This window comes from Clupea harengus, chromosome 21 (assembly GCF_900700415.2).
Source record: "Clupea harengus chromosome 21, Ch_v2.0.2, whole genome shotgun sequence".
Classification (NCBI taxonomy): Eukaryota; Metazoa; Chordata; class Actinopteri; order Clupeiformes; family Clupeidae; genus Clupea; species Clupea harengus.
The window spans coordinates 14,856,627-14,928,715 of NC_045172.1; the positions used below are offsets into that span (position 1 = coordinate 14,856,627).

General features: G+C 41.0%; 1 protein-coding gene across 4 annotated transcripts; it reads left to right on the forward strand.

Annotated features, from left to right (window-relative positions):
• Positions 1–19,637: 19,637 nt before the first annotated feature.
• On the forward strand, positions 19,638–25,982 carry LOC105911703 (SLIT and NTRK-like protein 5). 4 transcript variants are annotated; one of them, XM_031558865.2, is made up of 2 exons: positions 19,638–20,471; positions 22,280–25,982. In XM_031558865.2, the coding sequence occupies exon 2, from the start codon at positions 22,354–22,356 to the stop codon at positions 24,964–24,966; it is 2,613 nt and encodes an 870-aa protein (XP_031414725.1). In that variant the 5' UTR covers positions 19,638–20,471; positions 22,280–22,353; the 3' UTR covers positions 24,967–25,982. The 4 variants fall into 4 exon arrangements, with proteins under 4 accessions (XP_031414725.1, XP_012695987.2, XP_031414724.1 ...); XM_012840533.3 differs by having other exon boundaries at positions 22,303–25,982; XM_031558864.2 differs by lacking the exon at positions 19,638–20,471 and adding an exon at positions 20,571–21,182 and having other exon boundaries at positions 22,303–25,982.
• The last annotated feature ends 46,107 nt before the right edge of the window (positions 25,983–72,089 follow it).

Consider the following 72,089-nt stretch of genomic DNA (forward strand, 5'->3'; position numbering starts at 1 on the left):
CATCCGTGGAAAGTAACTACATGGTATCACATGCATGCACACGCTCCAATCAGATTTACTTTTTTTCTGTGCTCAGTCAGGTTTTTTTAATGCCAACCAGCAATCAAAAACATAGAAGACATATCCTTGAAATCTGTCTTTTTAAGGATTGCTTGGTTATAACACTTCCAATACTTCTTTGCAGTGGTCTGTGTGTTTCGGTGGTCTGTGTGTTAAACTGTTTTGGGGTGGGTGGGTGGGAGAGTGAGTGGAGTGTGTGTGTGGTGTGGGTGGTGTTGGTAATAATACAGAAACTTCTTGTTAATAAGTTAAAGAGGGTTGTCTGCCCTGAGGCTTATTTCGAAGGCAATCCTGCCAGGTTCTCTATTGTATGTGATGGCAGAAGGCCCACGGTGTTCGCCCTTAATCCCCCTCCTGTCAGGAGCCGGGAAGTGCCGGTTGTTTGGGTACATTATTAGGCGAGGTGAGGTGAGCGCCGGCACTCCCCGGCAGCAAGTGTGGACACTGGGAGCTGCAGCAGCGTAATAGGATTATACGACTCAGTGGTTTCCCGGGCCCTCCATCACTGAAGGCTAACAGTCCACATGATGGGAGCCAATTAAACATAGCCTTGACCACAGCAGATTGCAGGACATTGACCCTTACATGAAAGGTGGAGAAGTACACATATATCTGATTGGATTGATTTTTTTTTCATATCTCTCTTTCTCCCTCTCTCGTTCTCTCTCTTTGGATAAGGGTATATATTGTGTGAAGATTTAGAATACAACCAAGTCACCTAAGGTCTACAGCTTAACCTCTTTATGGTACTTTGCAGTGGCATTATGTTATTGGGGTAAAACAATGTCACGGCAAAGTGTGACACAGGTTTATTCTCCCTGAAATTCAAACTGCCAAGACAGTGACAGGAGGCAGATGGATCCACATCTTAAAATGTACCGATCCGAATTATCTGCATGGGGAGTGATAATCAGGTTTAATGATCACGGTGTAATGCACAATTAGCTAAAATAATTAACGTACGTTTTGTCAGAGACTACTTCATCAGATATTAAATTTGCTCAGGTCGGAAGCTGAGAAAATTCATACGCTTGGCACAAGTCTGTGCAAGTCCGTTTTACAGCGTAGCCCTGTTTTCTACACCCAAATACATTTCAAAGATTAACCGATATAACAAGCAATGTCCTAAGAAAGACTCTCTTGGAGTAAGTGAAATTAAATCTCAGAGTCCTGTAAAAATATGCCTACCCATTAGTGAGGGAATCTAATCTTTGTACATTGGGAGTTATTAGATCTTTGAATATCGTTCCTCCCAAATATGATTTCCTCTGATCAGGTTTCCCACAGGAGCTGAGAGGCGCAGAGGTACTGAAGAGCGAAACAGAATATGTTATTTGAGAAAACTCCAGTCAGGTCAAGACAGTCAAGGCTTGTTCTCCACGAGAGCGAAGAGGGAGGATGAGGGAAATAGGAACCACAGGAAAATTCCAAAATGAGAACGGTTGGGCTCAGATACAGCATCTGAGAGTCCCGCCCCGGAAAGCAGGTCCACTTTTAGAAATGGTCTGAAGTTTTTGATGAGGTCAAGAACATCAAAAGTCCTAGTCTATCCTTGAAGGCGAGAGAAGGAAGGAGCTTCAGCTGATTTTATTTCATGACGACATGTCCAGTACAACGTTTCCTAGGACTATACGAATCTATGTGAAAGGAAATAGCCTCACACATCTATTACGTGTCCATGATAACAGCTCTGCATGTTAATGTCATTTCTCATTAACTCTTTGGATGGATTGTCAGAAGCACAAATATAATGTCAATCAAAGTATAACTTAAAATAAGTACTCATGAATAAATGTCTGTCATAAAAAAATTAAGATTTAACCCGCAAGTGAATATGAATGTGTGTAATTGTTTTTGTACACAGAATTTGTACAAAGAAGGTTGGATTGAGATATGAGTACGTCTGTCAAGGCCTTTTCCATCACAACAATGCCAGGAGGCCATGGTGATGACTCAGCACCCTATCAAGTCTGCAAGAACTGTCATTTAAAAAACAACATACCTGTGCCTGAATGAAAGCTGACCTTACACATTCAGTTTCTCAAATTATTCAAAAACCTGTCTCAAATCAGTCCACAGAGTATCAAAAGGGAGTTATTTTTTATGCCTGTCGGTCTCGTTCTATCTCTTTTTCAGTAACCTGCCTTTGCTGCACTCTGAATTATCTGTCAATGTATGAATGCAGGAGGACCTGATTGGTTTTGATTGGTTGTCTGAGATGCTGAAGGATTTTTACAGGCATAGATTGGTGAAAGAGAGGCAGAGGACAGAGTTGTTCATTTTAAAAGTCCTTTAAATGAACACAAAGCTGGATGGTGACTATTATTCAAGGACGTTCACGAGTTACTGCGTCACGGAGGGCATAGCTACAGCCTAGAATGTAAGGACTTTCAGAAATTGTTCAGAACTGTCAGAGATGGTTTTGACTTTAGTTCCCTTCAGGCATAGACATTTGCCGTTGAAAATAGAATGGTTTTGCAGGGTATTACACTCCATGACCCCTTTTCAATGATATATCTCATTTCAATCATTCAGACTATTATCTCCCAGAACTCTCTCAAAACTATCCATGAAAACAGTTCTGGCAAATACGACTTAAGTTAATGCCAAATATCTCCTAAAAGCCCTATTGTATGACAACAATCTCAACTATTGAGATTCTTCAAAATAAATGTTCGAAATGTCTCTCAATCTTTTTCGCTGTGGTCATAGCAAAAAGATGCTTTCAGGCAGGCAGCGTTCTCCAGATTGTTCCAGAGGTCATTTTATGATCAAAGACAAACCTTGAGCATTATCATGCTGTACCATTCCATGCATTCGCATCAGCCCCTGTCTGAATCACACTTCCAAAATTCACATCTGGTGTAGGCCTGATTGCGTTTTGTCCCAAGCACACCCTGTTGCATAATTTTGTTTATAGTTTGTCCAAACAGAAAATATCCCACATTCAGCAGTAGAGGAGATTCTGGCATCTACCCACCACCTTGGGATTTAAAAAAGCATCCCTCTCTGTGTACCCATTAAGTGCTACCAGGCACCATACCTCCAAAATAATGGCATTAATATTTGATTGAAGTATGCACAAGACCACTTCAAGTAGAAGGAGGTTCAAGATCTCTAGTAAATTATATATTATATTCTTTAACCATCCAACATTTAAATGCAGATTAGCTTCTGTGCAAAGTAAATATTTATGCCAAAGAATATGAGTTTGACATGAGTTTTATAAAGGTTGTCTATGAAGGCTGTCTATGAAGTCAAGCTGATTGATACAGGCACAGGATACACGTGCTGATACACATCAGTCTGACAACATAACTCAAAACTGGTTAAAATCACATGCCACTCAGTAACGCAGATTCATTTCTGAGGCATGTGCAGGTCTAGTGAACTTTTCCATCTGCCTTTTCAGCTTTACACCCATTCAAAAGCAGTAGATGTAATTAGGGTCTTGTAGTCGAACTAGAAACACTCTATTGTAACGCCGCACAACTATATTTAAGAGTTGGTCTACAGATCTGGCAGGTTTCTTCATTCAGAAATCTATTGTCTTACCCAACCTTTTTTTTTCCTCATTTGTACCTGGCACATCTCTCTGCACTGTCCTATTACTGTCAGTTTGGTAGCGTAGCCACCCTAATTCCCTGTGCTAAGCTCCTTTGCCATGACGTTGTGCACTGGCGTGATCAAATGCCACTTTGGACACTTAGACACCTAGAGCTGAGATTAGACATAATATGTATTGCATTACAACAGCAAGTAAACATGTCAAATGAATTTCTTTCAACGAGTCTTTCTGTTGGGACCGTTTACGGACTCACCGACCTCTATGGGTTCCCTGTCGTAAAGGAGACGTGTCGTGCGCACACTCTCGCAAATGAACATGAACACACAATATATACAAACCCAGTGCACACAGTGTTTCCTTGCGTTACATAATACACCGTCTTGCCGGTGTTTTGAATAAATAAATAAAAAACAATCCCTCATTCATCAGTATTATTCCCCCTCTCTCTTAGCTAATGGATCTCTGTGATTTATTCTGGATAGAAACCCCAATGACATTTAAAAAGGCCTGGCATAAATAGCAGCTGTGTCAGACCTACCCCAGACCGAGGCTGAACTTGACACTGACTTATGAAGTCTGAGACTCGTCTGTTTTCCACACACACACACACACACACACACACACACACACCAGAGAGAATGGGTGAAGTGCTTATGAGAAAGTGTTAGAGGCTGTAGGAATATAACACTACACTAATGGATGCTCTTGGGAATGAATGACCAGTGACAGCCCAAATTTAGGACAGAAAACACTGTGTGTGACTCACCACTAAAAGTCCTTTAGCTCGTCTACAACCCCCCCCCCCCCCCCCCCACATGCATCCTAGCATCTTTTTTTTTTTGTTCCTTTTTGTTTTTAGATATGTCCCTGTGAACCTACAGTAAGGCACGACGAGTTTTGACTAAATGTCCACTTGTGGTTCAGGTAAGTGGCTCTCAGTCTGCCACTCCTACTGCTAGCCACCTGAGTTAGCTCTGCCTCACCAAGGACAGTTATGCAAGACAATGCTATTTTCCACTGGTGAAGTCTGTGTGTGCAAATGTAGATCCTCGCCCCAAGTATCCAGCACAATAATTGCTGTTGCTTGAAGTGACTCCCCTGCTGGGTTATTCATTGGCTGCCTGACTGTTTACTTTTTAGAGAGATAGAGAGAGAGAGAGAGAGAGAGAGAGAGAGAGAGAGAGAGAGAGAAAGAGAGAGAGAGACAGAGAGAGACAGAGAGAGAGAGAGAGAGAGAGAGAGAGAGAGAGAGAGAGAGAGAGAGAGAGAGAGAGAGGAATCCTTTCAAAGAATTGACTTTGAAGACATCTTTTTTTGTTTTGTTCTTTGGTTGACATGCATTGTAAATGCAGAGGTGGTGGACATGTTTTCTTACTTTGTGTAATTCTTTCCAAGGTATTCATTTAACCTCCAAACCACTTTTTATACCGCAGTAACACCACAGTTGAAGTCTGATCCCAGTTTAAGCATTTGAAAAATGACAATGATCATACTGGTTTGAATTAACTTTTCATTTTTAACTTTGAATGAACAAGCATAATTTCCTTCTTATATGCATAAAAAAATTAAACCTTCAACCTGGTTAAGCATTCACTGTAGTGTACATTACAGTATTGAAGCATGGATGTGTAGAGCTTTCATAATCCACCACCAAAAGTTTTGAGTCTACTCCTAGATGGACTACATAGGTCAAAAGACTATTTGGTGTCATTTTGCATCTTTGAAAGATTGTTCTTTTAAGGATAAAAGTTTGCTGTTTCATAACACACTGGAGGCAGCAATGCCAAATGTCTCTCACATTGCCCACCAGCCAGAGAACAGAAGCCATTCAGACCTTTATGCTCATAAATCTGCATATAGCATTAATGGATGGATGTGTGTGTGTGTGTGTGTGTGTGTGTGTGTGTGTGTGTGTGTGTGTGTGTGTGTGTGTGTGTGTGTGTGTGTGTGTGTGTGTGTGTGTGTGTGTGTGTGTGTGTGTGTGTGTGTTTGTGTGTGTGTGTGTGTTTGTGTGTGTGTGTGTGTGTGTCAAATGTGTGAATGCATCTGTGAAAATCTCTTTTTATGATAGATGTATGAAATGAGAATGTAAATCAGCCAGGCCTTTCTAGTTTGTACCCTCAGGAACCCCGAAGCCCAGTTTGTTCTCAAGAGCATTCCCCTTATCTACCACTGAGGACACCAAGGTCATGTCCTCTGCAGGTTTAGGATATTTCATGAAATGAGACTAATGAGAATAGAGCTGATGACGACTTAGATCCGTGTATGAACACAGCTGTTACATGAGGTGGATTTTAAACATTACAGTATGGGGTGCGTTCCTTGACACAATCTGACGCTCTGTCACTAAACAAGTAACCGAACGAACCAATGAATAACCGATCGAACCAATGAATAACCGAACAGCTAAACACATTTACAAACGCACCGCCATGTTGTGTTCTGCCTGATGGATTGGTTGTCTTTATTCATTTTCACAATGAGAAAAATGAGAGACTGATTGAAACAAACTAAACTCACTTTTGGAAAGGTAACAGGAGTGGAGCCACCATCAAAGAGAGAGAGGGAAAGTGAGTGAGAGAAGGGTATAAGTACAAGTGGGCCTATCGCCAAGAAGGAGATACCTACCTTTTAGGAAATTAGGGGATGGTTCTTTGACAATTTGACTACCTTTTTCATAAAAAACATAGCCTATTATTAAATAATTCTAATTTATGGAGTACGGAGAAGAAGAGAAGAGGGGTAGGGCCTTCCCAAGTGAGTGATAGTGAAGAGGTGACCCAGACAGCATGTCCTGATAAATGCTCTGTGGCCGACCCTGCACATTTATTTATCATGTATGCCTATTTCCTTTATGTTATGTTATATTATACGTCCTTGCTAGTCTCCCTCTCTAGCCTCTTTTATCTCTCTCACACACACACACACACACACACACACACACACACGCACACATGCCTGTTTATTATAAAGCAATTCATCGCCGAGGCCATGCACTATGCAGTTCATTGGTCTGGTTCGAAACACCCCGCTAAATTGGAAAAAAATGCTTTCACAGCACAACATTGGCAACTTTTGCCAAAAAACATTAAGTTAGCATGGTAGCAAACCTTTCACCAGTGCCAATCGTGCTGTTGTTGGTATTTATAAGGTTTTAGCGTGCCTTTTCAGGAGTTAGATTGCTAGTTTTCAACCAAAACTCCTTAATTGTTAGCTTTTGGTCTCTTTTGACAGTTTTCAGAACTCCGTTCAGTAGTAATTGGAGTCCAAATGAGACACTTAGACCAAAGAGGCCTTGAGGCATGGAGGAGTTTCTAAAAACAAGTGAACACTTTAATTAAGACAATAAATACTGCAGTCTTTGAGTTAAGGACATTACTCGTTTTTGCTTGTCACTGATGACCAATTAGAGTTGAATTGAAAAGAAAGGGGAAATATAGCATTTCACTGAATTCTAAACAGTAAAAACATAGTGTATGAAATATAATAACTGAACAGCAAATACATCACAACGGTGACACATGTGTGTATATGACAATTAAGAAGCCTATTGGCTTAATTAGTAAACATTTCACACACTCCTTAATGAGTGTGTGTCCTCTTCAATCACATAATTGTCAATTTGGGATTGCATTTATGAAAATGATTTCCCTCAGGGTCCTCTCCACATTCAACAATCAACATTGAGTGTGGGGGAACAAATCGCTGTTTGTATAAGTTTTGGAGGAAAACATATCTAGAGAAAGACAACAACTTTTGCCAATATATATGCATCAGAGGTCTTTTGTGTTAGAAAAGATGAGTCAAAATTATTGAAGTATTATGGTTTTAATATGTAGTATCACACAGGACAACAAAGGTGGGGGTAAACTAACACCTAAACTTACACTATAGGCAATGGCATTTCCTTTTAAACCCATTTGTTCAGGTTTTTACAGTCATGTTAGTCACCACCCATCACATCAGATGAAAAGGTTTGGTGTGGCTGCATCTTTGAGCCCAACCTCTTTACTGAATAATGGAGATTCCAGGAGGATTTCTACTGTATATGTTTATGATGGCAAAGATTCTTCAGGAAGACAGTGTGTCATGGTATTACCATAATGTCTGACTATTCAAAAGGCCTGTGTTTCCAAGAATCCTATGGGGTATCTCTGGAAGCTCCTTCAATACATTTTCAATTCACTTAAACCTCTAGCACTTGCTTAAAAGACTCTAAAATTCTAGGTAACCAAACTCCTCTCAATGTAATTGTGACGATGTGCTGTCACTACACATGAGTATGTGCTCTGACTGCCATGCTATCAAGCCTCGGCAGTTACGGTCAGACTGCAGGTTTAGCACCTTTTAGAGCTGGGTTCAAGTCTGGGTAGGCTGACTACTCTTCCCCCTTCGCTACAGTAATCCTACTGAAAAACTGCATCGATATTGCCAAGGTAGTTCTGGGATGAATATCTGATATAGGCTTTAAAAAATTCTCAGATTGTACTACTGATTCCCTATTTTGGAGCTATTGATTCTGATAATGTCATGAGAAAATGCTGGTTTAAAATCAAGTGCTGGTTGTGATGTGAAGTTGTCTAACACATATGTTTTTTTTATGCATCTTGATTTACTTACAATTAAACTCAGGATTGTCTTATTATCCTTTGTTGTGCGTGCTGTGCGATCATTGAGATATGAATAATGAAAAGGTTTTCCACTGCTCCCATGCATCCTCTGCCTCATGTCTCAAGTTTTTTCAGAGCGAGAAAAACCAAAGAAAAAAGGATGTCTCTGTCACAAACATCCAAGCATCTAATGCATATGGGTATTGTGCAACACAACTTTATTATCTTATCTTCAGAATAACACTACTGTTGTATGTCACACCGGGTCCAAAGGCATTTTTTGTTTTACTTTGGATAACATAGAAACTATATGATGCACCTTTAAGCAATGTAAGTAAACCAAACAAAAAACTTCTCCTGTCACAAAAGTCATGCAAGGCCCTAGCACTCACACCTAGCTTCTTGTGACAGACTTTGGGCACCCACGAAAACAGAGCCCTAGGAGACATAGATGGAAAAGAATGTGAAATATTCACAGCAACACAAAGTCAGAACAAATCTGTATCCTAGTTGTCTAGCATCACTTGAACTTGTTTTAAATGAGGTTCAGTCTTCATTTTAAAAAAAAGAAAATAATAATACAATGTAAAAACTGATAGCTGCTGCGTTCCTTGTTTTGTGGATGTAAAAGTTAAAATGGATGGATAACATGGAAACTATATGATGTGTGTATGTAAAAGTTAAAATTGCCTGGCTCTGGATCTGTCAGTTTCAGGAGGGAGCTGGCTTGTCTTGCTTGTCTTGCTTTGCGCCAAGGCATCACCACCACCCCAGCGTCGGCCCCTGTCACCTTTCCAGTAATTTCTAGTCACAGCCAGAGAGAAGTAAAAAAAAAAACCTGGCGTACCTGTCTGACATCCCTGTGACCTGTCTGACAGGTTCTATCAGGGATTAACGCCCAGGTCTGCAGACTTGGGAAGTGGAGGAGTCTGCCCCTCCCTTTTGACAAAAAAAATGGCTGAACTCTACATCAAACCTCTGTGTAAAGTGTCCCCTTACAGCTTGAGGTGAATGAACTCTAACTCTAGCCCTAATACCAGCACAAGTTTCACCCCTCGCTCTCTCTCTGTGTATGTAATATACCCATCAGCAGTGAATTGCTTACTCTGAGAATTACCCCTCCATGACTGACAGTAAGCTTCAATCATAAATGCAAGTGCTAAGACTCCCTGCACCAAAAGTACTGAGAGTAATCCTGCACAGCCCTGGAGAGAAACCGTTTTTAACCTTTAATTGTGATAGAACCCCAGGATCCATCCTTAAAATTTCGACATTTCACTCTCATGTCCATTCAAAGGAATAGAGTGAATATGTACATTTATGAAGAGACACTAATAGATGCTATTAGATTTGGCATGGATATGACTGCTGCAGGTGTTGCAGTTGCTGGGCCAAGGGAACTTAATCAGACCATTAAGTGGTTAAATCTGTCGGTCGTTTGCCAGTACATTTTTTTTTTTTTTGATTGAATTTGTTGGATAGACTCTGTTGGCCCTGCTCAATTCAGCCATCCGAATCGGAAAGGCAGATATCGAAGGGCTTTGGTGGGAATCGATGATCTACACGCCAAGCGGGCAATCAGTGAACAGGAAATCTAATGCTGCCGGTTGCAGGAGTCATGGCATGTTGCTAATATGGTTCAATGTCTTTGAAAACCTGTGAAGAAGCGTTGCTTAACCTTTAAATCATTGTGGCATATGAGTGTGTATTTGTGTGTGTGTGTGTGTGTGTGTGTGTGTGTGTGTGTGTGTGTGTGTCTATGTGTCTATATGTTCACACGTGAGTGTGAGTCTCTCTCTGTGTTAGTGTGTGTGTGTGTGAGTGTGTGTGTGTGTGTGTGTGTGTGTGTGTGTTTGTGTGTGTGTGTGTGTCTCTGTGTGTGTGTGTGTGTGTGTGTGTGTGTGTGTCTCTGTGTGTGTGTGTGTGTGTGTGTGTGTGTGTGTGTGTGTGTGTGTGTGTGTGTGTGTGTGTGTGTGTGTGTGAATGTATATGTAAGCATGATCAGATCATATGTTGAGTGATGTATATTGATGGAGAGTTGCAGCAACCTCACTATCGGCTCTCTGGATGACGTCTCCCCGTTCTCCCACACAGAGAGGAGAGTTGTGGTTGCACTCCCTCCATATCTCCTACTGTGGTGATGGAAGTAAGAGGCTACTGGGGGGGAATAAATAAATAAATAAATTCTAGCAGTAATCTGATCAACCTAATCTATAATTACTCAGCTCAACCAGAGTGATGTGCACACTCACCAGCATGGGCGAGTCTGAGCTACCTAGACAGACACTGTATGTGTGCTAGGGCGAGATTGTGGCATTATCTGCAGGGGAAAATGTATTTGTAGATGGCAATGTCCTCATCTGCGTCTCCAACTGACTGTAATTATTCAGACTAAATTAGAGGTTGATTAGTTCCTCTTGTGATTTGGGAAATTCATTACTAGCATTGCCTAATTGGCTTCGTAGTTTTTTTCCCCCCTCTCTGACACTTAATACAGGAATGTTGGTTTGGTGTTGCCAAGCAGGCAAGTGCACAAGTGCAAGCTGAAATAATAAATAAATAAATAAATAAATAAGGAGCCTTTTCTGTCCAATTATGTTATGATAATTATAATTATTAATGCACTACATGTTGGTATAAATTTACATGCCAATTGAATACCTTGACAGTACTACAAGGGCAGTAAACAGATTATTATGAAGGATGGATTTTTATTCTCTCTTTTTTGTGTGACATACACCTGAACTGTACTTTGTGTTCAAAGAGAACTTGCATTACAGCAATTTGTTTTGCTTTGGAGGAGGGTAACGACAGCTGCCACCTTGCTTGTTTATACAAAGTGGAAGGCCAACAGTTTTTTTTATTTATTTTTTTCCAAATAGGCCCCATTGTCAGCTTCTCCGCCTCCAGAGGCTCTTGTGCAGTGCAACATTCAGCTCTCGAGCACTAGCTGCATGGGATTCACTTATGTTGAGCGAGGAGAAAAAACTAAAGCCCTTCGCACTTTTTTGTTTCCAAGTAGAGGCATCCAAGATAAACCTTCTGCATATATGTGACGTGACTTATGCTTTGAAGTATGGATCTGTGCATTTCTAAAGTATTGTTCCTTTTAGTTTTTCTCATTTCCTTTTTTAGAATACATTTATAAAACATAATAATATTTTAGTTAAGAACACACAAACATTGCAGAAATGTATCCATGGTCTTGGGGAAAAACAAAAGCAAACATTTCAGTTGCATGCGTTATATAAATTAATAACATATGAGGTATGCTATGTAACGGTGTATTCATTAATGATGATCACCTCCTCTAGTGCAGCTACTATTGAAACTGAGCACCAGCATTCAGTCTGGATCCTGAGGTGACGCAGGAGTCATGGGATTTCAGGATGAATCCCACATCATGGAAATTATACCAATAAGCTGTGTGATGGCTGGTACCCTCCTCATGGTCATTATACCCATAAGCTGTGTGATGGCTGGTACTCTCCTCATGGTTGTTCGGTTCTTCAATGCACATCCCATGCATTTGTCTCAAGAGATAACATGTAATGTTATTTTGCATTGACAAAATAAACTATTGCCCAGTCATTTTTTTGTTTAAAAAACAAAAAAACTCTAAACCCATGCAACAAGTGCGGGACATCATCTCTGTTGACACTGAATATAAACACTGCATTGTTAAAAGTATTCATTGGCTGTAAAATGTTCTTGTGAAAATGACCAAGTCAAATATATTATTTCGTCCTCTAAACGGTATCTGGCTAGCTTGACACCCAGACATTCTAGAAAGCAATGGAATGCCTGTGCATTGAGCTTCCATGGGAGGCTCTCTTACCTGGTAATTGCATAGCCTTCCCTCTTCACTTTAGTCATGCGCTCATACCATGGTTCGTGTTTCACTCAAACCTTGTAGTACGTTCTTGAGTTTACCTCCAATTCAGTGTTTTAAACAGCCTGCCCGATCAACCATGAAGCTGGGAAGGGAGGGGGGGGCTCCCTGTATAAATCGCTCATGCCATGACAGTCAATCTCCTCTGTCAAAAAGGCAGTCATGTCTGCCTTCAGCCGGGTTCCCTTGTAGTAGCGTGACTTCACGATGGAGCAAGATAAATGTTTTGGATTGACGCTTTCGATTACATGGCACATTTACGGATCAGGTGTTGTTAAGTGTAGATAGGGGCAATATGGTTGAGGTAGGGAATAAACAGACAAACACTGCATCTGACTGGAGATGAAAACATAACATTGGAGGGCAGCAGCCATCTTTATCCCCTACCAAGGCTAAGGAGAGGCTATCTGACGTGCAGGGCCATGCTGAGGTATCAGTGTATGACCCCTCATAGAGGGGATGCCATGTTTAGGCAGACACACCAACATCCCTGCCCCAACTCTCTTGGCTCTTTCTCACCATCCCCACCTCATCATCTAAAGTTCCCTGGAGGTTCCATGGAGAGACTGCTGTCAATGGTAGGCTGTCTTTTTCCAGCCCGAGACTCAATCCCAAGGGCCCAGCAGCCGAACCATCTGCTCCACCCCCACCCTCACTCCAGACATTCTCCCATGTCAAACCTGCCTCTCCCAAGGGCCCAGCACCCATACCACCTGCTTCACCCCCACCTTCACTCCCTACTTTCTCTCCCTCCCACGTCAAACCTGCCTCTCTACCTTTAGCAGCCTGCACGACTATCACAGAGACTAAGAAACTCCTCAAAGAGACTCCGAGACAACTCTGAGAGTTGCCATGTAGAAGTGCTAAGTCTCATAGAGGCGTCTATTTATGAAAACTGTTCAAGTCAGGGCACCGGGGGGTCACTCACTAACCAATGAGCCTTTTCCAGAGAAAGTGGTTAACTTTTCTAAATGAAAGCATGTTGCCTTTCAGCATGAATCTGTCACCCCCTCAACGCTTACTTTAAAGCGAGCTCTTCTGACCATTTGATCTTTTCTAGAAAAGTTATTTTTTGTTTATTGATCTTATTTGCACACATAAACTTGATTTGTCACTTTTAACTGAAACATGGCTAGATCAGGTGTTGGATTGGTGTTACTCCCCTCGCTGAAATAGCTCCCCCAAACTTCACGTTTATGACTACTACCAGAACAGACAAAAGAGGAGGGGGGATAGCCACACTATTCAAAAAATCTTTTCAGTGCAAACAGTCATCCTTTAGTGACTTTATATCGTTTGAATACCTCTGTGCTCTCATTGAGTTCTCTCCTCATATTGTGTTAGGAGCTATTTACAGGCCTTCAAAGCAATCAGCTAAGGTTTTCTTGATGAGTTAGACAGATTTTGATTGATTTATTATATCAGGGGATTTCAGCATGCATGTAGATAATCCAGCTGGTCATACCCTAGACCCTGTCATCACAAAGGGTCTCAATATCTCCACAACCGTCAAGGACTTGGCCTTATCTGATCATTTCTGGGAGTTCTTTGATGTGTCTATGTCCCCACACATTCAGAACAGATATATGAGTGTAAGAAAGAGAGTCATAAATGATCACACGAGTGCTGCCTTTGAGCAGGCACTTTCAAGGACCTTAAGTCAACTGTCAGACTCTGTAGATGATTTGCTAAATAATTTTAATTCAAAAATGGTCAATATTATGGATGACATTGCCCCAATAAAAGTTAAGACAGTCAGCGACAAACAAAAAGCACTGTGGAAACAAAATCAAACCGTTAAACACTTGTGTGCTATTCACAACAGTTGAGAACTGAACTAACCCCCCTTTACAGTTGGTACCTGAACTTCTCTCTGTTAATAAGTGCAGCGAGTTGGCATCTTTTTTCAAAGGTAAAATGTATCAAATCAGGCAGAACATATCATCTCAATTACTAACAACTCAACATTGGAAATTACCACGTACAAGGAGAAGGGAACTTCACTTGATGACAATGAACCTCTGGGGAAATAAAAATAATTTCAATGATTCCACATGCTGCTTAAATACTTTGCCTACCAACTTTTTTTTAATCTGTTTTTCACCTCTTAGCAGCACACATGTTTGAAATTGCAAATTGCTGTCTGGCTAATTCACTACATCCCTTAAAACCGCTGTTATAAAGCCCCTTCTAAAAATGCATTGTAACACTTTATTTGAAGGGTGAGTGCATAGCACATTCATAAAACATTACATAAATGTTTCATAATCCATTTAGGAATGCATGAATCAACATTAATTCACTATGTTACATTACTATGGAATACTATGTTGGGTTGTTTTTTTTCCCAAAATAAAATTCCCCCTTTGCAATCATATTTTCCAGTCAACAGAAAATACTGGCTCTGTCCAAATGACCTGGCCTGGCCCTATCTCTGCAATGCAAACTTATGTTATCTGTGTAATCAGCTGATTCTATACCAAAGTCGAAAGGTTGTGCAACACAGTCAAGATCAAGATGGACTCAAGGGGCAATACCATTCATTGCAATATTTCAAACAAAATGCCTTTTGAGTCAGAAAGCATTTTCATTATCTACTCTTTACTTTAAAAAAATGCTGTAAAACTTAATAATGTCTTGGAATTCAATCAAATAGGTTACAAAGAAAAAATAAAGACTTATGTTGAGGAAATGACCATCGCAGTGGATTGAGAACAAATTGGGTTTTTTTGTGTTGGTTAACCATTTTCTCTGTCAAACTATGGCTAAACTATGGCACTGCTTAAGAAGAAAAGAAGCATAAGTGATATTGCCTTTTGGTTTTTCTTACTTTGAAATGTTGTGTTGCATAATACGTTAGTATGTTATTGTATGTGCCCAAGTCTTAAATGCTGTCTTAAATCTGGCTGGGTTCACTGAGAAACATCCTCTACCTTCCATTATCCTTCAGAGACTACCACTTTGGAGTCTAAAGCCACTTTACTATATGATATTGTCCAACCTCTTTGTAAATAATTTATGAATAGCTTATGCATGCTGCTTTGCATATCACTTTAGCATATGAAGAATTTATCACTTTAGCCGTGAAGGATTTATAAATATTATGAGCATTGTTTGAAATATTGGATTCCTTCTTGATTTTGACCATGTTGCTTATCTGTTTTACTTTGATACAGAATTGGCTCAAAAGAAGTCTGCATTACAAAGAAAGGGCCAAGCCATATCATATTTTCAGTTGTGTGGAAAATACCACAGTGGAAAGGGGACTTTTATTTAATCCATTACTCCATAATTATGCATATGAAGGTTGCATTCATTTTCTATACACTCACCCTTCAAATAGAGTGTTACCAAAAGGATAATTTAGATGCTTCCATACTAAACAATTACCGGCCTATATCCACCATGTGTTGGCAAAATCATTGCAAAAGTATACGTCATAGCTTTATTAATGTCAAATGGCTATTTTGATAACTTTCAGTCAGGTGTCCTCGCTAATCACAGCACTGAAACAGCTCTCATTAAGATTTTAACCTACGCCTCAATACCGTTAGAGGCAAAACATCAGTTTTAAATCTGGTTAGACTTTAGTGTTGGCTTAAACACGGTTGATCTTAATATATTACTACACAGAATAGAACATTGGGTTGGATTTTCAGGGTATTCAAGTGGCTTACGAGACAAGCTTTTTTGCCATTGGAAACTTACCTCAACACCAACATCTTTGACCTGTGGTATCATCCACGGGTCAATGTTGGGGCCTTTGTTATTCAATCTATATATGTTTCCGCTTGGATAGATCATTAAAGACAACAACATTTCCAATAATTGCTATGCTGATGACACCCACATGTACCCTCTCACCTACCCCTGAGATTTCTTTGTCAATTCACTGACTAAATTAACAGCTGGATATCTCAAAGGACAAAACTGAAAAAATCCATCAGATTAATCTGATGGTAATACCTACTGTCAGAACTAAACATGGTAAAGCAGCTCTTAGCTGCTATGCTGCTCAGCTCTGGAACCAATGTTCTGATGACATCAAGGGTGCTCCAAATGTAACCTGCCTCAAATCCACACTTAAGACCAAACTGTCATCAGATGTGTTTTGTTAACTGATTGAATGCACTCTACTTTTTATTTATTTACTTTTTCTTACTTTTCTTTAGCTTCCTGTTTAATGTTTTATTTGTCTATGTTCTTTCATAATGCACTTTTACCTTTTTTTAATCTCTTATTTTTTTCTATGTTCTTTTATCTGCATATTTGTAAAAGCACTCTGAATTATCAATGTGTATGAATTGTGCTATTTGAATAAACGTCCCTTGCCTTGCCTCCAACGCTGTCTTTCCTGCTGTGTGATTTATTGCTGAACTCAGAGGAAGCGTTTACCAGACGGAGCACCAAGTCAGTAGCCTGAATGTGAATGCTTTCAGAAAGAAACTGCAGAAACGTAAGTGTCTTGGCTTTTGACAGAGTCCACAGCTATAGCATATAGAGTGCATTGTGTTGGAGGGAAACTTGGGAGTGAAGTTTTCAGTGGTGAGGCAGACCAGAATAACTGAGAACTGGTTGCACATGTTGCCTTTTTTGTAGTAAATGCATCATCAATTTTAATTGCTTTGGGCATTTCTCATTTGTTCCTGAAAGGACAGCAGATTGAATGTAAAATAATGGGTGGAACCCAAGAGTAATTTATGATGCAATCCTCATGAGAATTTCCATGGCAAACAACACACTGCCCATCTTGACATGGTGTTCAACAAAACCGGTCATAAATAATGCTTGCCTCGGCTTCTGTTTACCTTGTTTAACCTTCCTCCAAGGTTGAGACATAGAGAGAGATAACTCATATGTTAACATAGGATACAGTTGGGGATAGCTGGGCTTAATCAATTCATGAGCCTAATAAATATAGCCAACATTATCCATGAAAATTCAACTGAGGCTGACGGCTTAAGTTAGCCACCGTGATTTGACTTTGTCATGCTCTTGTCAGTCTGGAAGTTTGCCCACGGATCCATCCATCAATCCATTTAGTCATTTTTTTGCCTATTAGCCCATCATTTCAGTTTGATGACACTCCACACAGTGCATTTCTAGGGCGCATTAACATTTCGGGAATCTCATATAGACTCTGGCAACAAAGAACATGCAATGTAATTATGCCCCCATAATTGCAGGTTTAAACGCAGTCACCTCCACAGCACAACACTGCAATCTCCATTTCGCTATCTCCTCCATCGCAAAATGCAATAATGAGGCCAGCTAATGAATTATGACTGTCATTCCAACAGGGCTGAGTTATCCCAAGGGCTGAGAGCCAAGAAGGCCTCCCTGTGGGTGTAAAGCCATGGGACTGGGACTCTCCCCTCGGTTTCCCTCCACTCCAGCTGGGCGATGGGGATACAGTAGGGGGATTTGTCCTTCGCCACAGGAAACTTCCTGTTGTTAATGCGACCCGTTAATGCGATTATCCGGACGGAGACTTTAAGATAATTTAATGCATCTCCACGGCTAATTTGGATGCCATGTTGGGGATGTCACCGGCATTTATTGACATTCTGGGTGCCGTGCGCGCTCTGAGAGTCGACTCTCGAATTAGCATACAATGTGGACAAAAGGGGAGATTCCGTTGGACATGCCGACACCCATATGCTAGATTTAATTCTATTTACACTTAGTCCTCTCAGTGGCTCTCAAGGTCTAATTGAAGCTGAGCCCCAGTGGATCTTTTGCCAACAGAGAGAGAGAGGGAGGGCGAGAGAAAGCAGAGAGAGTCACACATCCACTTTCCCATTGTAAACCAAACAGTTGCTAATGCATACCACTTGTTACTGGGGCATCCAAAGGACATTCCAGATGCATTTAAACATTTAATCCTTGCCGTTTGATACTTATAACAAACAGGGAAATTGAGAATCCTGTGACATGTACATCATCGTATAATTCTTCACTTACATACACCTACTTTATTTGTCTGTCAAGGTCGATTGTATCTCTATATAAAATAGTATTATTATACCATTATTATACACAGTGGTTACAAACTGTGTGCATCTGAGTCAGAGACCCACTGAAATGGTCATGTATCACCCTGTGTTTAGTCTCACCTTCTGGCCCTGATGTTGCCCTCTGCTGTAATGTATTATTGGTATGGGTTGTAGTGCTTCTATTCTGGACATGAGCTACATACTCGGCCAAACTCTGCCAAAGAGGTTATGTTTCCATAGCCATTTTTTTGTCTGTCTGTCAGCAGGATTACGCAAAAATGACCAGGCCAATTTTTCTTGAAACTTGGTGGAGAAGTGTAGCATGGGCCAAGGAAGAACACATTCAATTCGGGAGCGGATCTGCATCCACATTTTTTCATTCTTTAACACGTCTTCACTCTCAGAGTGCCCTTCTAGTTATTATTATAACAATTGGTAGAGATACAGTTCTGTACAGCCTATAGATACTGGACAACAACATCAACAACAACAACATATATTGAGATAGTTCTAGCACCACGGCAAATAAAAATAAACACATCATCTCTTCCTTTTAATTAGTCAGTCTCTGGTTTGTCATTCTCAAGTCATATTATCTTCAACAGTGGTCTTATAATAAACACAACCCATAGCAATCACATGTTACAAGTGTGATTCGATGTCTGTCTTGCGTAGGTTTATGACTTGAGAATGACACTTAATTAAATGAAGGTGTATAAAACACCTCTCTCCATTCCTTCAAATACAATTATGCCATGTCTTAGGTACAGTAATTAAACAGTGTGGAGGACATCTCCCCTCAGAGTGGTGTGTTGATAAATAAATCTGGAATAACCACTATGGTAGTCTTAGAAATCTCCAGAGGTAATCTCCAAAGCAGTGATTAAGAGGGAGGCTAGTGTTATTATTATGCAGAACATCGACCAGCCTAGATCTTCTGTCATCTTAATCCCCAAGACTCTGAATATGTCATGGAATAGTTATGAACAAAAGAAAGTTCTGGAATTACAATTAGAATGTCAGGAATAAATGTTCTTGTCTTCACTCACTCAGATTATGCTAACAGATAACTGTCTGTCCAGCTCTCACTCAATTGGTATGCATAGCTAAAATGATACATTATATTATAAGAATGTCATTTCTCATCTGCAAGATATAACAAGATACAACACAGGGTCTGTGTGGTATTTATGGCTGTAAAATATATTACATTAATGTACAGGCCTATCGATTTAAAAGCTGTCTGTCATTCTGATTTAGTATGCCACATGCCAAACTTAATGAAAACATTCATTTCGGTTTCATGACTGACTGAGCCATATGTGTTGGTCTAAAGAGATGGGAGCTGATGTTGAACGATGATATGGCAAATTTGGATCACTCTTTTAACTATCAAGGTGTAGCTTGTGAGTGCTGGAAAGACCCCAAACAACAAATCTTTTATCGCATTGTGCTGCCCTCTACGGGCACTTCTCTCTCTATTTCTCTCTCCCTCTCTCTCTCTCTCTCCCTCTCACTCTCTCCCTTGCTCTCTCTGTATATGTATTTGTTTCTGATCGATTTGAATACAACATACAAAATAGAACATTTTGATCAAGCAAACGCTCTTAACAATCATCACTTTATACCCGGTATCTGATGTCAGTAATTTGGTACCGCCTGGCCAAAAATCTGCATTTGATCTGACAGTTGTACAGCAACAGTGAGCCAATCGAAATCCAACTTCCACTAGTTGAAGCGGTGGTTAAATTTGCCTAACAATAATGCCGATGCAGTTCTACACGGTACCAAGCTCATAATGCCAGTGATTTAGAATAATGGAATAAACGGATTGCAACCCGGAGTCCGGACATAACACCAATGTGATGAGCGCTTGACTGAAACATAAGGACACCTTGGAAAGATAGAGCATATGAGGAGGGCGATATAAGCCATACCACTCAGAAGAGACCGGGGGATGCGAGCTTTGCCCATCCGTTTTCGCCGGTCTGCGTTCCAGAGGGAGGGTGGTCTCGGTCGAGATGAATGTCTAGATGGTAGCATATGAATTTCTCGCAATATTTCACTCTTCTTTTAGAAATGGACACATTTTTTCAGTCTGTGGTTTCGATGTGCAGGTGGACATCCACCGTGAGAAATCTATAGTCTGACGGTGTCTTCTTGACCGTCACATTGCCAGCTTAGAGATACAGTTTGTACAATTCTGTGGTATTCAAACCTCCTGGAGACTACGGACCTTCGACTCTGAGGATTTTACAGTTGGGAAAGCTGGACTAATGTGATCGTAAGGAAACATACAGATTCCTGGCGCTCGCAATGCTTTCACGTTTTCGAATTCTAACCCGGTAAGATTTATTCCTAACAAATTAGTTGGAAAAATGCATGTGCTGCCACGGTCGGTGCCGATTTATTCCTAACAAATTAGTTGGAAAAATGCATGTGCTGCCACGGTCGGTGCCGTGGAGCTGTCTATGGTTCTGAAATGTATGTGCCACTGATGCACTGCGGGTGTTAAGTTGTATACTGAATTAAAAGGAGGTAGCAACTGGACATTAGGACGGCGTAATATTTCAAAATACCTCACAGAGAAAATGTGACATTTTCTTGCGAAACGGTCATGAGTCATGATTCATTTTGTCCGTTGGTCCTTTTTCTTGTCTCTGTGGTTAACTTCCCGAAGAACGTTTTTATTTCAGGCCGGTTGTGTTGCTACATTTTAAGTGCCATTTAGACGAGTCGGACATCGATGCATTTCAGTTGAGTTGGGTTATCACTTCACAATGTAGCCTTTATTATATCACAAACTATACAGAACCTTATTCAACTGCACGTTAAGTAGGCTATCTCACGCATCACGACAGGGATTGCTGCTTTTGAACATAGCACGATAAATAGACGCGAAAGAGTTCGTGTTCATCTTAGTGTGCGGCTCAGCATGTGTGTGTGCGCAACTGAAAAAAAAGAGAGAGCCAGTGCGAGAGGGTGAGGGAGAGAGAGATTTTGCGCCTGAATCAAGTCATCTTTCTTTCGATGCGCTACAGATATGTTTCAAATCGGTATGATATACACTACTATTATTTCACTTTGGTTAAGGGGATATTTGTGTGTTAATGATGACGTAGCTTAATGCATTTTGCTTTTTAATGAACTCGGGTTTTGTTTTTGCCCGAGGGATGACGGGCTCAAATTGTCGTGGCTGTTACAATCACTGTTTCTAGCGCCTGTGAGAGTGGCGATGAACGTTATCTTGGGTTCGAGCACATACCGTACGTTAATGTACTGGGTTGCTACCCACGAATGGAAAACCTCAATACTCGTGAGTTACCCCTTAAAACTTGCAGTATGTTTTTCATGTTATTTGCCAGTATTTTTTGAAGGGTGGCATTTGTTTTGACACGGCATTGCTGTAAAAGGCTCCGGTTATTGTTGATATTGGTGTTTTAGGATATTTATTTGGATGAATTACTCCGTGCGGATACAAATATGCCTCCGTTCAAGGGGAAGCATTGCTTGACATTTGTGGCCAAGAGCACTTTGCAACAGAGAAGATGGAACATCTAGGCTGTCTATGTTTTTTTGTAAAATACATCCACTCAAGTTGTACCTAAGGTTTCTAATACTGCAACATTGCGCAGCAAAATAGGTACGCGTTTTTTTTCTGTCCGCAAACGTCTGTTATTGTTACTGCCTGATTTTCAAAGAGGCGAGAGCGTTATTCATGTAGGCTAGCTGTCTTCATAAGAAATGGGATGAATTAAAGGATGCTTCAGCTCGGTTCTAAAATATGACGAGTACTGCACACTCTCTAGCAACAACGAATATGTAGCAAATGTGTCATATTTTAACTTGACCAACTTGTAACAAGAATATGAAACGTTTGCAACTCGATGGATTGATGGCATGGGCTATTAGTACAGGAGTACAGGGATGGATGCCAATATACAGTATATGAATTTCCAATGCTAACTATTTAATCAAAATATTGCTCCATAACAGATTCAGTGCCCTTACTGGGGTTTTTATTTCTAGGTCTACCTTCAATAAGTGCTGTAATTTATGTATCTTTATGTTTGCTCTTCAATCAATGTATTTTCTTTCCTTTCTGTATCTAGTGCAAATGCAAATGTTGACACTATTCATTTGAAATTTACAGATGATACTTGCTTTCTCTTCTAGATGACAACACAGACAGCTCCTGCACTACAGTGAATTGGGCCATTGTCTCCCATGAAAATGCATATCTGGATACTGAAAATAATCCTTTTGGTCGTGGCATCTCTGAGTCTGGTCGAGATGTATGACAATTATGGGGAGATCTGCAGAAAACTGTGTACTTGTGAGGAGAAGGAGGGGATACTATCTGTCAGCTGCGAGAACAGAGGGATTGTCAGGCTGATGGAAATAAGCCCTGTGCATTTTTCGACATACCATCTCCTGTTGACAGGAAATCTCCTGAAAAAACTGTCCCTCAATGACTTCATCAATTACACTGGGGTGACCATTTTGCATTTAGGAAATAATGATATATCGGAGATTGAGACGGGAGCTTTTAATGGACTCCAGGGTCTCAAGAGATTGCACCTGAACAATAATAAAATAGATGTTCTAAGGGATGATACTTTTACAGGGCTAGAGAGTCTGGAATACCTTCAGATTGATTATAATTATATCAGTAACATAGATCCTAATGCCCTGAACAAACTCCACCATCTCACTGTACTCATTTTGAATGACAACTTGCTGTCAGCTTTGCCTGCTAACATTTTCCGGAACGTACCATTGACTCACCTGGATCTGAGGGGGAACCGTTTGAAAATGTTCCCCTACATGGGTCTGTTGGAGCACATGGGCAACGTGGTGGAATTACAACTCGAGGAGAACCCGTGGAATTGCTCGTGCGAGCTCATCGCCCTCAAGGCTTGGCTCGAGAGCATCTCCTACACGGCTCTGGTCGGAGAGGTGATCTGCGAGACACCTTTCCGCCTGCACGGCAGGGACCTGGATGAGGTCTCCAAGCAAGAGCTGTGTCCCCGGCGGGCCATCTCCGAGTACGAGATGCGCCCGCCGCCACCACCACTGAGCACCAGCGGCTATTTCCAAACCACCCCGGCTGCTGTCACCACCTCGGCCACCTCCTCGGGTGTCTTCAGGTCCTCGTCGAGGCCCACGAAGGGCACCAGGCCTCCAAACAAAACACGATCGAAGCCCACCACCCGCATGCCATCCAACCCCTACAACTATGGGCCTATCATCGCCTTTCAGACCAAAGCCCCAGTGCCTTTGGACTGCCCCGCTGCGTGTACATGCAATCTGCAAATATCTGACCTGGGGCTAAATGTCAACTGCCAGGAGAGAAAAATTGAGAGCATATCAGATCTTAAGCCCAAGCCATACAATCCTAAAAAATTGTACCTCACAGGGAATTACATCCCTGTTGTGCGCAGATCGGATTTCGTGGAGGCCACAGGATTGGATTTGCTTCACCTGGGAAACAATCGGATAGCAGTCATACAAGACAGAGCTTTTGGGGATTTAACTCAGTTGCGTAGGCTGTATTTGAATGGCAATTTAATCGACCGTCTCACGGCAGACATGTTTTTCGGCCTGCAGAGTTTGCAGTACCTGTACTTAGAGTACAACAAAATCAGAGAGATTGTTGGGGGCACCTTCAGGTTTTTGCCCAACCTCCAGCTGCTGTTTCTCAACAACAACCTTCTGAAAACATTGCCAGGGGGCGTCTTTTCCAGTTTGTCCCTTTCACGGCTCAATTTGCGCAGCAACCACTTTCAGAACTTGCCTGTGAGCGGTGTATTGGATCAGCTTAAGTTGCTGGTGCAGATTGATCTTTTTGAGAACCCGTGGGATTGCTCCTGTGATGCAGTGGGGATGAAGATCTGGCTTGAGCAGCTCAACATGGGCACAGTTGTCAATGACGTCATCTGCGAGAGCCCAAAAAGGCTGTCAGGGCAGGACATGCGCTCCGTGCTGGCGGAGCAACTGTGTCCTGATTACTCAGACATCGTTGTGTCCACTGTGGCCCCATCTGACGAGCCATTTGTGGGCAGGGTCACCACAGCCGAGCCCTCGCAGAACTTTCAACCCCCCTCCAGCACCGTTCCCCTGTCGGTTCTCATTCTCAGCCTGCTGCTCGTCTTCATCATGTCCGTGTTTGTGGCGGCGGGGCTGTTCGTGGTGGTGATGAAACGGCGCAAGAAGTCCCAGAGCGACCGCACCAGCACCAACAACTCTGACGTCAGCTCCTTCAACCTCCAGTACAGCCTGTACAGCAACCGCTCCGTCCCTAAGGGCAAGGCCCCCGCTGGGCACGTCTACGAGTACATCCCACAGCCGCTGGGTCACATGTGCAAGAACCCTATCTACAGGTCGAGGGAAGGCAACGCGGTGGAGGATTATCGCGACTTCCACGAGCTCAAGGGGACCTATCGGAGCAATGTGGATGAGGAGAGAGACAGCACCATGCGTAGCCCCAGCTACAGTGTGAGCACCATCGAGCCACGTGAGGACCCGTCCCCGGTGCAGGACGCCGAGCATTTCTTCAGAGGAATACTCGAGCCAGACAAGCCACCAGCCACCCCAGGCAACCCCTTCGAGTACAAGTACAGCGGTCCTGCCCCGTACACGTACAACGCAAACTTTGACGTTAGACGTCAGTATTTGCATCCTGACAGAATAAGAGAAACTATGCTGTATGGAACCACTCCTAATACTGTTTATGTGGAACCCAACAGAAATGAGTACTTGGAACTAAAGGCTAAACTCCAAGTTGAGCCAGACTACCTCGAAGTTCTTGAGAAACAAACAACATTCAGCCAGTTTTGAACATTTATCTATAGAAATATCAAGCATTTTCCCAATTTATTGTGCTGGCTCAAAGAGAAGGGGTGCCTTGGCCCGCCATTCACCAACTTAAAAAACAACAACAAAACAACAACAAAAGGATCAGAAATGGGGTGTGCCCAACTGTATTACTTTTTTTTTAAAAGCTACATGACATTACAGAAAAATAAATACTCTCTGAACTTGAGTAGAGGAACAAAATAGGTGAGTGGTGACAAAAACTGGTGATGCAAAATCTATTTTTTTATGTCCAGAATTGAATACACATAAATGTAGGTGTACAGGCAATTACCCAAAATACATTTTCAGGAATATAACCTTACATATATTGTGAAATACAAAAAAAAAAATGTTCACCACCATTCAACAAAACCAACTGTACAGTACATTCAACTGTGCAGGACAATTCTCTGCTCTATTCTGTAAGTAAGTACTGTATTTATTGGTATAATCTCTGCCATGTATTTCCAACCTCTTTAATTAATCATCACTATTACCTGTTCCATGTTCCATAATCTTCTGTAAAGCTTATGTTTGTAATTTCAAATCATTTATTGTAGCGCGCATTGTACAAGTGGCTTTATTTTAACTGTGGCACACCCCCAATGTCAAAGAGAGACTTTTGCATCACCTAAAAAAAGAGAAAAAAAGTGTCTTTGTATGCTTTCTGCACTTTTTTGGAAATGGAAGACCCTAGGGTCTCCCCAGCTACCATTAGGAAAATTATTATATATTAAAAATGAATATGTGCATTCATTCTTAATATGTATTTTTAATATGTTATCAGAATTCATAAATAATAATTGAAGTAATAATTATGTTGTGTAATACGGATATTTTAATGTAACACCTATTTTTATACAAGCATTCGCAATTCTCTATCCCTTGTTTTCATGGTTTTGATTGATTTGCACTTACTGCACTATACTGACCAAAATATGTTAATGTCATCAATAAATATGATGTCAGGTTCATATATCTTTGTCTGAAAATTTAAACCATTGTTTGAATGTAATGATTTTTCAGGGGGAGCTACAGTGGAATGCTGCAGTGAGGCTAATTCAGTTAGGTTTGAATTATGCAATCAATGACTAAGTTATTACCACCGTGCAAAGATTTTCTATTCCTAATTGATTTGTGAGAATGGAAAACCTTGAAAAATCTACTTTTTTAACTGAGGTATTGACACAGGGAAATAGTCTGCATTGAGCTTGGAGTGTGTCTTCCTTAGGCTATGAAAATGAGCAGACTGCAGAATTGCCATGGACAAATTCAGCAAGCGTATACTGAGCGAGGAAAAAAACCCACCCTCCATTTTGATTCATAGGACCATTTCGGAGTGACATGATAATTGCTTTTATGTTAGGTTTGGACGTCCGCAGCAACCCAGTGAGGCCATGTTCAAGCCCCTGAGACAAAGGAGTTTGACCAGGCTCTCTACCCTGGATGAAAGAAAGGCCTACTATGCACTTTCTGTGTTTCAACACTCAAGGGTCCTATTTCAAGTGTAGCATAATGTTGGTCTTTACATGGCTAGCGAAAAACAGCAAACACTCTGGGCTCTTTTTTTTCTTGAGACTATGCCTTAAGCTCTTATCTGAGCAAGGTGAACGCTGGGCCACGCAGTTAACCCCTAAGTAATCAGAGCTAACCGACTTCCATAGATTTCTGCTTGGTATTCAGCTGATAAATATTTTGCTTCGTCGTCTTCATATGCAAATGCCAGATGCCAGAGTTCAAAAAAGCCATTTAGATGCTAATTGACTTTTTTTCAGCACAGCAATGCTCTGGCTTGATCAGTGGTTTGGGTTGAATTTACCAACTGCAGTAATTCTCAAAATGTTTGCTGTCTGTATCACTCCAAATATTTGACCCAATAATTTAATTACTAGGAGAGTTTTCATTGTGAGCATTCTGGCTGGCATTGGTATAAAAATACACTGAAAGGCCCACCTTAGACATAACTTGTTAAATATACTTAGGTAAGAAACACTGGACCGTAGTTATGAAACACACATGAATGACCTTTAGCTGTATAGGCTAAATATAGCTGTATGGCTGTGTACGCAATTTTACAACCAATATTTGTGGTGTTTCCTATAAAACCTATGTAAGACATTTCACACACTTTATTTATGGTTATGTTTTTTTTTTGTGGTTGTGGCTCTCAGTGTTGGTGTCACCTGCGGTTTCCTCTGAAATGAGCCACATTCTCACCGTACCCTAAATGAATGGCACTCGATCCGAACTGAGGATGCCTGTGTTGTTCACCTGGTCTGTTTATTCACATCGCCCCTACTCTGCTTTCGGGATCATGCTTCGGTGTTTGGATGACCCTGACCGCCACTGACGAAAAAAGGCGACTCCCTGATAATGGATGAATGCATTACCCACAGTGCATTGCACGTCAGGGTGGGAGCATGCTGTGCATGTAGCTTTCACCTCACAAATAATGCTTTTAATCAGTGGATAGTCCTCAGAGAGGTGGAGGGGTGGAGTTGTAGGGAGGAGAAAGAGAGAGAGAGAGTGAGAGTGAGGGAGGGAGGGAGGGAGAGAGAACGAGGCTGTGAAGAAGGGCACAATGTTTAATTTCCCCCTCGATTATTTCACTTATCTTGTTCAGGAGGGCTGCCACGGCCTGGGAGGGAGACGAGGGACCTGAGAGGAGATGCTTTCGTGATCATGATGTGTGCAATTGAGTTCAAGGAGATTTGGCTAATTGAGAAGGCAGAGATGCTATCTGACAGGCACCAATGAGTCTGTTGATTAGTTTAATCATGATATTTAATGGAAGTCCTCCAGGCATGTGAAATGATAAAATGTTCCCTTTCGTGAGTTGGGCTGGCTTTGTCATTCACCTACACTGTGAAACTGTGTGTGCAACTGTGTGTTTTGGTGCTGTTTTGATTTGCGGCCTTAATGTCAAAACACCTGTTTATGCAGAAGAAGTAAAATTATATATATATATATATATATTTTTAAGATTGACATGCAATGAAATATCAAGGGCAAAAAACTGTTTTTTTTACTTTTAATTTTCAACTTTGGCCTTTTAATTCAGACGTGATGTGGTAAAATATATAAAATATAAGATATCATTTAAAATATTTTATACTTAAAGGGCCATGATCACATTAATGTAAAGATACTAATGTACACATATGAGCTGATATTGATAGGTTGGATGGTTGTATTGGATGGTTGTAGGATTTGTGTGTGTGTGTGTGTGTGTGTGTGTGTGTGTGTGTGTGTGTGTGTGTGTGTGTGTGTGTGTGTGTGTGTGTGTGTGTCATGACAAAGGGAAGGTTTCCCAAAGCCTTCCTAACGCTACGTCATTCATTAGTTATACTTTATACCCAGGCCAATTCAGTTGAACATGGCTTGTGACCTTATAAAGTTATAATCATTGACCTATTATGGTATTGGGAAGTGTTCAGTGAAAGCCCCTGAGAATGTTGTCATTTGATAGAAATAATGTACTTTTAAGGTCAGTGCACAGGAGCAGGAAGTATTCAGTTACCTATTTTTGCTAAATTGATCATATAGCCACGAGAAACATGATGCAGCTTCCTCTGGAAGCTTCCTGTGCCCTTAGCCTCTTTGAAATAAACATTGTGCTATAAATATTGGAAACATAGTTTTATATATTTATTGAGATTGATAGAAACACTCGAGATGTGTTTATCCAAAGCATGCTTATGATTGAAATCCTAGAAGAGATTTTCATCTAAGGTGGCTTATACAGCTCAGAAGGTATATATTTTATTTTTATATGAGCTCTCTTGGAATCAAACCATTGATCTTGCCGTTGCCAATACACTGTTGTACCATTTTAGATACAAGGACATTGCATTACCGCATTTTATTGAGTATCCCTCCACCAAATGTATGTGATGCGTAATACTGCTAATGCATTGCTTAAAGCAGAGTGCCACCATGTTTTATTAATTGACATACCGGTTGTTTAAATGTAATAGAATGTATTGCAAATGGTTTTGAGGGGATTTTCACATTCTAGAATGACTGAACCCTATATATTGTTAAGGAGTCCTTATAACCCTCTTAAAGATGCAGTAATAGCTAAGCACCATCATGCTTAATGGTTAAGAATATCAAGTGAAGGCTTACACATGGTTTGATGGCAGGATCATGCCCCTGGACAGCAGTCTTGTGGAAAACTAGGTGCACTCTTGTAGATTCTGTGTCCCTAACCCTCGGTTGAATCCAACTGCTGTTGACTTGGAGCTCCTGACCGCTACTTTTATTTAAAAAAAATTACTTTTGGCTGAGAGACATGAAGGTTAGTGTCCAGTGAACACAGTGCTGTGAACCGTGTTCACTCTCAGCCTCACTGAAATTATGTATTTTTTTTCTTTTTTGTTAAAGAAAAGATTGGAGAACAAAGCCAATCAAACTAAAGTATATATATTTTTTACAAGGCTGCTCTTGCTGGTCGCTACTTTACGTGTGGTGATTTTCATGCAAATGAGACTGTGGATTTAGTTATTTATGAATATGAGTCTACCTGTGTATGGGAATATATCTGTGTTTTTGAGTGTGTGTGTGTGTGTCTGTGAGAGAGAGAGAGAAAGAGAGAGAGAGAGCGAGAGAGAGAGAGAGAGAGAGAGAGAGAGAGAGAGAGAGAGAGAGAGAGAGAGAGAGAGGACAGTGGGATCTGGTGAGGGTGCCATGAATATGAGTCTACCTGTTAATGTGAATATATCTGTGTTTGTGAGTGAGTGTGTGTGTGTGTGAGAGACTGAGTGTGTGTGTGTGTGAGTGCGTGTGAGAGTGAGAGAGATAGAGAGAGAAAGAAAGGAGGGGTGTGAGTAGTGAGGGAGACAGGCAGACATATATATTTATAGAGACAGATAGGGAGGGAGAGAGAGACAGACAGAAGGAAAGGACAGTGGGATCTGGCCAGGGACCCATGAATATGAGTCTACCTGTTTATGTGAATATATCTGTGTTTGTGAGTTAGTGAGTGTGTGTGTGTGTGTGTGTGTGTGTGTGTGTTGTGTGTGTGTGTGTGTGTGAGAGAGAGAGAGAGAGAGAGAGAGAGATAGAGAGAAAGGAAGGAGGGGTGTGAGTAGTAAGGGAGACAGGCAGACAGATAGAGAGAGAAAGGGAGAGAGACAGAGAGAGACAGACAGAAGGTGAGGACAGTGGGATCTGGCCAGGGTGCCATGAATATGAGTCTACCTGTTTATGTGAATATATCTGTGTTTGTGAGTTAGTGAGTGTGTGTGTGTATGTGTATGTGTGTGAGAGAGAGAGAGAGAGAGAGAGAAAGGAGGGGTGTGAGTAGTGAGGGAGACAGGCAGACAGATAGAGAGCGAAAGGGGGAGAGAGAGACAGAGAGAGAAAGACAGAAGGAGAGGACAGTGGGATCTGGCCAGGGTGCCATGCTCGGTTGTATTCATTAGAGGTGCGTTTTGTTTTTTTTGGTTTTGTTTTGTTTTTGTGCGACGGCAGGCTACCATCGACGTGGAACTGCAGTAATCCTGTCGTTTGATAAATGGCAGCTGTTTCGTTACTGACTCCTCGTGCCCAACCCTTGTGATGTCTGACCAAAAAAAACAATAGGTTGATATATCACTTCCGGGAGGGTGTCAAGTCATTTTACTGTGCCTTGAGCCAAACCTTTATGTTATCACAAGAAAAAGTGATAAAAAAATCACTCGCTGGTTCAAGAATATACGGTGATAAAAGCTCAAGTATGTCATGCAACATGCTTGAAGTGTACAGATGAGTAATTTTTCGCCTCTTGTGATATTTTGTAGTATATTGATCATAGTCTGAGTCACGTAAAAATGAGGCGTTGGGAAGGGTTCTCTTCGAGAACTCAGACACTCACACATGGCGTGAGAGATTCCTGTTTAATCGTGACGACATGATTTCACATGTCTATGACATTTCATGCAAAGCACGAGGCTCAAAATATGGACATTGCAACCTGACTGATTTTGAAAATTAATTTGTGCAGTTCACTGTTTGTCAGCGGTGCTGCCACAGCCCATTGTTGCAGCAAAAATATATTTTTTATTCTCTCCTGATTTGATGGTATGTCAATTTCAAAGGGCTACATTGTGGGCCTGGTTTTCTCTATGCACACATGAGTGTCTGTGTTTGTGTGTGTCTGAGTGTGTGTGTTTCTGTGTGTGTCTACGTGCATGTTTGTGTAGGTGGCTGTTGACGTTTGCAGGCACACTGAAGATGGATTTTCTGTAAAATTCCTCTTATGTACAAGATTGTCTATCTCTCTCTCTCTCTCTCTCTCTCTCTCTCCCTCTCTCTCTCTACCTCCCTCTCTCTCTCTATCTCTCTCTCTCCCTCTCTCCTCCTGGCCCTATTATTCAATGTTTTGCAGCACACAAAGCACAACAAGTGGCCTCATGCTATTCCAAATCAAACCTGAGCAGGGAAAAAAAGACTGTGTACAATGAGATCGGGATGATAATGAAGTAGTAGGTGGGAGAAAACTCATTTCCTGTTTTTGTTTTTTTTTCTTCATTATATTTATTATTATTATTATTTAGACAGATGTTGTCTTAATGTGGACACTGAAGGGCTAACAAAGGCAGTCAAATGAAAACAAATGCTAGATGCTAGGTGGACAGTCAGACGGGGAGTCCATTACTGAGTTTGCTTTTATTGATTTTATATGTTTCATTTGTGTATCTGTGTTTCACCATCCAGCTGTGTGTGTGTGTGTGTGTGTGTGTGTGTGTGTGTGTGTGTATGTGTGTGTGTGTCATCTCCCTGGTCTTGCAGATGACCATGTAGTGGTGGGATGTGTTGTAGGCCTTCAATGCTTTTCAATTGTGTCAGTTGTTCACTTTTGTTCTCTACTGGGTGGATGCCTGAACAGAATGCAAGGGTCTATTTAAGGGTGCAAAAAAAATCCGAGGTGCGACACTGGTGTACATTTTAGTGTGTGTGTAATGCCCAACATGTCTGCTATAAAAATGTCTGCAAACTTCTTTGGCATTGTGCATTTGCATCATTTGCACCCATTGTTCTATGTTTATCTTGTATTCATTGTCAACATTGATGAATATGAATATACTTATCTATATATTTATCATCTTAGTCTTAACTTGTACACTACATACCTGACTTACCATTTGACGCACCATCAAATCTTTGTTTCAAATCAGTGTGCATTATACATTTATTGTATTTCAGTTGTTTTAACATAAAAACAAAAACAAAAAATAAACATTCATCTACTGCACTGAAATAGGACTCTCATCCTCCTGTGGACTACGAGACTATCTACGCACTCCTTGGAACTCTCTCTCTCTCTCTATCTCTCTCTCCTGCTTCCAGTCAGGCTTTGAAAATGAGGCCCCCGAAAATATGCCCGGGATGTTTTCGCCGGAGTAATGTCCTTCTCACGGCTTCGAGGCTTGATCCTCTGTCAGAGTTGTGGAATGACTAAAACAGATAATTACCACATTTAGAGGGGCTCCTGATCCCAGAGGCGTCTGCTGAAAGCTGACAATCAGGTCCCGTTCGTTCACACTTCGAAAGGGCTGAATGCTAAATCTCACTGACAGCATCCGTCAGCATGGATGCTATGCAAACTTTTCTCCATAATCCCGCCAGTCACGTTCTCGTGAGTAGGGCCAACAGAAGACTCTTCAGATTAAAAAAGAAAAAGAAAAAACAAGAGAGAGAGAGAGAGAGAGGGAGAGCATAAAGTCAAGCCCAACCAAGTGTTTTATAGTATTATTATTGTTGTTGTTTTTATTATTATTATGCTTACATAACTGATAGTCAATATGTGGTGTTTTATTTATTTATTATTGTTTTTTTATAAGGGGGGGGCGGGGGGTTAAATAGCAAAAGATCTTGTATAACTATATGTGTGCTTGTTTGTCTCATGGGCACTTGCAGAGACTCAAAATGAGATTGAGTCTTACCTGCAGAACAAAAGTAGTTATATTGTTGTTGTGATGATGGGTGGTCATCTATCTTGGTACTCAACTGTCTTTTTTCTTTTCTAGCAGGTATATCATTTCCTGAACTGTGTAAATCAAGAGATTGCACAGGATTACTCTGTAATTTATTATACGAAATATTCTTCCTCGTTGTTAACATGAGTGTGATTGTTTTTTATCTTCACATTGAAAAACATTATGTGCACAAAGATAAAAGGGATAATATTTCTGGTTGTGTAACTTCTAAAGGGAAATTTGTGAATGTGAGGGTAAACAATATTTTGATTAGAATTGAAATGTCTATTGATTCATATTGTTTCAAATGTCTTACTTTCAATTGACACAAAAAAAGATTATTATTATGTGTCCCGAGGTCTTGCAAAAATGTCAAGGTATATTTTTTTTGTATTAATTATCTTGCATTATCTTGAATGTCAGTCTTTGTCTTATATAATCATTTTGTTTTCCGAGGCAGAATGTTTTTTTTCTCTGGCTTGGCACTGCCAGCCTTAATCTTACAAGCTCAGTTTTTGCTACAAGGTATCTTCGCAGTGACCCTCCTGCTTCTGTTTGGTCCAATTAGCATGCACAAAGAGCGGTTTAGTTGAAGACAAAAAGAAGTCCTGATCTGAACACCAGCTTCAGTAGCAGATGACATTTGAATCTTTGATATAATTCAATCAGTACTCAGATGTCACGGAAATGTATGCGCAGAGATGCATTGAAGGGCTTGAAGTAATGTTTAGTTCATCATTAGAATATCACAAACTAGCACTGATTGTCAAAAAAGGCAATTAGCAACACAACATCTAACTTCAGGTAGATGACTCCGTCATGAGACTAATATGACATAACCATGGCATAAACATGTCATGTCAGATGATATAAGACATCATGACATCATTGTACAGTGAACATTGTTATGTTGTCTGTAATTGCCATGGCAGCTTTCTGAATATTTAATGCTATGACATCTTATTAGCAAGCAGCATTAGCATCCTGAGAACTGTCATGACCAATAGCAATACATAGGAAGTGGCAGTGTCATAGCATTAGAAACCGATGATCATGACAGTTAATGACAGGACAAGTTATTTGTCATGAGATGTTTAAGACATGTCCGGTCACATCAATCTTAAGACAGAGGGCTCAAGTGAAGTGCTACCTGCTACCGGAATGATAGCAGATCACATCAAACAACAGGAAACTATGGGATGGCTACACTAGCAGGGCCTACTTCCTAGAATGAAATGATGGCAGCAATACAAAGAAATGTACTCTAGATAAAGTGGGGTTAAATCTTAAATTATGTGTTATTCTCCATCCTGTAGCTGTATTTTATTAATTTATTTATCACGTATTATTTAATATTATTTATTTATTTATTCATCCATCTATATGCTTGTCTGTATGAAATAAGAAGCAGAAATGGGTAGAGATACACAGGCTGGTTGTGATATCTACTGCTGAAGAGTTTCAAAGCTGTGAATGTCACAGGTTGAAAAAGAAAAAACAGACGAATCATGGTTGTGGCAGTAATATACTTTCACTTGATTTATCAAGGCTTCAGACAGACTAAGTCAGTGTTTGAGATAGACACGGGTCATTAGTCCACCCCCTCACTTCTTCTGAGGACGCTGGACCTCAGACTCCTGTTCCCTCAGGATCAGGGCAAAAAGAGGGATTGATTTTGAGTCCATTCCCCCCCCCCCATTTAATTAGCCCGTTTTCCATCACTTTCAGTTCAAAAAAAGAAAAGAAGAACAGGAGGAATGGAGAAAAAAAGGAGATGTGATGTGGCCCATTTGCTCCTGATTGACACGTTTGTGTGAAAAGTCTAGCGTCTTCATTCGGAACTCTACGGATAAATATCAATTCTAATCAGCTTACCCTTGCAATCTGGAACATATATTACAGGGCCCATTGGCTCCTAACAGCAGGCTTTGCAGTGACCTGCAAATATCTGCTATTAAATTAAAGATTATTGGAATTGATGAGACAGCCAGGGCTGGTTGCTCCCTCTCCACGAAAGCAAAATGACACATTGTCATAAGGCCACTGTGAAGTAATTGTGAACTGCCGTTCCTCTCTTTATTGATCATTTTAATGGGCCCATTGTCTCACATGCTACAATTCCCTCCAAGCCATCAGTTATGTTGTGTTTTTTTTATATTGGTGTATTTATATTAGTTTCTTATTATAACATCTGATTTTATCTTGACATTAGTGTGAAATTGATTATGTGTTGTGTTGCTTATCATAGTCCATGTTCTACCCCTATGTCAAAACAAGTTATTATGGTTCCTGCTGGTTCACTCAAATGTTCAAAATGCTCTATACTGGAATTGCATATCAAATCATTCCCATCAAATTTCCTTACATGCCAAAACCTCTCCCAACCCCTCCTTTAACTAAATGAATCAGCAGAAAAAATAACCCAAGACTCAGTACCTTTGATGACCAAATTGCCACATTTATTTTTTTGCTTTATGTCAGGCGGCCATGAAAGGTGAATAATTTGCCACTAGTGCCCAGTCTCTGCCATGGAAAAGGGAAAAAAGTCAGCCGTGTTAATGAATGCACATTCATCTATTCAGATACTTCACTAAAGCAAGCTCAGGCTAGGCCAGATTGTTAATGGATTGGAGTCCAGCATACAGATCTCCGACTAAGAGCAGGTCTGTCCTCTCTCTTTCTCTCTCACACACACGCACACTATCTCTCTCTTTGTCTCTCTCTCTCTCTCTCTCTCTCTCTCTCTCTCTCTCTCTCTCTCTCTCCCTCTCCCTTCGCCCTCTCTACTTTGGCAGTCATTCACAAAGCTGACTGATACACGTCTCTGTCAAATGCACATTCCTCATTATCAACCCCATGATTGACTCACCAGTGCAGATAAGAGCAGAAAGCTTGTGACTATGTATCACTCCACTACTGGAAGTTTTAGGAGCTTCATTGATTGTACAAAAGCGCAGAAAAGATGGCATAGCTTGACACTACACAGTGAGAATGGATAGAAATATAAATCTTTAATGAAGGATATTTCTAAATTCATGGTGCAGGAGTTAAGAGACCACGGAGTCAGTAGATTTTAGATGAATGAAATTCAGACACCAGATGATCAGTTGGTGAAATCATTCAATATCCTGGGGTTGATGATTCAATATTCCTGTGATATTTCACAAGTCATTTCATGTAGCAAGACAAAAGGTTCTCTGTTAAAAAATACATACAGTATAGTGCAAATTAAAAACATTCATTCACAAAAGAAGAATGAGCAAAGAGACTTTACTTTACTGATTTACTGAGGCCTCATACATAAATGTCTCCTATAAATATAGCTGCATGCAGTAATGAAGGGGCCAAGTAGCCCAGCAGAATATAGTTGCCATAGAAACTTGATGTCATAGTGTTAAAGGCATGGCTGTAAGTCCTCACAGGTCAATTATGTCAATTGACCAAAGATTGGCCGCGATATGAGCTCACTTCCTGTTTGCCGACTTTGCTGACGCAATTCAAAAGGCTGTACCGGGCGAATGGTTTTGAAAATAAAACATCCGTCTGATAACTTTTATCTGTGCCAAATTTGGTGAAGATTCAACAAGGTTTGTAGCCGCTGAAAACCTTTTTGTTTTGGTTTTGATTAAATCCAATATGGTAGCATCGTGACTTGGCCAACATGATAGGTTGTCATGTCCCATCCTTGGGATGGTATGATATTTCCAGACATCACTTTTTAAAGGTCATATCAAAAGGTTACTTATTGCCGCGTCCCCCAGTAGTGAAATGATGCAACTGTTTTGCGTAACCTCAGGAAAGGAATAAAAAAGCACAAGTTTGGTAAGCACAAGCACCTCCTTTGGCACTTGTTAGATAGTGTAGTATGGTTCTGTCACTCCTTTATTTCTTACGGAAGTTGCTTGTAAATTTATTTTTTGCCTATTTTGGATGCATTTGATATCTGATTGAAAAAATGAGAGAGAGAGAGAGAGAGAGAGAGAGAGAGAAAGAGAGAGACGTTAATCACACAGGTCCACGCTCGTGGAGTTTTGTGCATGTCACATGAGCTAAAGTTACGATTTGAACCTCAGCAACAAGGAAGAAACTGGTAAAATATCAAAAATCAAATTGTTGAATGTCTTAAAACCAGTAGGTCTGGCGGACCCTGAGTAGACCACAGTCATTTTGGCGGATCAACAGGGTGATCCTGTTTGGCGGCATTACCATCGATTTCCATTGGCTGTAATGGACAAACACTTTCGCCAATTCTGCAAGCCTTGGTAACTTTTGTGAGGCTTGGTGTGAAGGGTGAAGATCATCTGTGCCAATTTGGGGGAAAACTGGACAAAAAAGGCTTGGTTAAAAGATAATTTAAAAGATAATCTAGCAAATTTTGTGAAGATTGGACACAATGTGTGATCTGATCTGTGAAAACTTGTTAGCGTTTTTTCCCCAACAGAGATTGATGCATAAGGTTCAAAGGTTACGTCCCTAAATGCACCTTCAACTTTGACCCGTTGGTCGTACTAGAGTGCCCATGCCCCAGCCATGAAACTTGGTGAAAAGAATCAGGGGACTCTCCCCAATCATTAAGCCAAATTTCTAAATGTTTCACCACAGGGTTCTAGGGGCTGCCATAGACTGCAATGGCAGAAGAAGAGAGTAAATACAGATGAAGAAGATGAATAATGATAAAAGGGTAGTAGCCCAATTCTGTGACAAACAAACAAAAATGTGTTTCTCACAGAATAATGAAGGTGCTATGGCAAGCCAGCACGTCCTTGATAGTCAATCACAATGAGTCCCATTTGTCTTCCACACACACTAACCCCAAGTGAACTAACATTTGGGAAATTAACATTTATTCATTTTGCACACATTTTATTTTATTTACAGCTATTGATGTTCTCTGTTAATTAAATCCAAGACTTTAGCTATGTTAGGACCTTATTCTACCAGCTAAGCCATGTGAATAAATAGCTACTGTGATCCAGCAGAAAGTCGACAAAAAGGCCAATAGATATTTGCATGACTCCGTACTCCTTGACATAAGTGGAGAAACCCAGCACAACTCACTTCACTGAACCCTCCAAGACAAAAAAATAAATAAATAAAAATTGCCATTCTTATTATTGCCAAACATCAACCATGCTTGGCTCACTTGCGAAAGCACTTCTTATTGCTCTCACCCTCATCCACCCTCTCTAGAGAACAGACAATTGATGCTATGATAATTTCATGCCGCCCCCCTTTGAATGGTGAGCATTTTACTGCTTGACCTTCAGCTAAAATGTTGAGGACACTCAGACAATGCACACAGACTCTAGTTCCTCTCCTCCACTCTCCTCTTCTCTTCTCTTCTCTCCTCTTCTCTCCTCTCCTCATGCACAGAGACAGGGATAGGGATAAAAAATGCACCATTGACTTTAGCCTTTTAATACAGGAGGGAAAAATGAAAATAAGGTTGCCCTTCACAAAGTGACTCATGGAGACTGCGAGCTTAGCATGCATTGCCCACTGCCATCAGTAGGAGGTCATCTTTAAAATGATCATGCGCAAAAATGAAGATAGCGGATGAAAGTGGGTGATGAATCGCCTATCCAGATGAGAGACAAAAAAAAAGAGTGGCCTTTTGTGATAAACCTAACGCAGGTCATGGACCCAAAATGTTAATCACATTACAAAGATATGTTAGCGTTAAGTGTTGGTTATCACACTTTCTACTTGGCGTTGTACTTTGCACAGTTCTGACAAGCAAAATAGCAACAGGCAAAATAGAGAGAAAAGGAAACCCTGTTAGCGAGTCCCAGTGGATTGTTATTGTGTTTGGGTCATTTTTTCTGAAGCTAATTAGCAGCTGTGTCCCTGGATAGAAAAAAATCAAACATAAATCATTTACACACGTACAGTTGCCGATTACATTATGCTGTGGATCTACAGGAAACTCATTCTGATCCATATTTTCACATCTCTGATCTGAAGCTGATGTGTAAATCCCAAAATGTAGTGCTAATGCAAGATGAAGGGAATAAAAGGCAAATAGACGATGCCTTGGCTGCAGTAAGCTGTTGGAGTTTTCCAGTATAGTGGCCAGGGCCGCACTGGGCAAGATCAGCCAGCCAGCCAGCCAGCCAGCCAGTCAGGGTGCCGAGCCGCCACAGAGGGAGGAAATGGCAGCTGTGAAGGAGCAGATTAAAGCAGTGGGGGAGAGGGAAGAGAGTGGGTGCAGGGGGGTGTGGGTGGAGGGAGAGGCGGGGGGGGGGGGGGGGGGTCCAGCTCGGTCATGCCAACACATCAAGCAGAAACCTCTCTCTCAGTGTCCATCTCACTCTCTCTCTCTCCTTCCCTCTCTCTCTCTCCCTCTCTCTGCTCTCTTGCCATCCAGTCCCTGGAAGTGCCAAGATCAGAGCCTCCACTACGCACATACAAACCCACCCCCGCAACCCCATCTCATCCCCTAGGTCCCCCCCCCCTCCTCTCCTCACTTCCCCTTCCAACCCATCCACCCACTCTTGGAGTTAGTGTGAAGGCCAGATGACAGTCACGTGCCATTGAACCCCAAGGAAGCTCCAGAAGCTCCCTTTCTCAGCCTTGCGGGAAAATAAACCATAAAACATGAAAAATACAGAAATAAAAAGAGATAATCTCCACGCCATGAGAAGCGCTCCTTCTCGCCCATCCGCTTCCCCAACTCACTGCCCGGGATCTGGCTGAGTAGTTATGCAGCTGCCGGCCGTTTCTCTCCTTTTTTTTGTAATTTCTGCTGAGGGTGGACTTTTAAATAGGGGGAGGATGGCCTACACACCCACTGCCAGGTAGACTGTGATCCCCTCTGGCAACTTAAAGCAGGCGGTGGGCAGGGGCGGTCTGGCAACAAAAATCAGCCTGGGAATTTGCTGTCAAGCGGCCCCAATTTAATACACCAAATTTGAACTGACAGAAAATGTTTATCGATCAACGTAAAGTAAGCAAGTAAGTTGTATTGTTTGTGTTAATATGGATGATACTGTATGTAACACGATGAACCTCATTTTCAAAGGTTTTGTATGTACATAAAATAAATCATCTCCATTGCTGCAAAGATGCCAAACTGTCCCTGTCTGACTCTGACACCTGTTTGTTAAAAATGCATGAAACAAACATAATTTGAATTGTGTAACATGAGCGTAAAATATGATGTATTCATTAAATTCAGAATGAAGAGTCCAACATTAATAAACAAACATGTGGTGTATAATGCCACATACTTGTCATTCATTTTATTTGAATGCCACATACTTGTCATTCATTTTATTTCTTGCAATGCAACAATAAATCATTTGAATGAAGTAGTCAAATCTGATCATGTATTGTGCTCTAATTTACTTCACAGTCACACAATAACGTTCAATGGTGCACCTCTAATTGGATCTGTGCTGGTTCCTGCTCCCCCTCCAACCTTCGTTCTCAAAATATATTGATAGATATATGATTTATTATGTCATAAAAGGGATAGTTCCTCAATTTAACAAATTAACTTTTATTTTTATTTTGCAGTCGAAAACAAAGCAGGTAACCCATTTTTTCCCAGTTGGAGAAATTAAGCGTCAACGAAGCTGACTAGTTAAACCACGGAAACCTGGCTCTATCATTAAAATCCCAGTTTTGGAGGTTCACCAAAACATATCTAGTTAGTTAGTTCACCTAGCATGACACGTCACCTGCTCCCTGCTCACCTGATGCTCCTGCTGCCTCTCTGCTCTCATCAGGTGCAACACACTGTCAGGTATTTTTGCACACTTTGCAGCGTCAGCCAGTAAAGCCTTTTTCTGTTCTGTTGCTCTATTTCTGCAAAGCAAGCTGTGGAGTTCCTATTGAATATCTGTATAGGCTCTGTAAAGTCTAAGGCTTTTGGAAACAACAGCCCTCGCAAGACCGGCCTACCAAGACAATTCCCAAACTTCCCGATGGCCACTCCATGCCTGGTGGTGGGGTACCCCCCCCCCTTCCCTTCCCCGAACACTTCACTGGAGCGGTGCATGCACTCCCAAAAGCCTGTGGGGAAATCAAATATGCAGTGTCTATGCCACCTTAGAGAGGAACGGATGAAACAAGCTCATTGTGATTGCTAATTGATTTTCTCCTTTGAGGACGAATGGGATCTGGAAGGACAGTTTCAAAAATGTGGCTTTCGGTGTCAGTTGTCAGGCTCAGGGTGAATTTAGACAAAAGTGTCTATTTTTTATTATTATTTTTGTCTAACATAGGCATTGCATTTGCCTGAATCTTATCGTTCCATGCATAAGGTTTGTATGGGCAGAAGCATGATAACACTACCAAAGAATGTCAATTGCATGTACTGTACAACTAATGCATTATTCAAACAGTTATATGCAAATCTATGCTATCCCAGTCTGACACATTCTCCTAAAGCTCCACTATTTCATGCTCAGAAATTCTATCTTAATATAACTCCCAGTTATATTACTGATGTCATGAAATTAGCCATTTTCCTACAAGGTATTACTGTAGGGGATGATTTAGACAGCGAAAATGTACCTGGGCTAGGCCACCATTGTAGCGTGCCATCAATTTCCTGCGTGTCAACAATTTCAGGGTGTCATTCACCTGAAAGGGTATCATTCAAGGACAACAGCATTGTGAGGTCTTACACTGTGCCATAAAGGCAGAGGCCACTGCATGCTGTGCTGACAGAATATAAATCACTTGGCTGTTGAGACATAATCACTCAACTACACAAGTATGCAAGATGCAAAACAAACAGAGTGATTACTAATGTATAGGCTTAATGATTATGAATGAACCGAGCACACGAGTACTTTGTTTGATGGATGTTTATGTATGCTTAAAAAAAGGAGGTTTCCATTTTATGAAATTCTATCTATATAGTACTTCATGACTTTGAGGCTGACACAGAAATGTGTTTTTATTTCAAAGGGAATGTTTAAAATATTGACTGAGGAAATCTCTGTTTGACCTCATTCAGAAAAATACATGAAAACTTGTGCTATTAATAACTGCAAAAGTGGGTGGATTTGAAGAAGAAGGTAACAGGTGAATCGTTTCGATGGACCAGGAAGGGAGTTCAAGGGTAGATTGTGTCCTACGGGAGCATGTCAGCACTACAAAATGATGGCTTGTCACCTGTGTTCCTGAGCCAAGGAGGAGATGTGACAACCTGTGCGTCAGTCCATATCGTTGCTGTCGGTGGCCCTGCACACACACACTCTATCTCACTCACTCACACACACACACACGCACACATGTACACATACACACAAAGACATAAAGACACTGCGACTAGAGAAAAGAACGTCTGAGTGTGACAGAGGGAGAGGAGGTCGAAAGTGACGGAGCGCGATTCTTCCGTGGCAGATTCAGGTTGGGTGTCACTCAGCAAAATGCAATCTTACACTCCGCAGTTCTCCAGGGAGCAACGAGGAGAAAGTCCTCAGACACTTAGATGGTGTTCTCCTCCATCTCACCCTATCTCTCTCTCTCTCTCTCTCCCTCTCTCTCTCTCTCTCTCTCACTCTCTCTCTCTCTCTCTCTCTCTCACTCTCTCTCTCCCCACATCTCTCTCTGTCTCTCAATCATGTCTGTACCACCAGGTAATGGAGGCCCCCTTTAAGTAACTTCCACCCCCGTTTGAAAGTATTTCCAGTCTGTCATGAGGGACGTGATGGATTGCTTAATTACGGTGAAAGACAATGAGTGAGCACTTCCATTGTGTTTGTCCTGTGTGAATTGAGGGACAAAAATTGATTGCTCTTTTAAGACAGCGCTCCTTGGGGAAATGTCACACATTTCATTTACACACATCTATCTCATGCCGCCGGCAGATGAGACAGGGTACAGTAGAGCAGGATGTAGAACAGAGTCCATCAAACTGATCCGAGGCCTGTGGCGGGCAAAACGTTGCCTTTCTTAATGACCGGCTACTGATCAAGGATCTCTTCTCAAATGTCAACCTTGAGACCCCGTGGGTACAGAAGATCTTCACACGTCTACACTATTGGTTTACAGCATTACCTTGTACTGTGTATTAATGTGAGATAATATAACAGCTTCTTAAGACTTAGGATGGTGTTTTACATACTTGTACCCTCTAAGATAATAAAAAATATTTCCACTCATTGGTTTTTAATGTATCCAGAATCCATTACTGAAAAGAGCTGCCTGATCTTGGCAACAACTTTACATTAAACCTTTACTTATTAAAACATAACTGTCCCTCATTTTATAGAACATTTAATGGATTTAAGAACTCCACAACAACCAAAAAACTGTCAGAAATTAATTTTAATGGGAGGACACTAAGAGGGCGAATAAACTATAAAATCAAAACTCAGTACATTTGGACCATCTACAGTGAGTCTCAAGGAAAGCATTTTGTGGTACTGTCAAGATCCCTGAACAGAGGGGATGTTGTGAAAATAACATAGCGCCGCACACATGTCCTCTACTTAAGGAGCATGATCTTCACTGTTTGTTAACCGCATGAAGGATGGGTAAGACAAGGCAAAGGAAAAATGTCATGATGGTCTATAAAGCTGTCCATGAAGATGATTCATTACACGCTGGTGCATGCATGTTCTAGAAGCATGTTCATGGAGTTACAAACGGTCATGCATGCATACACACACACACACACACACACACTTCCCCTCTGCATACGTACACACAGACATACACACTGATGCATACACTGATGCGCATGCCTGGTCACACACGCCCTCCCCCCCCCCCCCCCCCCCACATACACACACACACACGCACACACACACACACACACACACACACACACACACACACACACGCACACACACACACGCACACACACACACACACACACTCACACACACTCCACAGCCTCAGTAAATCTGAAAATGAATAAAGCAGAGGATGATAAACATGCCTCCTAATCACCACATCCCCCTCTCCGACCCTGCATTATGGCGTCTCCAGATCCTCCATCATTGAGATACACCTGCTGCTCAATATGTCTTCCAATACGCTTCGCTGCCTGAAATTAATCCCCACCAAACCTTACTGTAATGCTGATGCATTACTGGAGATGGCATGAGACAGAGGGAGAGCTGCGGATAAACGGAGAAAGAACAGAGATGGACAAAGGAAGAATAAATAAGGAGGTAAAGAGAGAGGGAGAGAGAGAGAGAGAGAGAGAGAGAGCAACAGTGAAAGGTCAAAAAATAGTGAAACTACTAGGGAGAGGGAAGGAGAGTCAGAGATCAAGGTATAACAAGAGAAAGAGAAGGAGGGAGAGAGAGAGAGACTTTGACTTTTAAAAAACCTTTATTTCAAAAACCCATTGAAAACCATTGAAAATCCATTGAAAACAATCAGTCTATTTCACCAGTTAAAAACAAGTCACCCAAAGTCATTAACGGTAAATACGCCCTCCCTTCCATACCATTTCTCCTTGAGCCAAGACAGAGGGAAGAAGATAGGAGCGAGCGCAATGGGCACACACAGAGGGTACAGGGTGAGGTAAGGTCGGGTAAGGTGGGGTTGGGTTGAGTGGGGTGTTGCTCGTCTGAAAACTGGGTAATCATTAAGAGTAGTCCACTGACAGCCAGACCAGTCTCCCACTGGCCACGAGCCGCCATTCTGCCAGACCCCCTCGCCTGAGCACTATGGAGGCAATCAACAATTTACAGTGATGCTTTTCAGGCCTGCCTGATTGTCATCACAATTACGACAGACGTGCCCTTTTCCCTCCGACCACCCAGTGGAGGAGACACTGCAAAATAATTACAATCTCTCTCTCTCTCTCTCTCTCTCTCTCTCTCTCTCCCCCCTCAATCGCTTTCTCTAGGCCTATCCTGCTCTGGTCAAGTATTAAAATATCTGTCAAAAGCCCAATGCAATTTTGAGGTACAAACTGTGCAGTTAAAAAGGACTGAGTGGCTATGACAAGCCTTTGTCCAAGAAATGTCAATGAACAAAAACAGCAAAAAAGGATCATCAGCGGAGAACTAATTATTTGGAACACCCAAATGGCGGCCCACTGTTTTTCTTTAATTATTTGTCTTCTGTGGACAATCACTCGTTCCGTGTAATGTTCTCTGTCCAAATGATGGCGCTGAGAAAAAAAAAGAGTGAAAAAAAGACAGATGCAGAGTGCAGACGAATAAAATGAGCAGGAAAAAAAAGACAAAAACATGTTTTTTTGTCTTTGCTGTAGATGCCTTTGTCTGCCTTTTGATATTGCATGTTTTTTGGGCTACTGCCTGTTGCCAGTCATAGAACTGCATATTAAGAAGTAAACAAGATTTGTCAGAGATCACAGCTCACTGTCATCAAACACTGCCTCTTCGGCAGCACCGGTTAAAGGGGAGATTCTTCCCTTTTTGTTGAATCGTGTGACATTTCTAAAAATTGAGGTTTGCATATTTGCTCAAGGATGGCTTCAGAAAAGCTTATGCTTGCCTGTCAGAAATGTTTTGGAGGTTGTGATAAAAAAAACATTCCTATCAGCCTTCTGTGGATATGGACGCATATGCACACTCTCTTTCACACACACACACACACACACACACACACACACACACACACACACACACACACACACACACACACACACAGTGGCTCAGCCACTGGCATCACTTTACTGAAAGATTCCTAACTCTATGTTGTAGAGACACATTTTCAGGGTCAGTGTAAACTAGCAAGCAATGTGTTAGAAACACAAATGGCTGATCGGTTTAATATGTGCCGTACAGCACGGTATCTACAGACTCCCTTTCTGTCTCTGGGGAGCCCATTTTCAAAGACCTACCTATGGCTAGCTACATGACAGCAGCTTACGCTTCTCTTCGTTTCTCTACTTCTCTATCTCTCTCTCTCTCTCTCTCTCTCTCTCTCTCTTTCTCTCTTCACACACACACACACACACACACGGTTCGATTCGTTGGGTAGTCCAAAGGGGGGATTTTGATCAGACGTAGAACGCAGCCATGTCTGCCAGTTGCACTCCTGAATTCTGTTTTATTTTTTCTCTCTCTCTCTCTCTCTCCTTGCCACAGCTTTCAGTACCCCCTTCTTCCTAACATGTTTAATGACTTCCCTCTGTATCCTGTCATTGCTGTCCCTGTGGAAACCCGTGTGCTGCCGTGGTAACTCGATGGCGTTCCCACTACCCCACCCCACCTCTCCTCTCCTCCGCCGTTTGTTCTTCCATCTACCATCGCAACACATGCACCAGCACACATCCTACTCTCGCCATGTAGGTACACACACACACACACACACACACACACACACACACACGCGCGGGCGCGCGCACACACACACACACACACACACACTCACAGTCACATTCTCTCCATCTCTCCATCTCTTCACACATACCTCTCTCTTTCTCGCCTTCTTGCTTTTGCACACACGCACGCACACACACACACACACACACACACTGTCACAAATGTCAGCAGCTAGATAAAAAGGTGTGCATGTTTCAGTGTATGTTTGGCTCTACGTTTGTTTTCCTGTATCGGGGTCAGTGGGAGACGCTGAAGTGGTAAAGCCACTGCCTTTCTGCACTGCACATGATCCCCACAGCCGAGGAAAGAGCGCCCACACATCGGCAACCAGCTCGGGGCCAGAACCAGGCCAGATCTCCGGGAGAGTTCCCCTCCGTTCTTACGCCACCAAAACACGTCTGCGTGGGAGGCTTCTGCAGCCTTCCTCAGAGTGATTTATCACCAACCTTTTTTTTTTTCATCATTATTCAGCTCTCTGCTACTCTCTCTCTCTCTCTCTCTCTCTCTCTCTCTCTCTCTATCTCTCTCGGACTCCCACTAACCAGCTGTTCTATCTGTCTATCTGGAGTATTAGCCACTATACAGGTTTTTTTATTTTTTGTATTAACAGATCAGAACCTGAGGGCCGCCTTCTTTCCACAGACAAATTCTCAAGCTGCATTACAGTCCCAGTGTCCTCATAGTGGTTTCCGAGTGAGGTGCAAGTCTATTTCAGAAGAACTGTTGATTCCGTTTCAGACCTGACAGATATCCGTTGTCCCAAAAAGTTGTGATATGTACAATATTACTTAGTGAACAGAACCCTTCAGTTCATCCTCTGTTGCTCAGTAAATAAGAATTTGTTTTAATATAATTTTTAGAAGTGTCCCTCGATACACAGACACAGAACACATGCACACGCTCTCTCTCTCTCTCTCTCTCTCTCTCACACACACACACACACACACACACACACAGTCACATTTTCTCCATCTCTCCATCTCTTCACACATACCTCTCTCTTTCTTGCCTTCTTGCTTTTGCACGTGCACACACACACACACACACACACAAACATAACTCTGCAGAGGGATCGTTTTTGGCGTTGAGTTCTAATCTGGATAAAGGAACTGTACTTCAGCGTTTTTTTTTCTACCCATCTGAAAATAATAGGGTAAGACAGATCACCTTTTAATAATGAAATGGGTGCCAGCTGGTCTGAGCACAGTGAGCCAACACTAGGTGGGCTGGAGACTTCACACACACAGTCTCACCATTCACAGCACCTCTTCTTGCTGCGGCCTCTGGAGTGAAACACCACACGTCATGCTCACCCTCTAACCATACTGATGTATCTCTTTTCGTCTTTTTCTTCTTACAAGGCCAAATGGTACAGTATGCCTTTGGTGGTGAATGCCTTATGCCAAAGTGCAAGGTTAGATGGACTCCCAGACTGTTGCTTGGTAAACATGATGGCCCTGCAGAGCCGATGCCTTTGATTTTGTCCTTTGATCTGTTTATAAGAGCAGATACTATCTCATGAATACGCCACTGGAAGGACAACGAGTGTCTTGAATGCATAACTTGTCCCACGTGTCAGCCTCCTCTCCTAACCAGTAAATGCTCCTCTTTCACACACGGCTCCTCCCTCTCGTTTTCTCTTGCTCTCTATCTTTCTTTCTCTCTCTCTCTCTTGCTCTCCCTCGCTCTCTCTCTCCCTCTCTCTCTCTCTCTCTCTCTCTCTCCCTCTCCCTCTGTGGGCCCTGTCGCTGACACATTTACATTGCCATGTCACTGTCTTTCAGGAGGAGAAAAAAGAAAAAGAATTCGAGGGAAAGAAAGAAAATAAAAAAAAAGAAGTGCAGTCGCCCTTGCCGGCTGGCACATGCAGGGTGAAGCTGACATTGCTATTCACCTTCTCGATGTATGCGTGGTGGTGGATCAACGGAGAAAACACTAACCACAAACAACCCCTCGCGATCCGTAAAAGAAGCGATTTCTGCACCGCCTCGCCTGGCAAGTGGTTTTATAGAATAACACATTCAAAGGAGGCACAGGAAGTGAGATGCAGCTGTGATGTCATTGATGCTTGCCCTCGAGCCAACGCACCCCCGCCCTCCCTCTTTCTCTCTGTCACTCTCTCCCTCTATCTCTCTGTCTGTGCCACCCTCTCTTAATCCTACCATCCCCCTCACTCCCCTCACTCCCCACATATCTCTCTCTCACTCTCTCTCTCTCTTTAGCTTCCTCTCTTGCTTTCTCTCTCTCTCTCTCTTTCGCTCTCTTGAGGTGACACTGTCAGTCTCTACGACAGCCTCCTGGGTAGACTCAATAATGAATTACATCTCGCAGCGCGGCGGGGACCGGGAGCACGGGAAACCAAATGTATCTCATTACTCTCCCACCTGTGATCTCTTCCAGGCTGCTGAGTAGGGTTTTGTTGGGAAGAAGAAAAAAGGGTGCAACGACAGAACAAAAGGAGAAGAAGTAGAAGAAGAAGAAGAAGAAGAAGAAGAAGAAGAAGAAGAAGGACTGCAGACACAAGAATAATTTAATATAATAAGTTCTCTTGCATTCTCTCTATCTCTCTCTCTCTCTCACACATCTCTCTGTCTAGGCCCGTCTTTCTCTTTTCCTTTTAGTCGGTTTAGGGTAATCTCTTGCCATGGGTTTGCTAAAGACACATTTTGAAGGATATGAGAGATGTGTGATGGAGCAAAACCTCTAAGATGTTGACGTATGTCTGTCTCTTTTTGCATCCCCCCTACACACACACACACACACACACACACACACACTTGTTCTAGATGAGAAGGCAAGGCCTCAGAGGCTTCTTCCTGTCAGATCTGCTTTCCATTTAGTCACGCTGTCATTCTTAGATTACTTCTGTGCAATCTCATTGAAATTTTATACAGCCAAACACAAAACAAAAACCTTGCAGTTTTGTGAAAAGTTTTTTTTGTCTTTTTGTCTTTATCCCCCTCCCCCTCCTGCTTGAAGGTTTTACTGGCAAGGTTGGCATGACTTGGCATCCACCAACCCCGATAGTGTCGCTGGCAAAGAGGAGGACTTCGTGATGACTTACCTGCAGTCAGTCGGCCACAAATGGGTTTTCTGTCAGCGTGTGTCTTTGATTGAGGTCCCCATGGCCCCACGGCTGATGTGACAAGGCCTCGTTTCCAGATGTCAGCACTGCCACCGCCACTGCGCTTGGGTGGTGCGAGACTCCCGTCTATCCGCCGCGTGGCTGCAGCGGTTGTGCCTGGTGCTCCCTTTTGCGTGTGGAGAAATGTGTCTCAATCAGACAGCCAGACAAAATGGTGAAAAGCTAGAAATGCACTTAGAACATTTAGACACTAAGTGGAGTCATGGAAATCAGAGGTGTCTCATCGTACATGCCTAGGGAAGCCAGAGTTTCTCCCAAAATGTATGATTTTAGGATATTTTACCTACTCAGTTCTTAGTATTCTCCTCATGAACTAGATGCCATACGGTATCTGATACTGAATACCACTCAAAAGATCTCCTCGGTGGCAACACTAACCTCAATGTCATGGTCAATTCACTGTTATAAATGCTGAATGCCACTAAAACCAGAATAGCATATTGAGAAACAGAATGATAGCTCAGGGTCTAGCAACCTCTGACATGCAGGGTGGGTATGCTGAGGTCATTGCTGATGACACCGTGGAGAAAATTACAATCCTGAAGGCCATTACATAATTAGTTAATAATTAGTGCAGCATTTTAGTATGATTTGTGAAACATAAAATGATCGCATACTAGGTTAAGCAGTAAATTATGAAATGTTGATGAGATGTTGAGATTGAGGTTGATAAGATCTCTAATTTGCATTACAGAAATGAAAAGGGAGAAATTCCTTCTGCGAGGAATTGTTTATTTATTTCTGCTACCTCTTTGTTATAGTATGGTCGGTGGTTTTTGCAAACTTTGTTCTGAAAATGTTGTATCAAGTGTGCAATTATAAAAAATGGAATTAAGCAGTGTGTCTGTGTGTGTTTGAGTGCAAATGAGTAGGCGACAGAATGGGATTGTGGGTGTGTGTGTGTGTGTGTGTGTGTGTGTGTGTGTGTGTGTGTGTGTGTGTGTGTGTGTGTGTGTGTGTGTGATTCAGGGAAGCCTATACCCTTATTTGTCGTTATGATAAAATCAGGTTAAACTCATGAAACAAAATAGCATGAACTGGCTGAACAAAAGATCCACATTAGAATTCCCTTGTAGCACGCTGGTTGTCTTCAAAATTCTAAATTGGCACAGAATATGGGAAAGGTTACCACCTCCTGTGCTAGAGTGAGTGTCAAAACAAAGATAAAACAGTGTGTGTGCCAACCCAGTCCAAAATCAAACCATGAGAAATGCTTGTAGGCAATTTCCTCTCTGCTTGTAGGTGCATATGACAACCAAAAGCCAAAAATCTGCTACGGATATAAATGGCTGATCAGTGATCAGGTTAATTTGATCTGGTGAACATAGACCGTTAGCTGGTTAGCATAACTTCTGCTGTGCACATTACCAAATTATAATCAAATCAAAGACAAAATCGTATTCCTGCACTTTCTTAGCATAGTCACAAGAAAAAAACATGAAATATATGTCTTTAAAATACTTTAGTCACACTATATGCCATTGCCTTTTATGACTTTCACATAGTGAGCTAACAGAATAGGCTAATATAGCTGTGTATAGTAATTAGCCAAGTTCTCAGTTTCAAACTCATGTTGCAGGGGACATGTTTTAGTGATCATAACATGCACACTTTTTTCTGAGGTTCTAAAATTTTAAAAAGTCAACATTGCCAAGAAAGCGGACATGTGCCTATCATTGTTCTGTCATTAGGTTTTTGACCATGGGAGCCTCTTTTGAAATGGGTCCAAACCACACTAAGACAACAAAGGTGCATTAACTCTTTGAATTATTTCAAGTCTTTATGTAGCTACGACAGTGAACATTTTCACTTCATAAAATACATGTAATGTCAATGTCACCAGAAAGAGGACTAACAAAGGAACAAAATAAGAGAAATGTTCTCTCTAGCCCCATGATTAAAGAAACTACAACTAAGTAACCATAGTCGGTAACAGGCCCGTTTTTACAATGAATGTATGTAATGAATATATAATGAATTTATAGAGAATGGGAACAAATGTGACCCATTTTGGGCCTGTTAGCTACTGTAGATAGGCTTGTGAACTTAACGTTGTGTCACTTGGCTTCTTCTCAGTTAATGTTTTTTTTATGTAGTTTAGTTAGGTAAAACTATTGTATGTTCTTACAGTTATGGTTAGAAATATCTAAAACAAGATTTTTTTTACAAATGTTTTTTCACAAGTATGACTGAAGTTCTTGAATTGTTCATCTCAAACTTGAAAATGAGGCGATGAATACAAATAATTCCAAGATGAGGCTGTAGACATAACATCCAACTGCCAATACAGCCCAAAACACAGTTCCACATCAAAAGTGTGCAGTGGGAGAAATGCTACCGCAACTGGCCACTGTTTTTCTAGAGGTCCTAACCATACAAAATGGCTACCGCTGAGTGCCCTCATAGCTCTATTGTGCTATTTGACTTCATAAGTAGCTGTCAGGATAAGTGGTCCTCCCAGTGATAGTTACCAACAGGTGGAGCTCAGTGATGTCACAGTATGTGGCTCTATTGGCTAATTAATAGCACAGCTGCCCTGTCCCCAGTGGCTTCCGCATTCTCTGCGTGTGTTTGAGCACATCTGGCTGTTAGGCGTTTTGGTGTGGGCTAGATGCCATCACTCTTAATGGTCTGTTTCTGAGCACTGCAAACTGTCGCAACTTTGTATTCATATGGATTAATGGAATGCTGTTGTCTTTGTGTCTGCAACGGACCACCATCAAACAAAAGTAACTTCCCTTAAACTGAACTTCGGGCGAAATCATCACTTGGGCTGGCCGTGTTCTGGTTTGATCCATCTCATGAAAGGGAGGTCAAAAGCTACAACGTGTGTCTAATTTCATGACGAGGCATTTCATCATGAAACACCTAATCATCTGTGGACTGAAGTAACAAACAAACAAACAAAGAAAAATGTGGCTGGATGTTCCTGCATTGATGCTGCTCTTCCTTTGGCAGACACCTGTCCTGGAAAGATGAGGAGCGTTGGTATTCGTACACACATTCATACTGCACATAGACATTTGCATTTAATATGTGTTGTGCTTACATGCCCACACTTACAATACACAACACAACTACTCTCTCTCTCTCTCTCTCTCTCTCTCTCTCTCTCTGAGTGGCATATCTGCTCATAAACACAGACACTCTCTTTCTGTCTCTCAGACACATTTTACAAAAATGTACACAATCTCTCTTGCTCACCACTACACCCCCAGCTTACACACACACCACACACACACACACACACACACACACACACACACACACACACACACACACACACACACACACACACACACACACACACACACACACACACACATGTCCTGTAACCCTATAAGGGATTAATATGAAGAGAAATTTGCTGGTATATTCCCACACTAATTCTATAAGCTGCTTTACAGTTCACATTCTCTAGCTGTTTTTCTCCACCAGGGTTTTGTAATCCATCCCATGCTACCCTGCCACGTTACTTTGGGCCTGGTGGCTGTTTCGAGGATTGGCAAAAAAAAGCAGACTTCTTTTTCTTTCAAGTCATGGAAGAAAAAGCTTTCATTTTATGAAATGGACGGAATGTGCTGTTGTCTGAAGCACAGTGCTAACATGACCTTGAAATATTTCAAAACAAATTTTTGTTCAGTCTCCTCTGTGTTTCTGGTACTCCACTGAAATATGGGGAAATAAGACAAGCTTAAAATACAAATATGTTCATCTTTTGTTCATTTTCAACTAATGGCCTACATATATAATCTGGCATGACGTTTACAAATGGTGCATGTCAGTAGGATAACTACAGATGAAGTAATGACTTCATATGAAGTAATTTAAATCCCTGCTTATGGCCTGTGTTGAGATTCCTGCTGCTCTGCTGATAGAGATGAGAGATGCTGCTTTAGGTTGAAGCATCTTTTGATGTTTAAAAAAGAACAGTGTCTCCAGAGAAGGTGTGCATTATCAGGAGCATACCTTCCTATCGCCTCTAAAACATTTCTCATGCACCAGGAGAATATTCTAAACTCATGTTAATCATCCCACCTGAGGTAATATTCATTAAATGTGTTAAAGCATGGTAAAACTCAGGGATACAATCCCCTGGCATCAAAGAAACCTTCAGAATTGATGCGTTTCGAAAAAACTATCCTACACTTATTATTCCATCACACTCTCGGTACTTGCATAACTTTTGTACACCCTGGTTGTTTTCCAGGCCACTTTAGATGGGCATGTAAATAAAACATAACAATGGTTTACAAGTTCATGTTTTGAGTGGAGAAAGTATCTGACCTTTGGTGCATATTTGGTAAATCTGATCGGGACCGCTGTGAAAGGGCAGAGTTCCTGCAATATGCATTCCAAAGTAGCGCCTGTTGGCTGATGTGACAGCTGGGTCTTCAGGTCTTATCTCCAAAATAATGTGAAATGCAAAACTTAGGCTCTATTACTACAGCAAAATGGATAAGATGTACCCAAGTCTGACAAGTATTGCCCTGGGCCTATTTTAATATGGATGTGTAGGACATTGTTAACAATATTGCCAAGGGGCAAAACAGTGTCTCCAACAGAATTTTAAAGCACACTATTGGTGACTGTACATGACTTACATGACACATATAAAAAGGATTGGCAATTAGACCTCACACTGATGAAATTAAAGCATTGTTGTTTTACCGAACTGTTGGCGAAATAATGCATTGAACTTTGAACATGTGTTGGTTAAAAAGCCCATGCTATCTGAGCAGATTGGAATGAAATTGTGTAGCTCAGTTACGGCCCATGAAATAGCCCAATAATTAATTGAATACATCTTATCAGCTGCATTCAGGTGCACTTTAGGCATGCTATATTATTAGCTGTGCTAATAGCGTAAGGTACAGTGTGTGCATTATATTGTTATCGAGGTCTTAAGCTAGTTTCGCAAGTCGACCAAGCAAGCCATTCCAAAAGAACTGGGGTGCAATTGTACATACATAGCACAGCAGAGTCGCTTAATAATTTACCCTTGTCAATGTGTTTGTGTCAAAGTGAGTGAGAGGAAATTAAGTTGTGCCGGCTGATAAGCAGTAAGCACAAGTGTGGATATTCAATGGGGATGCCACATACATGCTTTCGCTGTCTTCTAGGTTTTGAAGTCAAAACAGTGAACAGTGCTACACTATCCAGAGTCTAACAATCTGCGACACTGTGTGAACGACCCTGACATATTTTGTATCCCTTGTTAGGCGGATATTTAGTTGTTTTGCCAGGTTTTGACCTTGCTGTCACTCTGTGTAGTACAAATCATGGCTTGCATATCATGATGAACTTTCCTTCTTTTTCCACATCTAAATGTTACATGTTAAAACATTTTTGGTCTGATAGCAAACCCAGGTTTAGCCACGTGTCTAGTTACAGCATTACCTCCATTAACAGCAATGTATGAAGGTCTTATATTGAGGAACAGAGTCTTCAGAAACTCTCTGTTGGAATAGGCTGAAATACAAGCATCTAAAAGTCAAATTTGCATTTAATTGTCTGAATGCACTGAGGTAATTATTATTATTTGAATTACACTAATTCATTTCCTCAAGTGAAAGATGTCTGACCAAGTTGATCTAGGCAGCTCTTAATTGAGAAATCATTCAATAAACAGTCACAGTACAAAAATCAAAGAGAAACACTTTGGCATGGACTTGAAAAAAGATGGTGATGAACAAAATTGACTTTCTGCTATGCTGAAAGAGCGTCTTTGATTGAACCAATACCAACTGCTAACATATTACTTATGAAATCTATTGTAGTTGCTCAGAGTTTCGACAAGGTTGCATCATAATACTCCTGATAGATGCACTGCCAGATATGGATCAAAATAGACCAAGATTTCATATCTTTCTCTTTTTTTCTAATTTCAGAGGAGTGGGGTTTCACTTTGAAATGAGCCCCAGCTTCAATGGCTCTCTCCATTGTCTTAGACTTGCGGGAGCTTGCAATTCACAGTGAGCTCCTGACAGCATTTACAAGCCTACTAGTCCCTAAGATGTGCTTGAAAAGTAGAGGCAGAGTTGTTGGGCAGAAGGAACACAATCGATTGGCCACAGCCATCTGCCTGCCTGGTAAATGCCTGGCTTACTAATTTTTGATTAGAGACACCTGGCTCTAGTTTATATGCGCTTATTTGTTTTGGGAAACTGTTATTTCAGGAATTATTAATATTATTTAATTTTTATTATGTGGTATACAATATACAAAAGTATGATGTTATTACAATGCTATTTCATCACAAACCAAGCCTTGTAAATATTGTAGGACCACATTGAAAACGGCTTTTCCAGATATCCACTACTCAAACTGGATAAAGATACCCAAAATACAACAGTCCTTTGGTCAGTAAAAACAGCGCATTTGATATGCAGACAGACCACATTGGAAACATTTCTTCATGCTGCCATCATGTTTTTTTTATATACAGTATATATAATTGGTTGTATTTTTGTTGTTATTTTTTCAGTTTTTTTTTTTTTCAACATTGTAAATAGTCTTGGTTTATGGGCATCCTTAGAGACCTACGTGGTGTTCAGGCAGACAAGACATGCAATACTGTTTCTGTTAATGGCAACCCTGTTTCTCAGCAAATCACTAAATGGCCATGGAAATATCAAAGGGCTCTAGGTGCTTTACATTTTCTTTGAGGTAGGCTTGGTAATAAAGTGTGGCTTGTAGTGATAAGCTCAAACTGCTGGGGCACATCAATCCAGTTAGAGAAACCATCAGAAGCTTTAAATATTTCATTCTCTGACATGAAATGCTGCATTTTATTTTCCAATATTTCTTTTTTTGGGGGGGGGGGGGGGGGGGGGGGATGTTGTCAAGCATCCAAAGCCATTTCCTGGGCTAAATTGATTCTTGTTGTCAACTCATGTTTTCTTTTATTCTTTTCTTACCCCTTAAAGGTACTGTCCATTCAGTGTTAGAGGCCAAAAATACACAGTCCTGCCTCTGTAAATGGGAAATACACAGTGGCTCGGACCAAGCCATAAACAATCCCAGCCAATCAACACATGCTTCAGGATTTGATTGGCAGTTGAGCTCAAAAACAACTTTTGAAAAACTGAAACTTCATCTTCAAGTTACAGTTTACACAAGAGCTATTGCAAATACATATTTCTGTTCACCTCCATATTCCCACCCTTTCAGCCACATTATGCCTTCACACAATAGTTCTGCAGGAACCCTCCCTTTATTGTCTTTACTTCCTGTTATACCTGCATGACATGAAAACTGGGTCTTCAATTTGTTTTGTCTGTGTATGTAATATTTGTCTAGACATTTGGAACAGATTGTTATCTGTCTTTCCATAAATAAACACTCAACAAGTTACATCAAACACAAACAACAAAGAAAATTAAGAAATATACTGGTAAGTTAATTTTGCGATTATATATTTCATTTTCATTGAGAGAGCAACTGGAAACACTAAACACAAAAATCCTACGAGGACCAGAATAGTTAATTAATACAGTTTGTAATGATTATGTTCAGTTCATTCTGTTAATGATGCTGTCAATATCTCTTTGAACTCAAAACTTACAAAGATGATGAAACACTAATAAGGTCATTATTTTCTAGTAACTCAATAATAATTTGTAATGGCATCTTTGCTTTGCACGAAATCATGTTAGAAATGACTGAATGTATCTATTAAAATGTCGTTTCAAGGGTGATGATGACTGACAAAAGACAAAAATGGACATAAACATGATGGCATACATATTTCAAATCATCTCTGCCCCCAGCCAGTCCATAGACCTAATTGACCAACTAGCTAAGTGGCAAACTTGCTATAGGGTCTAACTAGTTGAATGGCTGAATGGCTGCCCTTTATTGGGATTTACACCCCCAATTAACCTGTGCTCACCCCAGCTATAATCAGTGACATGCCTTTACATGTTCCTTGGGTAACTATCTTTTGTAGTGATTGTGTTTTTTAACCACACTGTAATCAGAGTAGATCACCCACACTGTAACAGGGGAAGATCATGTACACAGTAACAGGGGTAAATCATCCCCACTGTAATAAGAGTTGATCATCCACACTGTAATAAGGGTAGACCAACCCCACTATAACAGGAGTAGTTCATGAACACTGTAACGGGGGTAGACCATCCACACTGTAACAGGGGTAGGTCATCCACATTTTCTCATACAATGACATATCTCATTAAAATCATTCAATTAACAATTTCATCATCTTAGACATTCATGAACAGGTATCCAATTTCACTGACAGAATGAACACATTTATGTGAGATACATTTGCCATTATTTGCATATGTCCACCAGAATATTACTGTACTTATCTAAAGACTTTCAGTGACTCCACATTGCTGGTGAAGGGCACCCTGATGGAACATGTCAGGAAGTTTAAGAAAACAAACCCTCCGTCATATTCCCACACCCAGTAGTGTGGGCCTGCTTTGTCAGCTTCCATGAAGCTCTGTTTGTCCTTGATTCAACCCATTGTGTGCAATGGCAGCTTGTCCCCTAATCCCAACTCGAAAGTGCCTCCACACACACACACACACACACACACACACACACACACACACACACACACACACACCACACACACACACACACACACACACACAAACACACCATCCCACCCACCACCCCTCCCCTTATGGCTATACAGGACCTGACTGAAACGGAAACAACTTCCTCATCAGGCTGAGAAAATAAGCACAGGCAGGACGTGCCCATGCAGTTTAGACCACTAAACCTGAGACTGATGTATTTTTGATACTGACCAAAACACAGCACAAATATTAAGACAAAACAAACACAATAGCATATGCATTTTTCACATGCAGAATGTGATACAGAATATTACATCTAAATAGCTTTACTTAACAGAATGCAAAAGGGTGATGGAATGTATATGCTATGAGGGCCTGCATGATATAACATAAGCATAGGTTTTGGCATATATAAACGTTTACAATGTCAGGCATTCAAAACTGACATTCACTTAAAACCATTTTCCAATTTTTTGGGATCAAAATGAGAGGCAAATGACACAGCACAATTTTTACATTATGTCACTAATTACATATGGCTAATCAGCAATCAGCAATACTTTACAAACTTCGTATGAACTGGAATTCACATTCAACGCAATCAAATCTCATGCGTCAAATTGTGGTCAGTCGGGTTTATCACTCTGGTTATAAAGATTAATTTCAAGTTGCATTTTAACAAGATTCTCTGCTTGGCTGCTTTTTATGTATTTATTTATTTATTTTTATGAGTGTACCTAATCACCCCTCACTGCAAGAAAGAGCTGAAATATATCAGGGTGAATTTAACAGCTATCACTCAGCCTGTTCATTAGTCACAGGCTTTTGAATACACTGTTGTCCTTGACGTATGGCAGCGATTCAAAACAATTTGATACAATGCACTTTCAAAATGTATCAAATCTATCCGAATGCTACCGCTAAAGATGAGAGGGAAAGTGGAGGGAAAAGAAGAAAAAAAAAAAACAACAACACGGAATGCAACATGCCGAATCCGCCAGGGATTCATTAAACAAATCAGCCATGGGGGCTCTCAGGGTGCTCTCGGCCAATGAGGGTTGATTAGTGGCTGAGCAGAGGGAGTCAACAGCCCCAGAATTTTCCACCGAATGATGGATTAAAAAGTGTTTGCAGTCGGCAGTGTGCAGGGTTCTGCCAGGTCTGATCACGTCAGTCTCAGCACTTGCCTCCGCCAACCCCAAAACCCACCCCTTCCCCACCCCACTAAGCACCCCTTATCCCATACACCTGAAACTTCCTGCCAAAATCCTATGTGGTTACACAACATCTAGTGAGATAGACATTTTGGGACTGTCATTTCGCTGTCATTTGAAGGTGTCTGTGATGAGGGCCAAAGATCCGAAGAAGAATTATTCTAAGCTCGTGATTAACTGGGGATGGATTCGTTTTCAAATTTGAAGAAATGTAACGCATGCATACAAGCAGTTATAGGGCAGGCTCATTTCTTTAACCTTCATATTGTGTCCGTTACATGATTGCACTCGTTTTGGGTCTGGTCAGAACTGACAGGCCTGACATGAACGTTCAATATCCTTTTTTTTATAAAGATTTGACTTTGATCTATTCAATTCCATTGAATGATGTTGAATTTCCTTTTAATGATGTTGAACCACTCTGTGTTTTTCTAAATAAGAGAATTTCACAAAATATGTTTTAAATACATGCAACTAATGCAAATATAAATCAGGATTATTAGTATTTTGTGAATTTAACAAATGTTAACGACACACATTTAAAATGTGCTTAGAATATACAACATAAATAATATTACAACATAATAACACTTGTGGTGTCTTTGGTGAAAAATGACCAATGTGATTTATGACAAAAATGCACACCTGTTCATCTCAACACCCAACTTTATGATAAAAAAAAACATGAATCTTATTTTTATAAATATGATTTATGTTATCCATTCAGGGGGATAGAGTGAAAGATGTCATGAATCCATATGCATTTAAGATGAAAGAAAAGACTGAAGTTTCAAAAGTCATTTTTTTAACAAAACATGCAAGTTAGAGCAAACTGTACCTATAAACAGAGAGAGGGCAAGGTTTGGGCCTGTCTGTGTAAAACTGTGACAGTTGGCTGTTTACTTTTAGTCAGCATATTGATCAAAAGGCATATATATTACTTTATTTTTCTCCATGACAGCCAATTGATTACCACACTGCTGAATTTTAGAGACAATTCCGTCACCACCACTACTTCCACTATTGTGTTTGACATGATAGCCTTGCACTGCTAATGCAATAAAAGAGGTTACATATACATTCTTAAGAAAAGCTACTTTCAATTTCACTACACTACTTTCAGGTATTAGTGCACTTCAGGCAGTGGTGAAGAGTAGACTGGCTACGCTCAAGAGGGCAGAGCTCCTCAGACGAAGAAGTAAGATGAAGAAAGAACAAGCTAGGGCTGCGTTCTACAAGGATCCATTTATGTGTGCTAAGTCTTTCCTCACTCAAGAGAAAATGGGAAGTTTGAGAGTTTAAAGAAAGGACCTGGAGATGTATCTTCAATACACTTACAATCAGAGACAAGTGGAACTTGTGTTACCAGCAGATAGTCCTCCAGTTGGAGAGTGGACCGTCACCAATGGATGATGCCCTCCCCCAGGTGGAAAGACGTTCAAGAGGTTGTGCATTGGCTCCTGGCACTAACGGGGTACCTTATAGTCTCTATAAAGGGCGTTTTGAAGTATCTATGGAAGCTTATGGTGATTGTATGGAAAAATTGAACAATTCTGTGGATGTGGCGTCGAGCAGGTGGTATTGTCATTCCGAAGGAGAGAAACAGCATAATCATGGACCAGTTTCGATCTATTGGTCTCCTTCATGTGGAAGGAAAGATCTTCTTTAATGTGGTAGCAAAGAGGTTGGTCTCCTAATTAATGACAAATAGCTTGATAGATATTTCTCTGCAGAAAACAGGAATCCCAGGATTTTCTGGATGTTTGAAACATAGTAGCATGATTTGGCATCGAATTCAAGCAGCAAGGACAGAAGGACATCTCCATGTGGTATTTTTGGACCTCACTAATGCATTTGAACCGGTGCCAAAGAGTCTGTTGTGGAAGTCAATCAGTTATTTTCAGGTCCCTGAGAAAATGTCATCGTTAGTCAAAGCATATTTTGAGAATATTCCGTTCTCAAGTAACTACACCAAATCCTGGTAGCATTTGGAGATTGGTATCATGGCTGGATGTAACATTTCACCGTTGGTTTTCACCATGGCGATGAAGGTTAATATAAGGTTCATACAGCTTATATAGACGACATGACAACACTCACAACAACTGCTCCATGTACCCGTCAGTTGTAAGCCAGGTTGAATGACAATCTGAAAGTGAAACCTAGCAAACGTAGAAGTACTATATCTATCTCTAGGGTAAACTGGTAGAAGAGAGGTGTTATAGGCGATAGGTGTCAGAAGCTTTGTCATTAAATGGACATGGGCCTAATTCAATGAAACATGGATGAAGGAAGGTGCCCACTTGCCAACCCCAGTAGAATGCTCATGAAGGTTATTGTTGTGGATGTCGTGGAGTATTGGTAAGTATCAGTATGATGGCCGTAGTGCACCCTTTTACATTTAGTCATTTAGCGGACGGTCTTATCCAAAGCGACTTACAAGGCAATTGCATTTATACATCAGGAGCAGTTGGGGGTTCAGTGTCTTGCTCAAGGACACTTACACACTTGGTGCGGAATCGAACTAGCAACCTTCCGATTACTAAACGACTCCTCTACCCCCTGTACCACTGTCTACCCCTTTTGTTATAATACTTAGGCTAGGTTGTTGAATACGAGTACCTGCATGTGACAGAGAGAGGTTTGGCCACTGTGGGAAATCCCCAACCAATAGCACAAGGAATCTCTTCCTGTGTATAACTGGAATTTAAAATGGGAGTGATAACCTCAAAGTGATTACATAATTCAAGTTTTTCATTCTCTGCAACATCTAGCTGCCAGATGCACTCAACAGGATTTATTAATAAAGCAGGATTGTCTGTCCAAAACAATTGCTGAATGGTCTAAGTTACAGAAGTGGAATGAACATTGAAACAATTGGATCTTCATTCAAACACATGTCAGAGATGAAACTCGCACAGATGTAATTATGTGCATCCTGTCACAACTGTGTGGTGTTGGATTATTTCAGTCAGGCTGACAGTGAGTTATAAATATACTAATAGTCACTGAGTGTTTGAACTTTACTCAGTAGGACTTCCTTGGCAAACAAATGTTACAATACATCGACTCAATACGTGAATGATTCAGATTACACTGGTGCATTTAAAGGTACATCTGAGAACACCTGCCATTAACTCCAACCGCACATTGCCTCACAAAACTTTACATTGGCTCATGCAACCCTGGCATATTTCACCCCAATATGATACAAAAGTAATTCTTTTTTTTCACTCTGAAACTGTTTTTTTTTAACAACCACAAACAGATGGGGTGCACTGACAACAACACTCTAATCAAGCAGCTGTGGGTTTGTGTACACAAGAAGTAATGAATAATCAGGAGCTTGGCACCGAGTGCTTCTCATTAATAGTAAGGTGTTCTAATTAGGTTTGCACGACAGGCCGACTTCCTTGCAATGCAACATTTGGATGCAGTGATAAATCACCCTGACTTTTTTTTTTTTGTCAGGGTTTGTCATAAGCTATCACAAGCACCAGATTTGACTAGGTGGGCAAGCTTGTATGCATCAACTTTCATGTTAACACCATGCAATTACCTGCTGGTCCAAAGGAAAACGTTCAAATACAATTTATGGGCGCCCAAAATGGACGTCTGGCATATTTTATGTTGTAAAAATGAGGAAACTGCATTGCTACGTATGTCGAAGTGGCAATAAATGGTTTGTGTTTTGTATGGAAATGCATGCACAGCATGTAAAGCAGCAGTAAGGAGTTTTGGTTGAAAACTAGCACTCTAACTGTCGAAAAGGCATGCGGAATCACCAGCAAAACCCCAGCAACAGCAACAGTTGACACTGATAAAAGGCTTGCTAGCATGCTCACTCATGTCTTTTGGCAATGTCATGCTATGATAGCTTTTTTAACATTTTAGCGGGGTGGTCCGACCCTGACCACAGAACTAAACAGAACATAGCCTAGGTGGCTAGTTGGAATGAAAGGTGAGTTTATCTCTCATTCACACGGCTATATACCATGAAAATGATATAGAGGACATATACCAGTACTAGTTGTCTATAAAAGCATGCTTGAAAAAGGGGCAAATTGTTGCATAATGTCTCTAATCACTAAGCACTTCTGGAAAAAAAGAAATGTCGGCTTTCCTGGCAGTGTATTGTGGGAATGCAATGAGTTATTGGCAGTCAGCTGGGCACGCTCAGATAATGTAACTCAGTGGCCTTCACTTAAACCTTTTCTCTCTCTATTCTGTGTGTCCATTCTTCATTACTGGCAGGCTCCAGACTCGGTGCACTGCAGCGACCGTTTATTAGCAAAATGGAGATGGTCTCCGCCGAAAGCTTTTTTTTTCTCGAGAATTTTAATGCATAATGATGAATTGCCCATCCTGTGGGACTCTATAGAGTTCGTGGTCTTAAGCCCCCCCTTACAGCGCGTCAGATGTCTAATTATTGTTCCAAAGTGACACGCGTGTTCGTCGAAGTTGGGGACGGAATACATTAATCGGTGAGGCGAACGTCGGGAGCAGGTGTCGCCTACCTTGACAATGTCATTGCCTTTGCTCCATCTGGTTTTACACCGGGCATCCATATGCATGGGGCCTCGGTACACGGCTGTAACCAAAACAAGACACCCCTCTAAACACTGTCACTGTCCTTACCGGAGGTGGGGGCGGACGGGCACACGGGCACACACACACACACACACCGGACACAAAGACACACTAATTCGCACTCGTAGACAGAGACACACACAAACACGCACACACAAACACACACACACACACACATACATATACATATACAGGGACAGACACACACACACACACACACATTCTCACCTTGATTATGCCCTCTCAAGGAAACCAGAGGACGTATAGCCTAAAGCTCCTCTGCAAAAGGTGTGAATTATCCAGCATGTATCTTACAGCAGTCCTCAGCTCACATATTCAAAGGAAATTGCTACACTTTGAAGCTGCAATTCTTCTATTCTTTAGAGTGCATTTTTAAAGGAATACTCTTCTTTGAGGATACTGTGAAGGAATGATAGTTCAATGGCAATCAAAGACTATCTGTAAAATTATTACAAATCAGTGTAATATGTTCCCAGTATGTAAAAGAAGGTGTAGATCATTATAAGGTGCTCAATGTAATGAATGTTCATTTTTGGTAAAGCATTTGTCTCCCCCTCCAACTCCAATGGATAGAGGGTGAAATTTGAAGGAGGATATTCTCATGTTGAGGGATTAGCTACTGCAATTATTTTGTTCCTTGCTAAACTGTGAAGACAGCCATGAGCATTTTGTGTGTGTGTGTGTGTGTGTGTGTGTGTGTGTGTGTGTGTGTGTGTGTGTGTGTGTGTGTGTGAGTGTGTGTGTCTGAGGGAAAGAGAAAGAGAGAGAGAGAGAGAGAGAGAGAGAGGGAGAGAGGTGCCATGTCAAACATTTTTTTGCCAGATGTCATGGTCGGAGGTTGCATCAGCCCTTTTGTGGTGTTGATTCATGCAGGAAAAGTGGACTGCTTGCCCAGACTGGTGCAGTCATCATCTCCCAGTAACATCAGATTGACCCCCAACTGTGAGAAAACTCTCTAAAAGTGTCTTTCTCAAACTCCAACAGAGTTGTTCCTCTGCAGTCTTGAGGGTGGGCCCTGGGATGTCTTTTGCAATTTAAATACAATGACTGATAACGTCATGTAAAGTGAAACCAATGAATGATACAGTAGTTAATATGGATTATGGGAATAAGCAAGTAGTCAAATGACATCAATTTACAATTAATTGAAGAATAGGAAAAGTAGAGGCCTGAAAAAAAAGGACATCTTTGAGAACTTTGCTTTAACGGTTTTTCCAGGGGTCCTCTTGAGTGAATACTGGTTACTTCAGAGCTGCTGAGAACCGAAGCTGCCACCTCATTTGGCGGGCGTCTGATTCGGGTCTAGTTCCGTGTTGACTCACGCGTGGCACAACAAGAGCGTATCAAAGTCTGTTTACACGTCCAAGGTCAAGACACAAAGCTAGTAAAACGTGTTTGCACTGCCCAGGCAAATGTGAAAGCACATAGATAAGCTTGTCATCTGGGATTACCTGGGGTCGGCCAAGCAGAACAGACAAGTGCCTCCCAGGTTCACGCGAGCGCCTCTGACAGAAATCCGCCCAAGCATACAGGCCAATTAATACACGCGAGCCACAGTCACCCCGGCGATTTTAGACTGAGATTGCCAGTGCCTGTGTGTGCCTTTGGAGGCTATGTTTACCCCGTGTGTTTACTGATGATCGGATTTAGTCACTGTCCTGAAGGTACTTCCTCAATTTAATTTCCAGAGCGCTTCTTCCTGTTTGTCAATGTTTAAAGGTCATGTGACTTGGAGGGTATATGTTCAGGTATTTTACAACGTGTGCTGATATAGTGTATGCAGATTGTATTTAAAAATACAATTACAATTACATACTTGTGGAGATAACAAGACGTCTAATGTCTATGATTGAATTTTTTTTTTATGTAAGTCAAAAGGTCTGGGCTTAATCTATTAAAATCATTTTACATGGCAGGCAATGATTCTTTGGGTTTTCGTGCTCACATGAAGCTGAGCTGGAAATAAGTTTATTCAGGCCGAAAGTAAGCAGAAAATAATAGGCTTGCATCTGACAGCGACAATATGTATTTTTGGTCGTTATGTCCTTCTGCAGGCATGTTTTACTGGCGTGGGCTATAGACATAATAACATCGTTTTTATGCCTGTCATCCGAATGCATTGCTGTCTCGCAGGATAAACAGTGAGGTAGCCCTGTAGATCAGGCAAATAAAACAGCAGATCAAAGCATTCAGTCAGACTGGAGAACTCATTTCACGGCTTGTCATGACTTAAGCCACAAAGCCAAACAACAGGTCTTACTGACTATTGCTGCATCTCATTATGCTCCAGGGTACTCTCATTTAAGAATGGCATCACTTATTGTGTAGCTTTTTTTAGCTTTGAAGCTAAGGGTAGTACCAAACAGGTAATACAAAATAAATAAAATAAAAATGACAAATTTCAAATGTAGCTTTTACTTTCACCGCAGCCTTGGCTGTATTTCCTATACACTTACTCCACTCTCCTTTTAACTATTTGCCACTTAAGTGCAGTGTAACTTAAGTGTGGCTTTGTTGATGTGAATCTGCTAAATGAAATGAACTTAGCATTCAATGACATCCAAAGCTTTAAATGCAGCTTTCTTCACAGTTGTAAAGGCTGTGATCAACAACTGCTTTCCTGTTCTTATGTAAACTTACTGTATGTACTTAGAGAGAAGACTTCAAGTCTTTGTTTGGATGCCCTATTATCTCAGATTGCTAAACAGTTTTAAGTGATATGTCCAAATTTGTGATACAGTTATTTTTCTTTTGCTCAAGAAAACGTGCTGAAGTCTATGAGGAGAGAAAAAAAAAGCAATGTCAGTTTAAAATCCTGTGACCATCCAGAGAAGCCTACGCCTGATCTGCAATACCCTGTAACAGATGAAACCATGTGCTAATGTGCATCAAAGTAGCTTTGTTCCGTTTGCCTCCTTAACTTCCTTTCAAATTTACAAGTAGAGTTGAATCTGTTAAAAGTTTAGCAGATACCAAGACTACATGACTTTACTTGCACTGCCCTGAAAGCCTATAGAACTACAGTGGCTGCAGCACATATCACAGTGCCTCAGAAAAGCTCTATTCATGACCCTGTTCTTTGGCCTTTTGCTGGAGCTGATTTGTGGCATGCCAAGAATCTGCCTGATATGATGATTTCCCAGGGAAGTGAATGGTATTATCTGAATGGCTAGGCATTTTGGGAGGTAGTCAACAGTTGGGATCCATCCATTGCTATCTTGCGGCAGTGTATTGATTTTCTCTGGCTTAGCAGCTGGAAAGACAACACAGATTACTTCAAAATATGGCCTTACAGGTCAGCATGGCTCCTCTATGAATGTGGCTAAAGCAGGAGCTGATTGATATTTTAATTACATTTGAATTGCACAATACACTTTTTTTTTCATGGAAATTTCTAGCTATAAACTTGTAAACATTACTGGTCCATTTATTGTCTTGAAAATATAAAACTGAATGCAGAAGAATACGGTGATACAAATGGTTGGTGGTGGAACAAATGTCAAAAGGTGATGCACAAGGCTTTAGCTGCAATGTGACTTTGGTGAGTGGACAAGATTAATTAAAAAGACAAAAAAAGATGTCATCTCACAATATGCATTTTTATCCAAAAAAGAACTTTGTCACTTCTTATTTAGATGATACCCATCTTTTAAAAAAAGGAATGCAAAAGCCAGTTGAATTTATCAAAGGGAAAGCAATAACGTTTAGGGGGCTCCCGGGAATGTTGTTATCGCTAAGATGGAGCTGTGCGAGACTCGGCTGTTGTTTAGATGGAACTGTGTCTCTGTTTACTTTCCACTGACTTGATGAGCACCACCCATCCACATTGTTCAGTCGTGATGACTGTGGAGGCTTGGTTAGCAATCAATCATTGGTACTGGCAAGTGGCTTACTCCTGAGTGAATGTGTACATGCGCTAGCAGGACAGGGCAGTTAAATGATCCGCTTCCCCATAGTGGGCGCTGACAGAGGATTTCGTGTGATAGTGAGGTGCCTATTTGGATGTCCTAATGAAATATTAGACATCTCTTCAATAACAGACACTTTTAATCTTCCTTCGTCCCACAACTACTTCCTACTATTGGTGGGTAGCAGTTTTTAAATCCAGAATTCTACATACTGCTTTGCATATCGCAAAAATGACACTCACAAAAGGAGAGATTTTACATAATATCTACATTTGACTTTCATGATCAAAAATGGAACTAATGTGATGGGTGTATGTAAGCTATGGAAGACCAAAGGGAAACTCAGGAGTCTTAAGGCCTGAAAGCATTATACAACATAGAATTGGAAAAAACAAATCTCATCTTTGCAACAGTGCTTCGTGTGTCCCTCTGCAACACATTACCCATAGGACCAGCCCCACTGCAGTATGGCTACAGTCTGTGTATCTGTTACAGATAATCACTGGGTCATGAAAACAAATGTAATTTCAAGATGATGTGAATACGGAGCCCTTGCACCCACTTGGGTTATTCACATTACATTTGTTTTCATGACCCAGCTTGGTTTATTTATCTATTTATTTGTATTCTTTATTTATTTATTTATTTATTTATTTGTTTTATTTATTTATTTATTCACTTGTTATTTTCACTCCCACTTTCGGATCCTCATCATTCTCTGCTGCTCATGTCCTATTGTGCTTGTAGATCTGCATTGATTCTCCACATTCTTGATCAATAATAATTAGAAACAGCATTTAATGAGTCCATGAACTCCCAACCTCAAAGGCGATGTATCGGGTCAACATTGTATCTCACTCTGAAGACAGCGAATAGCTAGATAAACAAGTAAACAACCAAACAAATCAACACATCAATAGGTTTTCTGAAAGATTTTCTGTTTCTATGGTGTATATCATCATTTTACCACACGAGGGAACATATTTGTTAAAAAAAAAATAGTTTTTTATCTTAAACTATTTGAAATGTAAGTAACATTACACGATAATTATATGCTGCTCCTGGCGTGCATTTATTTTTAGACAGTAATAATTGAAATGATGCAAGATAAGCCTTACCTTCATATTCAAGGGCCCACTGGGAAATTAGCATTCCTGAAGACCATCTAATTGCACATTCTTCACATTGTTGTCTGGGTTTTTACATACTTCATACTCTGAGCCGGTGGGACCATATTAGAACCAGATTTTTCTTTTAAAAAAGTAAAAAAAAATTAGATCCAAACTGCTCTAGGCTGCTCATTGACGTATAGGACATGAAGCTGACAGACACGTATTTGTACAAACCTGTCATCTGTCAATTGGGATCGCTCTTGTGACACTGATGTCACTGGAAATGTGCCTGTGACAAAATGACTCAACAATACTGAATTACTGAATTGACCTTGGCACTATTGGGACAATCACAGTTAGAGAAACACATGACATTATAATATATACAATGTCTAGAACACTGAATGTGTTTGAATGTGAACAAATAAGTCTAACACTTTATAATGCAAAGTGCTTGCTACAATGTAACTGCCATTAATGGTGAAGCACAGTCATTATTTTTGTGTAACAGCATATTGAAACTCTGCACTGAACACTAGGCCTAAACTTGACAGCAAGTTATGCTGTAATCCTATGACATCATGCAAATGCAGTGTATTCATTATATATAGTGTGTATATTATACTATATATATATATATATATATATGTATATATATATATATATTAGTGCTGTCAGTTTAACGCGTTATTAACGGCGTTAACGCAAACCCATTTTAACGCCGTAAAAAAATGTATTGCGAGATTAACGCGAGTTTGAGTGAATGGTCTTCGCGATACGGCGAAATGGATGATAAAAAGCTTCTGAATGGAAAGTTTACTTTTAAAAGTTGTGTTGTGCAAAAGAAACAAGCTTCACTGTTGTCTGAAAATGTCAACAGGCAGCTGGCTGAAAGCAAAGAAGTAGTAGGCTTACCTTTTATTGGTAACCTAACTGTTATGGTTCATTGTTTCTGAAATAAGAGGCCTGACTGCTATGTTCCCAGCAAACTTGAAAAAAAGAAAATATTAAGCCATGGTTTAACTGCACTATAGGCTGAGTCCTTGTTTACCTGAAATGTGCACTTTATGATTTTATTTTGTACCGCCCTGTTTGGCAATGTTGGTTTTCAATAAAATAAAGCAAGCCAATCCATTTTTCCATGTTGATAAGGGCATTCAAATAAAAATAAACTGATGGAAAAAAATAAATCAACCAAGGGGCATTTAGAATAGATACAAATTTGCGATTAATCACGATTAATTTTGAGTTAACTATGACATAAATGCCATTAATCGCGATTAAATATTTTAATCGTTTGACAGCACTAATATATATTTATATATATATATATATATATATATATATAGTATAATTTACATACTGTACTGAGCAGTGTAGTTGCAGAGTAGAAAATGGCCTAATATATAGCCTGTGCAGTGGCGGTTCTAGACCATTTTTACTAGGGGGGCCAAGGAGGGGCCAGTGTTTAACCAGAGGGGCACATCAAAATTGTAAGATTTTTTTTAACCAATAGTAGCTAGGTAGTCATATATAATAATATATAGTAATAATATAATAATAATATTATAATAGTATTGTTTTCTGTTTATAGTTTCTTTAAATTTAGACTTTTTGAATGTAGTATTTTCTAATTCTGGTGGTTGGTTAGCACTTAGCTGGCGAACAGTCATGACAACGAACATATCGTCATACAAAATTGCCCCACCAGAAATGTCTGTGATAGCACATCTAAATGAGACAGAAGGACAGCGATATTTGGAAAAGGCATTGATTATTGGCTGCGATCCATATTTATTAACTTCAACTTTATTTTGTCCCTTAAAGTCTGCAAAGCGTCTGCCCCAACTTTCTTTTCCTGACATTTACATTTATCTTGTACATAATCCATCTATTTTAGTTATTTTAGTGGTGGTTAAGAGTGCCAATATGGGCTGACGAGATGTAGCTAAAGCCTTTAGTACTGTAAAGGGCAAAACAGCTCGCTAGCTATTAGCACTCTAGTTTGCTCAGGAGAGTTTAGCTTTAATAAGACACAGTAATTATTCACGATTGTATCAACGTGCTGCATTTCACTTAACAGGTCAGTCATTCCCTAAATCTTTTGGAATAGAACGAAATTGTATATCTGGGTTTCTTAGACGACAGTTGTCGCATCCAACAGCAAAACATATCCCGGGATTTTTTACTTTCTGTTGGTTGTGACCGACGCACAGCCAGACTACTGCGGCCGTGTTGGACACAAATATGGCGGCGCTTAGACACAGTGACGTCACATGGTATCCACGAATAGTAGTTGCTGAGCTCTCCTTCACCGACGAGCACCACACCTGGCAGACTACAGTGTTTGGGTGCGCCGCTTTAATTTACCCGTGTAGAACGTTGCGTCGCATTTGTTCCGCTTTTGGCGCTCGGGTGTAAAATCATAATAAATTCATAATTTGTTATTTAGTCAGCACGGGGTGGCCACAGGGGTGGCCAGGGACATGTCTACGGGGGCACGGGCCACCCCAGGCCTCCGTGTAGAACCGCCACTGAGCCTGTGTAGTACTGAAATACCGATGTTGTCCGAAATAATTCTACAGGTGGATCAGTTGCTTCTAAGACAACAAAAGGTGTACATAAGAACATGTATAAATAGCTTCCAGGAGAGCCATTTTGTCCATCCAATGACATATTGTGTTGCCTACACCTTGTGTGATCAATTATGCTCCTGTTATCCTTAGAATGGAATCCATGTTGGTTTATCTGCTTTCTTGCCTCTGCTATTGTGTTTTTAGCTGTGTTTCTCAGTTTCTCTCTGGGTGTTGCAATTCTCACATACAGAACTTTTAGCTCTTGTTTATTTCACACTAGGTAAAAAGTACCTCTGGACATACATTCTTTTTGCACGCCATTCTCAGTTTCTCTGAAATATGTCTCATTGAGCTCAGAACATAGATATACTCAACTGAGTTCATTAAAAAAGGAAGGAAAAATGGCTGATTTCACTTGTGGCTCGTGAAAAAATTAATTCATCTTTCCCAGTGCCTCACTGTGTGTGGGTGTATCTGCAAAATTATTTCAAATTATAATCACTGCTGCCAAGCTGCTTCCAACAGTTCCTTCATCATCGCTCAAATCTTCATATCTCATTACTTCTCTATCACAGATATTCTTAGATGTATGGCTAGCAGAGGGCTCGTCTCAATATTCCCTTGTTCTTAATTATTCTGGTTTGGGAGGCTGCAAATGTGGTTCCTGCTAACCACACTAGACTCCATGGGACATATTGGCTTTCTGAGAGATATCTCCTGTGTGTGTGTGTGTGTGTGTGTGTGTGTGTGTGCGC

What these genes read in the sequence shown, in the direction of transcription:
- LOC105911703 (XM_031558865.2), top strand. Translation starts at nt 22,354, where the DNA reads ATGAAAATGCATATCTGGATACTGAAAATAATCCTTTTGGTCGTGGCA.